This window comes from Mesoplodon bidens, assembly GCF_964165515.1.
Source record: "Mesoplodon bidens genome assembly, contig: HAP1_SCAFFOLD_288, whole genome shotgun sequence".
Lineage (NCBI taxonomy): Eukaryota > Metazoa > Chordata > Mammalia > Artiodactyla > Ziphiidae > Mesoplodon > Mesoplodon bidens.
Window position 1 is genome coordinate 451220 of NW_027671873.1, and position 72089 is coordinate 523308.

The window sequence follows — 72089 nt, forward strand, 5'->3', positions numbered from 1 at the left end:
ACATAACTAATAATAACCTGCTGTATAAAAAAGTAAATAAAATTAAATTTCAAAATTTTAAAAAATAAAATTTAAAAATAAAACAGAAAAAATTTATTCCCTTCACACAGATGTATTTATAGGAATGAATTATTTCCATGCTTATATCTATAAATACATAAAAGAGGAATAAAATCTAACTTGAACCATAAACGAAAAAAAACCTGAACCCACCAGTTATACAGAGGAAAACCCTATCAGGGCACTTTCTCCAGCGGTAAACAATTCTGAAGTTGGTCAGAGGTGGGGAATCATCTCCCATCCAGCCAGGAACCCACCCCCCACGCAAGAAGCATCCTCATTGCAAAGCTGGGAGACCGTGCCGAGGCATCTCTGAATAAAGGTGAGCTGAGCCCCAGGCCAGCTGCTGCTGAACTGTTCCCACCCTTCCCAGGTAAAACACCTGAATATGTACAAGGGCTTGAAAGCCTAGAGGAAGGGCCATGGAGCACACTAGCGAAAGCACGCAGGCCAAGTTGGTGACTGCAGGCCAGCCAGGGTGGTCCTGGCCCCGTGCGCTCTTCCGGAAGCTTTCCATTGTCCTGCCTGAGATACCCCTCCTGTCCCGGCCCCCACTGCGGTTTTCCTTCCTCACCTCTGTCAGGAGAGAAATTCCAGTGGAAGGTATGGGTGACACATCCTCTTCTTTACAGGTGGCAGCCTGGCAACTCCTGCAGAAAGGCCAGCAGTGCCCCACTCACACCGGGCCACCAACAAAGCTGTGGCCCCTCATTCCCTCCCACCAGCTCAGCCCCGAGACTGCTGACGGGGCAGAGAATATGGAGTCAGGCACAGCTTCAGGGGCTATTGCTGACTGGAGCGCTGTTTATATTGACCTCAACCAGGCACACCTGGGGAGGGCCGGCCGGCAGGGTAAGGCTGCCCAGGTCAGCTAATCCACAACCCTCAGGGAATCACATTGTTGAAAATGGACCTCGCTAAGGCAGAATAGAAGCCAAGGAAAATAAGGACACAATGCCATTTGCAGCACCGTAGATGAGTCTAGAGGTAATCACGTGACTTGTAGTAAGTCAGAAAGTGAAAGACACATATCATATCATATCACTTATAGGTGTTACCTAAAAATGGATACCAGGGCAGACATTTCCACGGAGAAGGGCAATCACAGATTCATTAAACACACTTATGGTTCACCAATGGAAAGTTGTGTGGATTGGTTTCATTACGATATCGGTGTTAACAGACATATACAAACACAGGTGACATATATAATCACCAAAGACCTACGGAATACCAAGAGAAGACTACTCAACATTCTGTCATAACGTACCTGGGAAAAGGATCCCAGGGAGAACAGACATCTGTATATGTGTAAAAGAACCACATCTTCGACACCTACAATAAGCCAAAGATTGTAATCAAACTTGCTGTAATAAAAAATAAAAATTTAAATTAAAAATACGAACAAGAAGTAGGGAGACAAACTTGAGGGGCTTTCTCCTGGCACATTCCATTCTAAATTCCAATCTAGAACACGACTTCCATTGAGGCTCTGCTGCCCTAGTAACCAGATTTGGTAAGGGAGAACTGCTGCCACCTTGTGGCCGTTTCACACAACAGCAGCTTTAATCCCAGCGCTAATGGTCAGTTGATATTCCAAATCATTGCAGGCCTGTAAATGACACCTGCCCTGAAAACAAATCCTGGGGTCACATATCGACCAAAAAATTCAAAGGACGTCCATATTTCAAAACGACCGTTTCAAAAGGCATATTTTATGTACATTAGTGTTCTGCTTCTTTGTCTTTCTTTCTTTTTTGGTTAAAAAGACGGGAATGGAAAAAGGCATCCCTCAGACTGGGCGAAAATCGTTGCAAACGAATCAATGGACAAAAGGTTAATCTCCAATATATATAAACAGCTCATGCAGCTTAATATTAAAAAAAACAAACAACCCAATACAAAAATGGGCAGAAGATCTAAAGAGACGTTTCTTCAAAGAAGACACAGAGATGGCCAAGATGCACATGAAAAGCTGCTCAACAGCACTAATTATTAGAGAAATGCAAATCAAAACTACAATGAGGTATCACCTCACACCTGTTAGGATCGGCATCATCAGAAAATCTACAAACAACAAATTCTGGGGAGGGTGTGGACAAACGGAGCCCTCTTCCACTATTGGTGGGAATGTAAATTGATACAGTCACTTCGGAGAACACTATGGAGTTTCCTTTAAAAAACTAGAAATAGAATTACCATCTGATCCAGCAATCCCACTTCTGGGCATATACCCAGAGAAAACCATAAATCAAAAAGGCACATTCACCACAATGTTCATAGCAGCACTATTTACAATAGCCAGGTAATGGAAGCAACCTAAATGCCCACAGACAGATGAATGGATAAAGATGGGGTACATATATAAAATGGAATATTACTCGGCCAAAAAAAGGAATGAAACTGGGTCATTTGTAGAGACATCGATGGATCTAGAGACTGTCATACAGAATGAAGTAAGTCAGAAAGAGGAAATCAAATATTGTATATTAATGCATATATGTGGAACCTAAAAAATGGTACAGATGAACTGGTTTGCAGGGAAGAAATAGAGACGCAGAGGTCGAGAACAAACGTATGGACACCAAGTGTGGGAAGCCATGGGGTGGTGGTGGTGGGATGAGTTGGGAGATTCGGGTTGACCTGTATACATGTATATGCATAAAATACATAACTAATAATAACCTGCTGTATAAAAAAAGTAAATAAAATTAAATTTCAAAATTTTAAAAAATAAAATTTAAAAATAAAACAGAAAAAATTTATTCCCTTCACACAGATGTATTTATAGGAATGAATTATTTCCATGCTTATATCTATAAATACATAAAAGAGGAATAAAATCTAACTTGAACCATAAACGAAAAAAAACCTGAACCCACCAGTTATACAGAGGAAAACCCTATCAGGGCACTTTCTCCAGCGGTAAACAATTCTGAAGTTGGTCAGAGGTGGGGAATCATCTCCCATCCAGCCAGGAACCCACCCCCCACGCAAGAAGCGTCCTCATTGCAAAGCTGGGAGACCGTGCCGAGGCATCTCTGAATAAAGGTGAGCTGAGCCCCAGGCCAGCTGCTGCTGAACTGTTCCCACCCTTCCCAGGTAAAACACCTGAATATGTACAAGGGCTTGAAAGCCTAGAGGAAGGGCCATGGAGCACACTAGCGAAAGCACGCAGGCCAAGCTGGTGACTGCAGGCCAGCCAGGGTGGTCCTGGCCCCGGGCGCTCTTCCGGAAGCTTTCCATTGTCCTGCCTGAGATACCCCTCCTGTCCCGGCCCCCACTGCGTTTTTCCTTCCTCACCTCTGTCAGGAGAGAAATTCCAGTGGAAGGTATGGGTGACACATCCTCTTCTTTACAGGTGGCAGCCTGGCAACTCCTGCAGAAAGGCCAGCATTGCCCCACTCACTCCGGGCCACCAACAAAGCTGTGGCCCCTCATTCCCTCCCACCAGCTCAGCCCCGAGACTGCTGACGGGGCAGAGAATATGGAGTCAGGCACAGCTTCAGGGGCTATTGCTGACTGGAGCGCTGTTTATATTGACCTCAACCAGGCACACCTGGGGAGGGCCGGCCGGCAGGGTAAGGCTGCCCAGGTCAGCTAATCCACAACCCTCAGGGAATCACATTGTTGAAAATGGACCTCGCTAAGGCAGAATAGAAGCCAAGGAAAATAAGGACACAATGCCATTTGCAGCACCGTAGATGAGTCTAGAGGTAATCACGTGACTTGTAGTAAGTCAGAAAGTGAAAGACACATATCATATCATATCACTTATAGGTGTTACCTAAAAATGGATACCAGGGCAGACATTTCCACGGAGAAGGGCAATCACAGATTCATTAAACACACTTATGGTTCACCAATGGAAAGGTGTGTGGATTGGTTTCATTACGATATCGGAGTTAACAGACATATACAAACACAGGTGACATATATAATCACCAAAGACCTACGGAATACCAAGAGAAGACTACTCAACATTCTGTCATAAGCTACCTGGGAAAAGGATCCCAGGGAGAACAGACATCTGTATATGTGTAAAAGAACCACATCTTCGACACCTACAATAAGCCAAACATTGTAATCAAACTTGCTGTACTAAAAAATAAAAATTTAAATTAAAAATACGAACAAGAAGTAGGGAGACAAACTTGAGGGGCTTTCTCCTGGCACATTCCATTCTAAATTCCAATCTAGAACACGACTTCCATTGAGGCTCTGCTGCCCTAGTAACCAGATTTGGTAAGGGAGAACTGCTGCCACCTTGTGGCCGTTTCACACAACAGCAGCTTTAATCCCAGCGCTAATGGTCAGTTGATATTCAAAATCATTGCAGGCCTGTAAATGACACCTGCCCTGAAAACAAATCCTGGGGTCACATATCGACCAAAAAATTCAAAGGACGTCCATATTTCAAAACGACCGTTTCAAAAGGCATATTTTATGTACATTAGTGTTCTGCTTCTTTGTCTTTCTTTCTTTTTTGGTTAAAAAGACGGGAATGGAAAAAGGCATCCCTCAGACTGGGCGAAAATCGTTGCAAACGAATCAATGGACAAAAGTTTAATCTCCAATATATATAAACAGCTCATGCAGCTTAATATTAAAAAAAACAAACAACCCAATACAAAAATGGGCAGAAGATCTAAAGAGACGTTTCTTCAAAGAAGACACAGAGATGGCCAAGATGCACATGAAAAGCTGCTCAACAGCACTAATTATTAGAGAAATGCAAATCAAAACTACAATGAGGTATCACCTCACACCTGTTAGGATCGGCATCATCAGAAAATCTACAAACAACAAATTCTGGGGAGGGTGTGGACAAACGGAGCCCTCTTCCACTATTGGTGGGAATGTAAATTGATACAGTCACTATGGAGAACACTATGGAGTTTCCTTTAAAAAACTAGAAATAGAATTACCATCTGATCCAGCAATCCCACTTCTGGGCATATACCCAGAGAAAACCATAAATCAAAAAGGCACATTCGGGCTTCACTGGTGTCGCAGTGGTTGAGAGTCCGCCTGCCGATGCAGGGGACACGGGTTCGTGCCCCTATCCCGGAAGATCCCACATGCCGCGCAGCGGCTGGGCCCGCGAGCCATGCCGCGGAGCCTGTGTGTCCGGAGCCTGTGCTCCGCAACGGGAGAGGCCACAGCAATGAGAGGCCCGCGTACAGCAAAAAAAAAAAAAAAAAAAAAAAAAAAAAAAAAAAAGGCACATTCACCACAATGTTCATAGCAGCACTATTTACAATAGCCAGGTAATGGAAGCAACCTAAATGCCCACAGACAGATGAATGGATAAAGATGGGGTACATATATAAAATGGAATATTACTCGGCCACAAAAAGGAATGAAACTGGGTCATTTGTAGAGACATCGATGGATCTAGAGACTGTCATACAGAATGAAGTAAGTCAGAAAGAGGAAATCAAATATTGTATATTAATGCATATATGTGGAACCTAAAAAATGGTACAGATGAACTGGTTTGCAGGGAAGAAATAGAGACGCAGAGGTCGAGAACAAACGTATGGACACCAAGTGTGGGAAGCCATGGGGTGGTGGTGGTGGGATGAGTTGGGAGATTCGGTTTGACCTGTATACATGTATATGCATAAAATACATAACTAATAATAACCTGCTGTATAAAAAAAGTAAATTAAATTAAATTTCAAAATTTTAAAAAATAAAATTTAAAAATAAAACAGAAAAAATTTATTCCCTTCACACAGATGTATTTATAGGAATGAATTATTTCCATGCTTATATCTATAAATACATAAAAGAGGAATAAAATCTAACTTGAACCATAAACGAAAAAAAACCTGAACCCACCAGTTATACAGAGGAAAACCCTATCAGGGCACTTTCTCCAGCGGTAAACAATTCTGAAGTTGGTCAGAGGTGGGGAATCATCTCCCATCCAGCCAGGAACCCACCCCCTACGCAAGAAGCGTCCTCATTGCAAAGCTGGGAGACCGTGCCGAGGCATCTCTGAATAAAGGTGAGCTGAGCCCCAGGCCAGCTGCTGCTGAACTGTTCCCACCCTTCCCAGGTAAAACACCTGAATATGTACAAGGGCTTGAAAGCCTAGAGGAAGGGCCATGGAGCACACTAGCGAAAGCACGCAGGCCAAGTTGGTGACTGCAGGCCAGCCAGGGTGGTCCTGGCCCCGTGCGCTCTTCCGGAAGCTTTCCATTGTCCTGCCTGAGATACCCCTCCTGTCCCGGCCCCCACTGCGTTTTTCCTTCCTCACCTCTGTCAGGAGAGAAATTCCAGTGGAAGGTATGGGTGACACATCCTCTTCTTTACAGGTGGCAGCCTGGCAACTCCTGCAGAAAGGCCAGCAGTGCCCCACTCACACCGGGCCACCAACAAAGCTGTGGCCCCTCATTCCCTCCCACCAGCTCAGCCCCGAGACTGCTGACGGGGCAGAGAATATGGAGTCAGGCACAGCTTCAGGGGCTATTGCTGACTGGAGCGCTGTTTATATTGACCTCAACCAGGCACACCTGGGGAGGGCCGGCCGGCAGGGTAAGGCTGCCCAGGTCAGCTAATCCACAACCCTCAGGGAATCACATTGTTGAAAATGGACCTCGCTAAGGCAGAATAGAAGCCAAGGAAAATAAGGACACAATGCCATTTGCAGCACCGTAGATGAGTCTAGAGGTAATCACGTGACTTGTAGTAAGTCAGAAAGTGAAAGACACATATCATATCATATCACTTATAGGTGTTACATAAAAATGGATACCAGGGCAGATATTTCCACGGAGAAGGGCAATCACAGATTCATTAAACACACTTATGGTTCACCAATGGAAAGGTGTGTGGATTGGTTTCATTACCATATCGGTGTTAACAGACATATACAAACACAGGTGACATATATAATCACCAAAGACCTACGGAATACCAACAGAAGACTACTCAACATTCTGTCATAACGTACCTGGGAAAAGGATCCCAGGGAGAACAGACATCTGTATATGTGTAAAAGAACCACATCTTCGACACCTACAATAAGCCAAAGATTGTAATCAAACTTGCTGTAATAAAAAATAAAAATTTAAATTAAAAATACGAACAAGAAGTAGGGAGACAAACTTGAGGGGCTTTCTCCTGGCACATTCCATTCTAAATTCCAATCTAGAACACGACTTCCATTGAGGCTCTGCTGCCCTAGTAACCAGATTTGGTAAGGGAGAACTGCTGCCACCTTGTGGCCGTTTCACACAACAGCAGCTTTAATCCCAGTGCTAATGGTCAGTTGATATTCAAAGTCATTGCAGGCCTGTAAATGACACCTACCCTGAAAACAAATCCTGGGGTCACATATCGACCAAAAAATTCAAAGGACGTCCATATTTCAAAACTACCGTTTCAAAAGGCATATTTTATGTACATTAGTGTTCTGCTTCTTTGTCTTTCTTTCTTTTTTGGTTAAAAAGACGGGAATGGAAAAAGGCATCCCTCAGACTGGGCGAAAATCGTTCCAAACGAATCAATGGACAAAAGTTTAGTCTCCAATATATATAAACAGCTCATGCAGCTTAATATTAAAAAAAACAAACAACCCAATACAAAAATGGGCAGAAGATCTAAAGAGACGTTTCTTCAAAGAAGACACAGAGATGGCCAAGATGCACATGAAAAGCTGCTCAACAGCACTGATTATTAGAGAAATGCAAATCAAAACTACAATGAGGTATCACCTCACACCTGTTAGGATCGGCATCATCAGAAAATCTACAAACAACAAATTCTGGGGAGGGTGTGGACAAACGGAGCCCTCTTCCACTATTGGTGGGAATGTAAATTGATACAGTCACTATGGAGAACACTATGGAGTTTCCTTTAAAAAACTAGAAATAGAATTACCATCTGATCCAGCAATCCCACTTCTGGGCATATACCCAGAGAAAACCAGAAATCAAAAAGGCACATTCACCACAATGTTCATAGCAGCACTATTTACAATAGCCAGGTAATGGAAGCAACCTAAATGCCCACAGACAGATGAATGGATAAAGATGGGGTACATATATAAAATGGAATATTACTCGGCCACAAAAAGGAATGAAACTGGGTCATTTGTAGAGACATCGATGGATCTAGAGACTGTCATACAGAATGAAGTAAGTCAGAAAGAGGAAATCAAATATTGTATATTAATGCATATATGTGGAACCTAAAAAATGGTACAGATGAACTTGTTTGCAGGGAAGAAATAGAGACGCAGAAGTCGAGAACAAACGTATGGACACCAAGTGTGGGAAGCCATGGGGTGGTGGTGGTGGGATGAGTTGGGAGATTCGGGTTGACCTGTATACATGTATATGCATAAAATACATAACTAATAATAACCTGCTGTATAAAAAAAGTAAATAAAATTAAATTTCAAAATTTAAAAAAATAAAATTTAAAAATAAAACAGAAAAAATTTATTCCCTTCACACAGATGTATTTATAGGAATGAATTATTTCCATGCTTATATCTATAAATACATAAAAGAGGAATAAAATCTAACTTGAACCATAAACGAAAAAAAACCTGAACCCACCAGTTATACAGAGGAAAACCCTATCAGGGCACTTTCTCCAGCGGTAAACAATTCTGAAGTTGGTCAGAGGTGGGGAATCATCTCCCATCCAGCCAGGAACCCACCCCCCACGCAAGAAGCGTCCTCATTGCAAAGCTGGGAGACCGTGCCGAGGTATCTCTGAATAAAGGTGAGCTGAGCCCCAGGCCAGCTGCTGCTGAACTGTTCCCACCCTTCCCAGGTAAAACACCTGAATATGTACAAGGGCTTGAAAGCCTAGAGGAAGGGCCATGGAGCACACTAGCGAAAGCACGCAGGCCAAGTTTCTGACTGCAGGCCAGCCAGGGTGCTCCTGGCCCCGTGCGTTCTTCCGGAAGCTTTCCATTGTCCTGCCTGAGATACCCCTCCTGTCCCGGCCCCCACTGCGTTTTTCCTTCCTCACCTCTGTCAGGAGAGAAATTCCAGTGGAAGTTATGGGTGACACATCCTCTTCTTTACAGGTGGCAGCCTGGCAACTCCTGCAGAAAGGCCAGCAGTGCCCCACTCACACCGGGCCACCAACAAAGCTGTGGCCCCTCATTCCCTCCCACCAGCTCAGCCCCGAGACTGCTGACGGGGCAGAGAATATGGAGTCAGGCACAGCTTCAGGGGCTATTGCTGACTGGAGCGCTGTTTATATTGACCTCAACCAGGCACACCTGGGGAGGGCCGGCCGGCAGGGTAAGGCTGCCCAGGTCAGCTAATCCACAACCCTCAGGGAATCACATTGTTGAAAATGGACCTCGCTAAGGCAGAATAGAAGCCAAGGAAAATAAGGACACAATGCCATTTGCAGCACCGTAGATGAGTCTAGAGGTAATCACGCGACTTGCAGTAAGTCAGAAAGTAAAAGACACATATCATATCATATCACTTATAGGTGTTACCTAAAAATGGATACCAGGGCAGATATTTCCACGGAGAAGGGCAATCACAGATTCATTAAACACACTTATGGTTCACCAATGGAAAGGTGTGAGGATTGGTTTCATTACGATATCGGTGTTAACAGACATATACAAACACAGGTGACATATATAATCACCAAAGACCTACGGAATACCAAGAGAAGACTACTCAACATTCTGTCATAAGGTACCTGGGAAAAGGATCCCAGGGAGAACAGACATCTGTATATGGGTAAAAGAACCACATCTTCGACACCTACAATAAGCCAAACATTGTAATCAAACTTGCTGTAATAAAAAATAAAAATTTAAATTAAAAATACGAACAAGAAGTAGGGAGACAAACTTGAGGGGCTTTCTCCTGGCACATTCCATTCTAAATTCCAATCTAGAACACGACTTCCATTGAGGCTCTGCTGCCCTAGTAACCAGATTTGGTAAGGGAGAACTGCTGCCACCTTGTGGCCGTTTCACACAACAGCAGCTTTAATCCCAGCGCTAATGGTCAGTTGATATTCAAAATCATTGCAGGCCTGTAAATGACACCTGCCCTGAAAACAAATCCTGGGGTCACATATCGACCAAAAAATTCAAAGGACGTCCATATTTCAAAACGACCGTTTCAAAAGGCATATTTTATGCACATTAGTGTTCTGCTTCTTTGTCTTTCTTTCTTTTTTGGTTAAAAAGACGGGAATGGAAAAAGGCATCCCTTAGACTGGGCGAAAATCGTTGCAAACGAATCAGTGGACAAAGGTTTAATCTCCAATATATATAAACAGCTCATGCAGCTTAATATTAATAAAACAAACAACCCAATACAAAAACGGGCAGAAGTTCTAAAGAGACGTTTCTTCAAAGAAGACACAGAGATGGCCAAGACGCACATGAAAAGCTGCTCAAGAGCACTAATTATTAGAGAAATGCAAATCAAAACTACAATGAGGTATCACCTCACACCTGTTAGGATCGGCATCATCAGAATATCTACAAACAACAAATTCTGGGGAGGGTGTGGACAAACGGAGCCCTCTTCCACTATTGGTGGGAATGTAAATTGATACAGTCACTATGGAGAACACTATGGAGTTTCCTTTAAAAAACTAGAAATAGAATTACCATCTGATCCAGCAATCCCACTTCTGGGCATATACCCAGAGAAAACCAGAAATCAAAAAGGCACATTCACCACAATGTTCATAGCAGCACTATTTACAATAGCCAGGTAATGGAAGCAACCTAAATGCCCACAGACAGATGAATGGATAAAGATGGGGTACATATATAAAATGGAATATTACTCGGCCAAAAAAAGGAATGAAACTGGGTCATTTGTAGAGACATCGATGGATCTAGAGACTGTCATACAGAATGAAGTAAGTCAGAAAGAGGAAATCAAATATTGTATATTAATGCATATATGTGGAACCTAAAAAATGGTACAGATGAACTGGTTTGCAGGGAAGAAATAGAGACGCAGAGGTCGAGAACAAACGTATGGACACCAAGTGTGGGAAGCCATGGGGTGGTGGTGGTGGGATGAGTTGGGAGATTCGGGTTGACCTGTATACATGTATATGCATAAAATACATAACTAATAATAACCTGCTGTATAAAAAAGTAAATAAAATTAAATTTCAAAATTTTAAAAAATAAAATTTAAAAATAAAACAGAAAATATTTATTCCCTTCACACAGATGTATTTATAGGAATGAATTATTTCCATGCTTATATCTATAAATACATAAAAGAGGAATAAAATCTAACTTGAACCATAAACGAAAAAAAACCTGAACCCACCAGTTATACAGAGGAAAACCCTATCAGGGCACTTTCTCCAGCGGTAAACAATTCTGAATTTGGTCAGAGGTGGGGAATCATCTCCCATCCAGCCAGGAACCCACCCCCCACGCAAGAAGCGTCCTCATTGCAAAGCTGGGAGACCGTGCCGAGGCATCTCTGAATAAAGGTGAGCTGAGCCCCAGGCCAGCTGCTGCTGAACTGTTCCCACCCTTCCCAGGTAAAACACCTGAATATGTACAAGGGCTTGAAAGCCTAGAGGAAGGGCCATGGAGCACACTAGCGAAAGCACGCAGGCCAAGTTGGTCACTGCAGGCCAGCCAGGGTGGTCCTGGCCCCGTGCGCTCTTCCGGAAGCTTTCCATTGTCCTGCCTGAGATACCCCTCCTGTCCCGGCCCCCACGGCGTTTTTCCTTCCTCACCTCTGTCAGGAGAGAAATTCCAGTGGAAGGTATGGGTACACATCCTCTTCTTTACAGGTGGCAGCCTGGCAACTCCTGCAGAAAGGCCAGCAGTGCCCCACTCACACCGGGCCACCAACAAAGCTGTGGCCCCTCATTCCCTCCCACCAGCTCAGCCCCGAGACTGCTGACGGGGCAGAGAATATGGAGTCAGGCACAGCTTCAGGGGCTATTGCTGACTGGAGCGCTGTTTATATTGACCTCAACCAGGCACACCTGGGGAGGGCCGGCCGGCAGGGTAAGGCTGCCCAGGTCAGCTAATCCGCAACCCTCAGGGAATCACATTGTTGAAAATGGACCTCGCTAAGGCAGAATAGAAGCCAAGGAAAATAAGGACACAATGCCATTTGCAGCACCGTAGATGAGTCTAGAGTTAATCACGTGACTTGTAGTAAGTCAGAAAGTGAAAGACACATATCATATCATATCACTTATAGGTGTTACCTAAAAATGGATACCAGGGCAGATATTTCCACGGAGAAGGGAAATCACAGATTCATTAAACACACTTATGATTCACCAATGGAAAGGTGTGTGGATCGGTTTCATTACGATATCGGAGTTAACAGACATATACAAACACAGGTGACATATATAATCACCAAAGACCTACGGAATACCAAGAGAAGACTACTCAACATTCTGTCATAAGGTACCTGGGAAAAGGATCCCAGGGAGAACAGACATCTGTATATGTGTAAAAGAACCACATCTTCGACACCTACAATAAGCCAAACATTGTAATCAAACTTCCTGTAATAAAAAATAAAAATTTAAATTAAAAATACGAACAAGAAGTAGGGAGACAAACTTGAGGGGCTTTCTCCTGGCACATTCCATTCTAAATTCCAATCTAGAACACGACTTCCATTGAGGCTCTGCTGCCCTAGTAACCAGATTTGGTAAGGGAGAACTGCTGCCACCTTGTGGCCGTTTCACACAACAGCAGCTTTAATCCCAGCACTAATGGTCAGTTGATATTCCAAATCATTGCAGGCCTGTAATTGACACCTGCCCTGAAAACAATTCCTGGGGTCACATATCGACCAAAAAATTCAAAGGACGTCCATATTTCAAAACGACCGTTTCAAAAGGCATATTTTATGCACATTAGTGTTCTGCTTCTTTGTCTTTCTTTCTTTTTTGGTTAAAAAGACGGGAATGGAAAAAGGCATCCCTCAGACTGGGCAAAAATCGTTGCAAACGAATCAGTGGACAAAGGTTTAATCTCCAATATATATAAACAGCTCATGAAGCTTAATATTAAAAAAACAAACAACCCAATACAAAAACGGGCAGAAGTTCTAAAGAGACGTTTCTTCAAAGAAGACACAGAGATGGCCAAGACGCACATGAAAAGCTGCTCAAGAGCACTAATTATTAGAGAAATGCAAATCAAAACTACAATGAGGTATCACCTCACACCTGTTAGGATCGGCATCATCAGAAAATCTACAAACAACAAATTCTGGGGAGGGTGTGGACAAAAGGAGCCCTCTTCCACTATTGGTGGGAATGTAAATTGATACAGTCACTATGGAGAACACTATGGAGTTTCCTTTAAAAAACTAGAAATAGAATTACCATCTGATCCAGCAATCCCACTTCTGGGCATATACCCAGAGAAAACCATAAATCAAAAAGGCACATTCACCGCAATGTTCATTGCAGCACTATTTACAATAGCCAGATAATGGAAGCAACCTAAATGCCCACAGACATATGAATGGATAAAGATGGGGTACATATATAAAATGGAATATTACTCGGCCAAAAAAAGGAATGAAACTGGGTCATTTGTAGAGACATCGATGGATCTAGAGACTGTCATACAGAATGAAGTAAGTCAGAAAGAGGAAATCAAATATTGTAAATTAATGCATATATGTGGAACCTAAAAAATGGTACAGATGAACTGGTTTGCAGGGAAGAAATAGAGACGCAGAGGTCGAGAACAAACGTATGGACACCAAGTGTGGGAAGCCATGGGGTGGTGGTGGTGGGATGAGTTGGGAGATTCGGGTTGACCTGTATACATGTATATGCATAAAATACATAACTAATAATAACCTGCTGTATAAAAAAAGTAAATAAAATTAAATTTCAAAATTTTAAAAAATAAAATTTAAAAATAAAACAGAAAAAATTTATTCCCTTCACACAGATGTATTTATAGGAATGAATTATTTCCATGCTTATATCTATAAATACATAAAAGAGGAATAAAATCTAACTTGAACCATAAACGAAAAAAAACCTGAACCCACCAGTTATACAGAGGAAAACCCTATCAGGGCACTTTCTCCAGCGGTAAACAATTCTGAAGTTGGTCAGAGGTGGGGAATCATCTCCCATCCAGCCAGGAACCCACCCCCCATGCAAGAAGCGTCCTCATTGCAAAGCTGGGAGACCGTGCCGAGGCATCTCTGAATAAAGGTGAGCTGAGCCCCAGGCCAGCTGCTGCTGAACTGTTCCCACCCTTCCCAGGTAAAACACCTGAATATGTACAAGGGCTTGAAATCCTAGAGGAAGGGCCATGGAGCCACACCAGCGAAAGCACGCAGGCCAAGTTGGTGACTGCAGGCCAGCCAGGGTGGTCCTGGCCCCGTGCGCTCTTCCGGAAGCTTTCCAATGTCCTGCCTGAGATACTCCTCCTGTCCGGGCCCCCACTGCTTTTTTCCTTCCTCACCTCTGTCCGGAGAGTAATTCCAGCGGAAGTTATGGGTGACACATCCTCTTCTTTACAGGTGGCACCCTGGCAACTCCTGCAGAAAGGCCAGCAGTGCCCCTCTCACACCGGGCCACCAACAAAGCTGTGGCCCCTCATTCCCTCCCACCAGCTCAGCCACGAGACTGCTGACGGGGCAGAGAATATGGAGTCAGGCACAGCTTCAGGGGCTATTGCTGACTGGAGCGCTGTTTATATTGACCTCAACCAGGCACACCTGGGGAGGGCCGGCCGGCAGGGTAAGGCTGCCCAGGTCAGCTAATCCGCAACCCTCAGGGAATCACATTGTTGAAAATGGACCTCGCTAAGGCAGAATAGAAGCCAAGGAAAATAAGGACACAATGCCATTTGCAGCACCGTAGATGAGTCTAGAGGTAATCACGTGACTTGTAGTAAGTCAGAAAGTGAAAGACACATATCATATCATATCACTTATAGGTGTTACCTAAAAATGGATACCAGGGCAGATATTTCCACGGAGAAGGGAAATCACAGATTCATTAAACACACTTATGATTCACCAATGGAAAGGTGTGTGGATCGGTTTCATTACAATATCGGAGTTAACAGACATATACAAACACAGGTGACATATATAATCACCAAAGACCTACGGAATACCAAGAGAAGACTACTCAACATTCTGTCATAAGGTACCTGGGAAAAGGATCCCAGGGAGAACAGACATCTGTATATGTGTAAAAGAACCACATCTTCGACACCTACAATAAGCCAAACATTGTAATCAAACTTCCTGTAATAAAAAATAAAAATTTAAATTAAAAATACGAACAAGAAGTAGGGAGACAAACTTGAGGGGCTTTCTCCTGGCACATTCCATTCTAAATTCCAATCTAGAACACGACTTCCATTGAGGCTCTGCTGCCCTAGTAACCAGATTTGGTAAGGGAGAACTGCTGCCACCTTGTGGCCGTTTCACACAACAGCAGCTTTAATCCCAGCACTAATGGTCAGTTGATATTCCAAATCATTGCAGGCCTGTAATTGACACCTGCCCTGAAAACAATTCCTGGGGTCACATATCGACCAAAAAATTCAAAGGACGTCCATATTTCAAAACGACCGTTTCAAAAGGCATATTTTATGCACATTAGTGTTCTGCTTCTTTGTCTTTCTTTCTTTTTTGGTTAAAAAGACGGGAATGGAAAAAGGCATCCCTCAGACTGGGCAAAAATCGTTGCAAACGAATCAGTGGACAAAGGTTTAATCTCCAATATATATAAACAGCTCATGAAGCTTAATATTAAAAAAACAAACAACCCAATACAAAAACGGGCAGAAGTTCTAAAGAGACGTTTCTTCAAAGAAGACACAGAGATGGCCAAGACGCACATGAAAAGCTGCTCAAGAGCACTAATTATTAGAGAAATGCAAATCAAAACTACAATGAGGTATCACCTCACACCTGTTAGGATCGGCATCATCAGAAAATCTACAAACAACAAATTCTGGGGAGGGTGTGGACAAAAGGAGCCCTCTTCCACTATTGGTGGGAATGTAAATTGATACAGTCACTATGGAGAACACTATGGAGTTTCCTTTAAAAAACTAGAAATAGAATTACCATCTGATCCAGCAATCCCACTTCTGGGCATATACCCAGAGAAAACCATAAATCAAAAAGGCACATTCACCGCAATGTTCATTGCAGCACTATTTACAATAGCCAGATAATGGAAGCAACCTAAATGCCCACAGACATATGAATGGATAAAGATGGGGTACATATATAAAATGGAATATTACTCGGCCAAAAAAAGGAATGAAACTGGGTCATTTGTAGAGACATCGATGGATCTAGAGACTGTCATACAGAATGAAGTAAGTCAGAAAGAGGAAATCAAATATTGTAAATTAATGCATATATGTGGAACCTAAAAAATGGTACAGATGAACTGGTTTGCAGGGAAGAAATAGAGACGCAGAGGTCGAGAACAAACGTATGGACACCAAGTGTGGGAAGCCATGGGGTGGTGGTGGTGGGATGAGTTGGGAGATTCGGGTTGACCTGTATACATGTATATGCATAAAATACATAACTAATAATAACCTGCTGTATAAAAAAAGTAAATAAAATTAAATTTCAAAATTTTAAAAAATAAAATTTAAAAATAAAACAGAAAAAATTTATTCCCTTCACACAGATGTATTTATAGGAATGAATTATTTCCATGCTTATATCTATAAATACATAAAAGAGGAATAAAATCTAACTTGAACCATAAACGAAAAAAAACCTGAACCCACCAGTTATACAGAGGAAAACCCTATCAGGGCACTTTCTCCAGCGGTAAACAATTCTGAAGTTGGTCAGAGGTGGGGAATCATCTCCCATCCAGCCAGGAACCCACCCCCCATGCAAGAAGCGTCCTCATTGCAAAGCTGGGAGACCGTGCCGAGGCATCTCTGAATAAAGGTGAGCTGAGCCCCAGGCCAGCTGCTGCTGAACTGTTCCCACCCTTCCCAGGTAAAACACCTGAATATGTACAAGGGCTTGAAATCCTAGAGGAAGGGCCATGGAGCCACACCAGCGAAAGCACGCAGGCCAAGTTGGTGACTGCAGGCCAGCCAGGGTGGTCCTGGCCCCGTGCGCTCTTCCGGAAGCTTTCCAATGTCCTGCCTGAGATACTCCTCCTGTCCGGGCCCCCACTGCTTTTTTCCTTCCTCACCTCTGTCCGGAGAGTAATTCCAGCGGAAGTTATGGGTGACACATCCTCTTCTTTACAGGTGGCACCCTGGCAACTCCTGCAGAAAGGCCAGCAGTGCCCCTCTCACACCGGGCCACCAACAAAGCTGTGGCCCCTCATTCCCTCCCACCAGCTCAGCCACGAGACTGCTGACGGGGCAGAGAATATGGAGTCAGGCAGAGCTTCAGGGGCTATTGCTGCCTGGAGCGCTGTTTATTTTGAACTCAAACAGGCACACCTGGGGAGGGCAGGCCGGCAGGGTAAGGCTGCCCAGGTCAGCTAATCCACAACCCTCAGGGAATCACATTGTTGAAAATGGACCTCGCTAAGGCAGAATAGAAGCCAAGGAAAATAAGGACACAATGCCATTTGCAGCACCGTAGATGAGTCTAGAGGTAATCACGTGACTTGTAGTAAGTCAGAAAGTGAAAGACACATATCATATCATATCACTTATAGGTGTTACCTAAAAATGGATACCAGGGCAGACATTTCCACGGAGAAGGGCAATCACAGATTCATTAAACATACTTATGGTTCACCAATGGAAAGTTGTGTAGATTGGTTTCATTACAATATCGGTGTTAACAGACATATACAAACACAGGTGACATATATAATCACCAAAGACCTACGGAATACCAAGAGAAGACTACTCAACATTCTGTCATAACGTACCTGGAAAAGGATCCCAGGGAGAACAGACATCTGTATATGTGTAAAAGAACCACATCTTCGACACCTACAATAAGCCAAACATTGTAATCAAACTTGCTGTAATAAAAAATAAAAATTTAAATTAAAAATACGAACAAGAAGTAGGGAGACAAACTTGAGGGGCTTTCTCCTGGCACATTCCATTCTAAATTCCAATCTAGAACACGACTTCCATTGAGGCTCTGCTGCCCTAGTAACCAGATTTGGTAAGGGAGAACTGCTGCCACCTTGTGGCCGTTTCACACAACAGCAGCTTTAATCCCAGTGCTAATGGTCAGTTGATATTCAAAATCATTGCAGGCCTGTAAATGACACCTGCCCTGAAAACAAATCCTGGGGTCACATATCGACCAAAAAATTCAAAGCACGTCCATATTTCAAAACGACCGTTTCAAAAGGCATATTTTATGTACATTAGTGTTCTGCTTCTTTGTCTTTCTTTCTTTTTTGGTTAAAAAGACGGGAATGGAAAAAGGCATCCCTCAGACTGGGCGAAAATCGTTGCAAACGAATCAATGGACAAAAGTTTAATCTCCAGTATATATAAACAGCTCATGCAGCTTAATATTGAAAAAACAAACAACCCAATACAAAAATGGGCAGAAGATCTAAAGAGACGTTTCTTCAAAGAAGACACAGAGATGGCCAAGATGCACATGAAAAGCTGCTCAACAGCACTAATTATTAGAGAAATGCAAATCAAAACTACAATGAGGTATCACCTCACACCTGTTAGGATCGGCATCATCAGAAAATCTACAAACAACAAATTCTGGGGAGGGTGTGGACAAACGGAGCCCTCTTCCACTATTGGTGGGAATGTAAATTGATACAGTCACTATGGAGTAGAGTATGGAGGTTCTTTTAAAAAACTAAAAAGAGAATTACCATAGGATCCAGCAATCCCACCTCTGGGCATATACCCAGAGAAAACCATAAATCAAAAAGGCACATTCACCACAATGTTCATAGCAGCACTATTTACAACAGCCAGGTAATGGAAGCAACCTAAATGCCCACAGACAGATGAATGGATAAAGATGGGGTACATATATAAAATGGAATATTACTCGGCCAAAAAAAGGAATGAAACTGGGTCATTTGTAGAGACATCGATGGATCTAGAGACTGTCATACAGAATGAAGTAAGTCAGAAAGAGGAAATCAAATATTGTATATTAATGCATATATGTGGAACCTAAAAAATGGTACAGATGAACTGGTTTGCAGGGAAGAAATAGAGACGCAGAGGTCGAGAACAAACGTATGGACACCAAGTGTGGGAAGCCATGGGGTGGTGGTGGTGGGATGAGTTGGGAGATTCGGGTTGACCTGTATACATGTATATGTATAAAATACATAACTAATAATAACCTGCTGTATAAAAAAAGTAAATTAAATTAAATTTCAAAATTTTAAAAAATAAAATTTAAAAATAAAACAGAAAAAATTTATTCCCTTCACACAGATGTATTTATAGGAATGAATTATTTCCATGCTTATATCTATAAATACATAAAAGAGGAATAAAATCTAACTTGAACCATAAACGAAAAAAAACCTGAACCCACCAGTTATACAGAGGAAAACCCTATCAGGGCACTTTCTCCAGCGGTAAACAATTCTGAAGTTGGTCAGAGGTGGGGAATCATCTCCCATCCAGCCAGGAACCCACCCCCTACGCAAGAAGCGTCCTCATTGCAAAGCTGGGAGACCGTGCCGAGGCATCTCTGAATAAAGGTGAGCTGAGCCCCAGGCCAGCTGCTGCTGAACTGTTCCCACCCTTCCCAGGTAAAACACCTGAATATGTACAAGGGCTTGAAAGCCTAGAGGAAGGGCCATGGAGCACACTAGCGAAAGCACGCAGGCCAAGTTGGTGACTGCAGGCCAGCCAGGGTGGTCCTGGCCCCGTGCGCTCTTCCGGAAGCTTTCCATTGTCCTGCCTGAGATACCCCTCCTGTCCCGGCCCCCAGTGCGTTTTTCCTTCCTCACCTCTGTCAGGAGAGAAATTCCAGTGGAAGGTATGGGTGACACATCCTCTTCTTTACAGGTGGCAGCCTGGCAACTCCTGCAGAAAGGCCAGCAGTGCCCCACTCACACCGGGCCACCAACAAAGCTGTGGCCCCTCATTCCCTCCGACCAGCTCAGCCCCGAGACTGCTGACGGGGCAGAGAATATGGAGTCAGGCACAGCTTCAGGGGCTATTGCTGACTGGAGCGCTGTTTATATTGACCTCAACCAGGCACACCTGGGGAGGGCCGGCCGGCAGGGTAAGGCTGCCCAGGTCAGCTAATCCACAACCCTCAGGGAATCACATTGTTGAAAATGGACCTCGCTAAGGCAGAATAGAAGCCAAGGAAAATAAGGACACAATGCCATTTGCAGCACCGTAGATGAGTCTAGAGGTAATCACGCGACTTGCAGTAAGTCAGAAAGTAAAAGACACATATCATATCATATCACTTATAGGTGTTACCTAAAAATGGATACCAGGGCAGATATTTCCACGGAGAAGGGCAATCACAGATTCATTAAACACACTTATGGTTCACCAATGGAAAGGTGTGTGGATTGGTTTCATTACGATATCGGAGTTAACAGACATATACAAACACAGGTGACATATATAATCACCAAAGACCTACGGAATACCAAGAGAAGACTACTCAACATTCTGTCATAAGGTACCTGGGAAAAGGATCCCAGGGAGAACAGACATCTGTATATGTGTAAAAGAACCACATCTTCGACACCTACAATAAGCCAAACATTGTAATCAAACTTGCTGTAATAAAAAATAAAAATTTAAATTAAAAATACGAACAAGAAGTAGGGAGACAAACTTGAGGGGCTTTCTCCTGGCACATTCCATTCTAAATTCCAATCTAGAACACGACTTCCATTGAGGCTCTGCTGCCCTAGTAACCAGATTTGGTAAGGGAGAAATGCTGCCACCTTGTGGCCGTTTCACACAACAGCAGCTTTAATCCCAGCGCTAATGGTCAGTTGATATTCAAAATCATTGCAGGCCTGTAAATGACACCTGCCCTGAAAACAAATCCTGGGGTCACATATCGACCAAAAAATTCAAAGGACGTCCATATTTCAAAACGACCGTTTCAAAAGGCATATTTTATGCACATTAGTGTTCTGCTTCTTTGTCTTTCTTTCTTTTTTGGTTAAAAAGACGGGAATGGAAAAAGGCATCCCTTAGACTGGGCGAAAATCGTTGCAAACGAATCAGTGGACAAAGGTTTAATCTCCAATATATATAAACAGCTCATGCAGCTTAATATTAATAAAACAAACAACCCAATACAAAAACGGGCAGAAGTTCTAAAGAGACGTTTCTTCAAAGAAGACACAGAGATGGCCAAGACGCACATGAAAAGCTGCTCAAGAGCACTAATTATTAGAGAAATGCAAATCAAAACTACAATGAGGTATCACCTCACACCTGTTAGGATCGGCATCATCAGAATATCTACAAACAACAAATTCTGGGGAGGGTGTGGACAAACGGAGCCCTCTTCCACTATTGGTGGGAATGTAAATTGATACAGTCACTATGGAGAACACTATGGAGTTTCCTTTAAAAAACTAGAAATAGAATTACCATCTGATCCAGCAATCCCACTTCTGGGCATATACCCAGAGAAAACCAGAAATCAAAAAGGCACATTCACCACAATGTTCATAGCAGCACTATTTACAATAGCCAGGTAATGGAAGCAACCTAAATGCCCACAGACAGATGAATGGATAAAGATGGGGTACATATATAAAATGGAATATTTCTCGGCCTAAAAAAGGAATGAAACTGGGTCATTTGTAGAGACATCGATGGATCTAGAGACTGTCATACAGAATGAAGTAAGTCAGAAAGAGGAAATCAAATATTGTATATTAATGCATATATGTGGAACCTAAAAAATGGTACAGATGAACTGGTTTGCAGGGAAGAAATAGAGACGCAGAGGTCGAGAACAAACGTATGGACACCAAGTGTGGGAAACCATGGGGTGGTGGTGGTGGGATGAGTTGGGAGATTCGGGTTGACCTGTATACATGTATATGCATAAAATACATAACTAATAATAACCTGCTGTATAAAAAAGTAAATAAAATTAAATTTCAAAATTTTAAAAAATAAAATTTAAAAATAAAACAGAAAATATTTATTCCCTTCACACAGATGTATTTATAGGAATGAATTATTTCCATGCTTATATCTATAAATACATAAAAGAGGAATAAAATCTAACTTGAACCATAAACGAAAAAAAACCTGAACCCACCAGTTATACAGAGGAAAACCCTATCAGGGCACTTTCTCCAGCGGTAAACAATTCTGAATTTGGTCAGAGGTGGGGAATCATCTCCCATCCAGCCAGGAACCCACCCCCCACGCAAGAAGCGTCCTCATTGCAAAGCTGGGAGACCGTGCCGAGGCATCTCTGAATAAAGGTGAGCTGAGCCCCAGGCCAGCTGCTGCTGAACTGTTCCCACCCTTCCCAGGTAAAACACCTGAATATGTACAAGGGCTTGAAAGCCTAGAGGAAGGGCCATGGAGCACACTAGCGAAAGCACGCAGGCCAAGTTGGTCACTGCAGGCCAGCCAGGGTGGTCCTGGCCCCGTGCGCTCTTCCGGAAGCTTTCCATTGTCCTGCCTGAGATACCCCTCCTGTCCCGGCCCCCACGGCGTTTTTCCTTCCTCACCTCTGTCAGGAGAGAAATTCCAGTGGAAGGTATGGGTACACATCCTCTTCTTTACAGGTGGCAGCCTGGCAACTCCTGCAGAAAGGCCAGCAGTGCCCCACTCACACCGGGCCACCAACAAAGCTGTGGCCCCTCATTCCCTCCCACCAGCTCAGCCCCGAGACTGCTGACGGGGCAGAGAATATGGAGTCAGGCACAGCTTCAGGGGCTATTGCTGACTGGAGCGCTGTTTATATTGACCTCAACCAGGCACACCTGGGGAGGGCCGGCCGGCAGGGTAAGGCTGCCCAGGTCAGCTAATCCGCAACCCTCAGGGAATCACATTGTTGAAAATGGACCTCGCTAAGGCAGAATAGAAGCCAAGGAAAATAAGGACACAATGCCATTTGCAGCACCGTAGATGAGTCTAGAGGTAATCACGTGACTTGTAGTAAGTCAGAAAGTGAAAGACACATATCATATCATATCACTTATAGGTGTTACCTAAAAATGGATACCAGGGCAGATATTTCCACGGAGAAGGGCAATCACAGATTCATTAAACACACTTATGGTTCACCAATGGAAAGGTGTGTGGATCGGTTTCATTACGATATCGGAGTTAACAGACATATACAAACACAGGTGACATATATAATCACCAAAGACCTACGGAATACCAAGAGAAGACTACTCAACATTCTGTCATAAGGTACCTGGGAAAAGGATCCCAGGGAGAACAGACATCTGTATATGTGTAAAAGAACCACATCTTCGACACCTACAATAAGCCAAACATTGTAATCAAACTTCCTGTAATAAAAAATAAAAATTTAAATTAAAAATACGAACAAGAAGTAGGGAGACAAACTTGAGGGGCTTTCTCCTGGCACATTCCATTCTAAATTCCAATCTACAACACGACTTCCATTGAGGCTCTGCTGCCCTAGTAACCAGATTTGGTAAGGGAGAACTGCTGCCACCTTGTGGCCGTTTCACACAACAGCAGCTTTAATCCCAGCACTAATGGTCAGTTGATATTCCAAATCATTGCAGGCCTGTAATTGACACCTGCCCTGAAAACAATTCCTGGGGTCACATATCGACAAAAAATTCAAAGGACGTCCATATTTCAAAACGACCGTTTCAAAAGGCATATTTTATGCACATTAGTGTTCTGCTTCTTTGTCTTTCTTTCTTTTTTGGTTAAAAAGACGGGAATGGAAAAAGGCATCCCTCAGACTGGGCGAAAATCGTTGCAAACGAATCAGTGGACAAAGGTTTAATCTCCAATATATATAAACAGCTCATGAAGCTTAATATTAAAAAAACAAACAACCCAATACAAAAACGGGCAGAAGTTCTAAAGAGACGTTTCTTCAAAGAAGACACAGAGATGGCCAAGACGCACATGAAAAGCTGCTCAAGAGCACTAATTATTAGAGAAATGCAAATCAAAACTACAATGAGGTATCACCTCACACCTGTTAGGATCGGCATCATCAGAAAATCTACAAACAACAAATTCTGGGGAGGGTGTGGACAAAAGGAGCCCTCTTCCACTATTGGTGGGAATGTAAATTGATACAGTCACTATGGAGAACACTATGGAGTTTCCTTTAAAAAACTAGAAATAGAATTACCATCTGATCCAGCAATCCCACTTCTGGGCATATACCCAGAGAAAACCATAAATCAAAAAGGCACATTCACCGCAATGTTCATTGCAGCACTATTTACAATAGCCAGATAATGGAAGCAACCTAAATGCCCACAGACATATGAATGGATAAAGATGGGGTACATATATAAAATGGAATATTACTCGGCCAAAAAAAGGAATGAAACTGGGTCATTTGTAGAGACATCGATGGATCTAGAGACTGTCATACAGAATGAAGTAAGTCAGAAAGAGGAAATCAAATATTGTAAATTAATGCATATATGTGGAACCTAAAAAATGGTACAGATGAACTGGTTTGCAGGGAAGAAATAGAGACGCAGAGCTCGAGAACAAACGTATGGACACCAAGTGTGGGAAGCCATGGGGTGGTGGTGGTGGGATGAGTTGGGAGATTCGGGTTGACCTGTATACATGTATATGCATAAAATACATAACTAATAATAACCTGCTGTATAAAAAAAGTAAATAAAATTAAATTTCAAAATTTTAAAAAATAAAATTTAAAAATAAAACAGAAAAAATTTATTCCCTTCACACAGATGTATTTATAGGAATGAATTATTTCCATGCTTATATCTATAAATACATAAAAGAGGAATAAAATCTAACTTGAACCATAAACGAAAAAAAACCTGAACCCACCAGGTATACAGAGGAAAACCCTATCAGGGCACTTTCTCCAGCGGTAAACAATTCTGAAGTTGGTCAGAGGTGGGGAATCATCTCCCATCCAGCCAGGAACCCACCCCCCATGCAAGAAGCGTCCTCATTGCAAAGCTGGGAGACCGTGCCGAGGCATCTCTGAATAAAGGTGAGCTGAGCCCCAGGCCAGCTGCTGCTGAACTGTTCCCACCCTTCCCAGGTAAAACACCTGAATATGTACAAGGGCTTGAAATCCTAGAGGAAGGGCCATGGAGCCACACCAGCGAAAGCACGCAGGCCAAGTTGGTGACTGCAGGCCAGCCAGGGTGGTCCTGGCCCCGTGCGCTCTTCCGGAAGCTTTCCAATGTCCTGCCTGAGATACTCCTCCTGTCCCGGCCCCCACTGCTTTTTTCCTTCCTCACCTCTGTCCGGAGAGTAATTCCAGCGGAAGTTATGGGTGACACATCCTCTTCTTTACAGGTGGCACCCTGGCAACTCCTGCAGAAAGGCCAGCAGTGCCCCTCTCACACCGGGCCACCAACAAAGCTGTGGCCACTCATTCCCTCCCACCAGCTCAGCCACGAGACTGCTGACGGGGCAGAGAATATGGAGTCAGGCAGAGCTTCAGGGGCTATTGCTGCCTGGAGCGCTGTTTATTTTGAACTCAAACAGGCACACCTGGGGAGGGCAGGCCGGCAGGGTAAGGCTGCCCAGGTCAGCTAATCCACAACCCTCAGGGAATCACATTGTTGAAAATGGACCTCGCTAAGGCAGAATAGAAGCCAAGGAAAATAAGGACACAATGCCATTTGCAGCACCGTAGATGAGTCTAGAGGTAATCACGTGACTTGTAGTAAGTCAGAAAGTGAAAGACACATATCATATCATATCACTTATAGGTGTTACCTAAAAATGGATACCAGGGCAGATATTTCCACGGAGAAGGGCAATCACAGATTCATTAAACATACTTATGGTTCACCAATGGAAAGTTGTGTAGATTGGTTTCATTACGATATCGGTGTTAACAGACATATACAAACACAGGTGACATATATAATCACCAAAGACCTACGGAATACCAAGAGAAGACTACTCAACATTCTGTCATAACGTACCTGGAAAAGGATCCCAGGGAGAACAGACATCTGTATATGTGTAAAAGAACCACATCTTCGACACCTACAATAAGCCAAACATTGTAATCAAACTTGCTGTAATAAAAAATAAAAATTTAAATTAAAAATACGAACAAGAAGTAGGGAGACAAACTTGAGGGGCTTTCTCCTGGCACATTCCATTCTAAATTCCAATCTAGAACACGACTTCCATTGAGGCTCTGCTGCCCTAGTAACCAGATTTGGTAAGGGAGAACTGCTGCCACCTTGTGGCCGTTTCACACAACAGCAGCTTTAATCCCAGTGCTAATGGTCAGTTGATATTCAAAATCATTGCAGGCCTGTAAATGACACCTGCCCTGAAAACAAATCCTGGGGTCACATATCGACCAAAAAATTCAAAGCACGTCCATATTTCAAAACGACCGTTTCAAAAGGCATATTTTATGTACATTAGTGTTCTGCTTCTTTGTCTTTCTTTCTTTTTTGGTTAAAAAGACGGGAATGGAAAAAGGCATCCCTCAGACTGGGCGAAAATCGTTGCAAACGAATCAATGGACAAAAGTTTAATCTCCAGTATATATAAACAGCTCATGCAGCTTAATATTGAAAAAACAAACAACCCAATACAAAAATGGGCAGAAGTTCTAAAGAGACGTTTCTTCAAAGAAGACACAGAGATGGCCAAGATGCACATGAAAAGCTGCTCAACAGCACTAATTATTAGAGAAATGCAAATCAAAACTACAATGAGGTATCACCTCACACCTGTTAGGATCGGCATCATCAGAAAATCTACAAACAACAAATTCTGGGGAGGGTGTGGACAAACGGAGCCCTCTTCCACTATTGGTGGGAATGTAAATTGATACAGTCACTATGGAGTAGAGTATGGAGGTTCTTTTAAAAAACTAAAAAGAGAATTACCATAGGATCCAGCAATCCCACCTCTGGGCATATACCCAGAGAAAACCATAAATCAAAAAGGCACATTCACCACAATGTTCATAGCAGCACTATTTACAACAGCCAGGTAATGGAAGCAACCTAAATGCCCACAGACAGATGAATGGATAAAGATGGGGTACATATATAAAATGGAATATTACTCGGCCAAAAAAAGGAATGAAACTGGGTCATTTGTAGAGACATCGATGGATCTAGAGACTGTCATACAGAATGAAGTAAGTCAGAAAGAGGAAATCAAATATTGTATATTAATGCATATATGTGGAACCTAAAAAATGGTACAGATGAACTGGTTTGCAGGGAAGAAATAGAGACGCAGAGGTCGAGAACAAACGTATGGACACCAAGTGTGGGAAGCCATGGGGTGGTGGTGGTGGGATGAGTTGGGAGATTCGGGTTGACCTGTATACATGTATATGCATAAAATACATAACTAATAATAACCTGCTGTATAAAAAAAGTAAATTAAATTAAATTTCAAAATTTTAAAAAATAAAATTTAAAAATAAAACAGAAAAAATTTATTCCCTTCACACAGATGTATTTATAGGAATGAATTATTTCCATGCTTATATCTATAAATACATAAAAGAGGAATAAAATCTAACTTGAACCATAAACGAAAAAAAACCTGAACCCACCAGTTATACAGAGGAAAACCCTATCAGGGCACTTTCTCCAGCGGTAAACAATTCTGAAGTTGGTCAGAGGTGGGGAATCATCTCCCATCCAGCCAGGAACCCACCCCCTACGCAAGAAGCGTCCTCATTGCAAAGCTGGGAGACCGTGCCGAGGCATCTCTGAATAAAGGTGAGCTGAGCCCCAGGCCAGCTGCTGCTGAACTGTTCCCACCCTTCCCAGGTAAAACACCTGAATATGTACAAGGGCTTGAAAGCCTAGAGGAAGGGCCATGGAGCACACTAGCGAAAGCACGCAGGCCAAGTTGGTGACTGCAGGCCAGCCAGGGTGGTCCTGGCCCCGTGCGCTCTTCCGGAAGCTTTCCATTGTCCTGCCTGAGATACCCCTCCTGTCCCGGCCCCCAGTGCGTTTTTCCTTCCTCACCTCTGTCAGGAGAGAAATTCCAGTGGAAGGTATGGGTGACACATCCTCTTCTTTACAGGTGGCAGCCTGGCAACTCCTGCAGAAAGGCCAGCAGTGCCCCACTCACACCGGGCCACCAACAAAGCTGTGGCCCCTCATTCCCTCCCACCAGCTCAGCCCCGAGACTGCTGACGGGGCAGAGAATATGGAGTCAGGCACAGCTTCAGGGGCTATTGCTGACTGGAGCGCTGTTTATATTGACCTCAACCAGGCACACCTGGGGAGGGCCGGCCGGCAGGGTAAGGCTGCCCAGGTCAGCTAATCCACAACCCTCAGGGAATCACATTGTTGAAAATGGACCTCGCTAAGGCAGAATAGAAGCCAAGGAAAATAAGGACACAATGCCATTTGCAGCACCGTAGATGAGTCTAGAGGTAATCACGTGACTTGTAGTAAGTCAGAAAGTGAAAGACACATATCATATCATATCACTTATAGGTGTTACATAAAAATGGATACCAGGGCAGACATTTCCACGGAGAAGGGCAATCACAGATTCATTAAACACACTTATGGTTCACCAATGGAAAGGTGTGTGGATTGGTTTCATTACCATATCGGTGTTAACAGACATATACAAACACAGGTGACATATATAATCACCAAAGACCTACGGAATACCAAGAGAAGACTACTCAACATTCTGTCATAAGGTACCTGGGAAAAGGATCCCAGGGAGAACAGACATCTGTATATGTGTAAAAGAACCACATCTTCGACACCTACAATAAGCCAAACATTGTAATCAAACTTGCTGTAATAAAAAATAAAAATTTAAATTAAAAATACGAACAAGAAGTAGGGAGACAAACTTGAGGGTCTTTCTCCTGGCACATTCCATTCTAAATTCCAATCTAGAACACGACTTCCATTGAGGCTCTGCTGCCCTAGTAACCAGATTTGGTAAGGGAGAACTGCTGCCACCTTGTGGCCGTTTCACACAACAGCAGCTTTAATCCCAGCGCTAATGGTCAGTTGATATTCCAAATCATTGCAGGCCTGTAAATGACACCTGCCCTGAAAACAAATCCTGGGGTCACATATCGACCAAAAAATTCAAAGGACGTCCATATTTCAAAACGACCGTTTCAAAAGGCATATTTTATGTACATTAGTGTTCTGCTTCTTTGTCTTTCTTTCTTTTTTGGTTAAAAAGACGGGAATGGAAAAAGGCATCCCTCAGACTGGGCGAAAATCGTTGCAAACGAATCAGTGGACAAAGGTTTAATCTCCAATATGTATAAACAGCTCATGCAGCTTAATATTAAAAAAACAAACAACCCAATACAAAAATGGGCAGTAGATCTAAAGAGACGTTTCTTCAAAGAAGACACAGAGATGGCCAAGATGCACATGAAAAGCTGCTCAACAGCACTAATTATTAGAGAAATGCAAATCAAAACTACAATGAGGTATCACCTCACACCTGTTAGAATCGGCATCATCAGAAAATCTACAAACAACAAATTCTGGGGAGGGTGTGGACAAACGGAGCCCTCTTCCACTATTGGTGGGAATGTAAATTGATACAGTCACTATGGAGTAGAGTATGGAGGTTCTTTTAAAAAACTAAAAAGAGAATTACCATAGGATCCAGCAATCCCACCTCTGGGCATATACCCAGAGAAAACCATAAATCAAAAAGGCACATTCACCACAATGTTCATAGCAGCACTATTTACAACAGCCAGGTAATGGAAGCAACCTAAATGCCCACAGACAGATGAATGGATAAAGATGGGGTACATATATAAAATGGAATATTACTCGGCCAAAAAAAGGAATGAAACTGGGTCATTTGTAGAGACATCGATGGATCTAGAGACTGTCATACAGAATGAAGTAAGTCAGAAAGAGGAAATCAAATATTGTATATTAATGCATATATGTGGAACCTAAAAAATGGTACAGATGAACTGGTTTGCAGGGAAGAAATAGAGACGCAGAGGTCGAGAACAAACGTATGGACACCAAGTGTGGGAAGCCATGGGGTGGTGGTGGTGGGATGAGTTGGGAGATTCGGGTTGACCTGTATACATGTATATGCATAAAATACATAACTAATAATAACCTGCTGTATAAAAAAAGTAAATTAAATTAAATTTCAAAATTTTAAAAAATAAAATTTAAAAATAAAACAGAAAAAATTTATTCCCTTCACACAGATGTATTTATAGGAATGAATTATTTCCATGCTTATATCTATAAATACATAAAAGAGGAATAAAATCTAACTTGAACCATAAACGAAAAAAAACCTGAACCCACCAGTTATACAGAGGAAAACCCTATCAGGGCACTTTCTCCAGCGGTAAACAATTCTGAAGTTGGTCAGAGGTGGGGAATCATCTCCCATCCAGCCAGGAACCCACCCCCTACGCAAGAAGCGTCCTCATTGCAAAGCTGGGAGACCGTGCCGAGGCATCTCTGAATAAAGGTGAGCTGAGCCCCAGGCCAGCTGCTGCTGAACTGTTCCCACCCTTCCCAGGTAAAACACCTGAATATGTACAAGGGCTTGAAAGCCTAGAGGAAGGGCCATGGAGCACACTAGCGAAAGCACGCAGGCCAAGTTGGTGACTGCAGGCCAGCCAGGGTGGTCCTGGCCCCGTGCGCTCTTCCGGAAGCTTTCCATTGTCCTGCCTGAGATACCCCTCCTGTCCCGGCCCCCAGTGCGTTTTTCCTTCCTCACCTCTGTCAGGAGAGAAATTCCAGTGGAAGGTATGGGTGACACATCCTCTTCTTTACAGGTGGCAGCCTGGCAACTCCTGCAGAAAGGCCAGCAGTGCCCCACTCACACCGGGCCACCAACAAAGCTGTGGCCCCTCATTCCCTCCCACCAGCTCAGCCCCGAGACTGCTGACGGGGCAGAGAATATGGAGTCAGGCACAGCTTCAGGGGCTATTGCTGCCTGGAGCGCTGTTTATATTGACCTCAACCAGGCACACCTGGGGAGGGCCGGCCGGCAGGGTAAGGCTGCCCAGGTCAGCTAATCCACAACCCTCAGGGAATCACATTGTTGAAAATGGACCTCGCTAAGGCAGAATAGAAGCCAAGGAAAATAAGGACACAATGCCATTTGCAGCACCGTAGATGAGTCTAGAGGTAATCACGTGACTTGTAGTAAGTCAGAAAGTGAAAGACACATATCATATCATATCACTTATAGGTGTTACATAAAAATGGATACCAGGGCAGACATTTCCACGGAGAAGGGCAATCACAGATTCATTAAACACACTTATGGTTCACCAATGGAAAGGTGTGTGGATTGGTTTCATTACCATATCGGTGTTAACAGACATATACAAACACAGGTGACATATATAATCACCAAAGACCTACGGAATACCAAGAGAAGACTACTCAACATTCTGTCATAAGGTACCTGGGAAAAGGATCCCAGGGAGAACAGACATCTGTATATGTGTAAAAGAACCACATCTTCGACACCTACAATAAGCCAAAGATTGTAATCAAACTTGCTGTAATAAAAAATAAAAATTTAAATTAAAAATACGAACAAGAATTAGGGAGACAAACTTGAGGGGCTTTCTCCTGGCACATTCCATTCTAAATTCCAATCTAGAACACGACTTCCATTGAGGCTCTGCTGCCCTAGTAACCAGATTTGGTAAGGGAGAAATGCTGCCACCTTGTGGCCGTTTCACACAACAGCAGCTTTAATCCCAGCGCTAATGGTCAGTTGATATTCCAAATCATTGCAGGCCTGTAAATGACACCTGCCCTGAAAACAAATCCTGGGGTCACATATCGACCAAAAAATTCAAAGGACGTCCATATTTCAAAATGACCGTTTCAAAAGGCATATTTTATGTACATTAGTGTTCTGCTTCTTTGTCTTTCTTTCTTTTTTGGTTAAAAAGACGGGAATGGAAAAAGGCATCCCTCAGACTGGGCGAAAATCGTTGCAAACGAATCAGTGGACAAAGGTTTAATCTCCAATATGTATAAACAGCTCATGCAGCTTAATATTAAAAAAACAAACAACCCAATACAAAAATGGGCAGTAGATCTAAAGAGACGTTTCTTCAAAGAAGACACAGAGATGGCCAAGATGCACATGAAAAGCTGCTCAACAGCACTAATTATTAGAGAAATGCAAATCAAAACTACAATGAGGTATCACCTCACACCTGTTAGGATCGGCATCATCAGAAAATCTACAAACAACAAATTCTGGGGAGGGTGTGGACAAACGGAGCCCTCTTCCACTATTGGTGGGAATGTAAATTGATACAGTCACTATGGAGAACACTATGGAGTTTCCTTTAAAAAACTAGAAATAGAATTACCATCTGATCCAGCAATCCCACTTCTGGGCATATACCCAGAGAAAACCAGAAATCAAAAAGGCACATTCACCACAATGTTCATAGCAGCACTATTTACAATAGCCAGGTAATGGAAGCAACCTAAATGCCCACAGACAGATGAATGGATAAAGATGGGGTACATATATAAAATGGAATATTACTCGGCCACAAAAAGGAATGAAAGTGGGTCATTTGTAGAGACATCGATGGATCTAGAGACTGTCATACAGAATGAAGTAAGTCAGAAAGGGGAAATCAAATACTGTATATTAATGCATATATGTGGAACCTAAAAAATGGTACAGATGAACTGGTTTGCAGGGAAGAAATAGAGACGCAGAGGTCGAGAACAAACGTATGGACACCAAGTGTGGGAAGCCATGGGGTGGTGGTGGTGGGATGAGTTGGGAGATTCGGGTTGACCTGTATACATGTATATGCATAAAATACATAACTAATAATAACCTGCTGTATAAAAAAGTAAATAAAATTAAATTTCAAAATTTTAAAAAATAAAATTTAAAAATAAAACAGAAAAAATTTATTCCCTTCACACAGATGTATTTATAGGAATGAATTATTTCCATGCTTATATCTATAAATACATAAAAGAGGAATAAAATCTAACTTGAACCATAAACGAAAAAAAACCTGAACCCACCAGTTATACAGAGGAAAACCCTATCAGGGCACTTTCTCCAGCGGTAAACAATTCTGAAGTTGGTCAGAGGTGGGGAATCATCTCCCATCCAGCCAGGAACCCACCCCCCACGCAAGAAGCGTCCTCATTGCAAAGCTGGGAGACCGTGCCGAGGCATCTCTGAATAAAGGTGAGCTGAGCCCCAGGCCAGCTGCTGCTGAACTGTTCCCACCCTTCCCAGGTAAAACACCTGAATATGTACAAGGGCTTGAAAGCCTAGAGGAAGGGCCATGGAGCACACTAGCGAAAGCACGCAGGCCAAGTTGGTGACTGCAGGCCAGCCAGGGTGGTCCTGGCCCCGGGCGCTCTTCCGGAAGCTTTCCATTGTCCTGCCTGAGATACCCCTCCTGTCCCGGCCCCCACTGCGTTTTTCCTTCCTCACCTCTGTCAGGAGAGAAATTCCAGTGGAAGGTATGGGTGACACATCCTCTTCTTTACAGGTGGCAGCCTGGCAACTCCTGCAGAAAGGCCAGCAGTGCCCCACTCACACCGGGCCACCAACAAAGCTGTGGCCCCTCATTCCCTCCCACCAGCTCAGCCCCGAGACTGCTGACGGGGCAGAGAATATGGAGTCAGGCACAGCTTCAGGGGCTATTGCTGACTGGAGCGCTGTTTATATTGACCTCAACCAGGCACACCTGGGGAGGGCCGGCCGGCAGGGTAAGGCTGCCCAGGTCAGCTAATCCACAACCCTCAGGGAATCACATTGTTGAAAATGGACCTCGCTAAGGCAGAATAGAAGCCAAGGAAAATAAGGACACAATGCCATTTGCAGCACCGTAGATGAGTCTAGAGGTAATCACGTGACTTGTAGTAAGTCAGAAAGTGAAAGACACATATCATATCATATCACTTATAGGTGTTACCTAAAAATGGATACCAGGGCAGACATTTCCACGGAGAAGGGCAATCACAGATTCATTAAACACACTTATGGTTCACCAATGGAAAGGTGTGTGGATTGGTTTCATTACGATATCGGTGTTAACAGACATATACAAACACAGGTGACATATATAATCACCAAAGACCTACGGAATACCAAGAGAAGACTACTCAACATTCTGTCATAAGGTACCTGGGAAAAGGATCCCAGGGAGAACAGACATCTGTATATGTGTAAAAGAACCACATCTTCGACACCTACAATAAGCCAAACATTGTAATCAAACTTGCTGTAATAAAAAATAAAAATTTAAATTAAAAATACGAACAAGAAGTAGGGAGACAAACTTGAGGGGCTTTCTCCTGGCACATTCCATTCTAAATTCCAATCTAGAACACGACTTCCATTGAGGCTCTGCTGCCCTAGTAACCAGATTTGGTAAGGGAGAACTGCTGCCACCTTGTGGCCGTTTCACACAACAGCAGCTTTAATCCCAGCGCTAATGGTCAGTTGATATTCAAAATCATTGCAGGCCTGTAAATGACACCTGCCCTGAAAACAAATCCTGGGGTCACATATCGACCAAAAAATTCAAAGGACGTCCATATTTCAAAACGACCGTTTCAAAAGGCATATTTTATGTACATTAGTGTTCTGCTTCTTTGTCTTTCTTTCTTTTTTGGTTAAAAAGACGGGAATGGAAAAAGGCATCCCTCAGACTGGGCGAAAATCGTTGCAAACGAATCAGTGGACAAAGGTTTATTCTCCAATATATATAAACAGCTCATGCAGCTTAATATTAAAAAAACAAACAACCCAATACAAAAATGGGCAGAAGATCTAAAGAGACGTTTCTTCAAAGAAGACACAGAGATGGCCAAGATGCACATGAAAAGCTGCTCAACAGCACTAATTATTAGAGAAATGCAAATCAAAACTACAATGAGGTATCACCTCACACCTGTTAGGATCGGCATCATCAGAAAATCTACAAACAACAAATTCTGGGGAGGGTGTGGACAAACGGAGCCCTCTTCCACTATTGGTGGGAATGTAAATTGATACAGTCACTATGGAGAACACTATGGAGTTTCCTTTAAAAAACTAGAAATAGAATTACCATCTGATCCAGCAATCCCACTTCTGGGCATATACCCAGAGAAAACCAGAAATCAAAAAGGCACATTCACCACAATGTTCATAGCAGCACTATTTACAATAGCCAGGTAATGGAAGCAACCTAAATGCCCACAGACAGATGAATTGATACAGATGGGGTACATATATAAAATGGAATATTACTCGGCCACAAAAAGGAATGCAACTGGGTCATTTGTAGAGACATCGATGGATCTAGAGACTGTCATACAGAATGAAGTAAGTCAGAAAGAGGAAATCAAATATGGTATATTAATGCATATATGTGGAACCTAAAAAATGGTACAGATGAACTGGTTTGCAGGGAAGAAATAGAGACGCAGAGGTCGAGAACAAACGTATGGACACCAAGTGTGGGAAGCCATGGGGTGGTGGTGGTGGGATGAGTTGGGAGATTCGGGTTGACCTGTATACATGTATATGCATAAAATACATAACTAATAATAACCTGCTGTATAAAAAAAGTAAATAAAATTAAATTTCAAAATTTTAAAAAATAAAATTTAAAAATAAAACAGAAAAAATTTATTCCCTTCACACAGATGTATTTATAGGAATGAATTATTTCCATGCTTATATCTATAAATACATAAAAGAGGAATAAAATCTAACTTGAACCATAAACGAAAAAAAACCTGAACCCACCAGTTATACAGAGGAAAACCCTATCAGGGCACTTTCTCCAGCGGTAAACAATTCTGAAGTTGGTCAGAGGTGGGGAATCATCTCCCATCCAGCCAGGAACCCACCCCCCACGCAAGAAGCGTCCTCATTGCAAAGCTGGGAGACCGTGCCGAGGCATCTCTGAATAAAGGTGAGCTGAGCCCCAGGCCAGCTGCTGCTGAACTGTTCCCACCCTTCCCAGGTAAAACACCTGAATATGTACAAGGGCTTGAAAGCCTAGAGGAAGGGCCATGGAGCACACTAGCGAAAGCACGCAGGCCAAGTTGGTGACTGCAGGCCAGCCAGGGTGGTCCTGGCCCCGTGCGCTCTTCCGGAAGCTTTCCATTGTCCTGCCTGAGATACCCCTCCTGTCCCGGCCCCCACTGCGTTTTTCCTTCCTCACCTCTGTCAGGAGAGAAATTCCAGTGGAAGTTATGGGTGACACATCCTCTTCTTTACAGGTGGCAGCCTGGCAACTCCTGCAGAAAGGCCAGCAGTGCCCCACTCACACCGGGCCACCAACAAAGCTGTGGCCCCTCATTCCCTCCCACCAGCTCAGCCCCGAGACTGCTGACGGGGCAGAGAATATGGAGTCAGGCACAGCTTCAGGGGCTATTGCTGACTGGAGCGCTGTTTATATTGACCTCAACCAGGCACACCTGGGGAGGGCCGGCCGGCAGGGTAAGGCTGCCCAGGTCAGCTAATCCGCAACCCTCAGGGAATCACATTGTTGAAAATGGACCTCGCTAAGGCAGAATAGAAGCCAAGGAAAATAAGGACACAATGCCATTTGCAGCACCGTAGATGAGTCTAGAGGTAATCACGTGACTTGTAGTAAGTCAGAAAGTGAAAGACACATATCATATCATATCACTTATAGGTGTTACCTAAAAATGGATACCAGGGCAGATATTTCCACGGAGAAGGGCAATCACAGATTCATTAAACACACTTATGGTTCACCAATGGAAAGGTGTGTGGATTGGTTTCATTACGATATCGGTGTTAACAGACATATACAAACACAGGTGACATATATAATCACCAAAGACCTACGGAATACCAAGAGAAGACTACTCAACATTCTGTCATAACGTACCTGGGAAAAGGATCCCAGGGAGAACAGACATCTGTATATGTGTAAAAGAACCACATCTTCGACACCTACAATAAGCCAAACATTGTAATCAAACTTGCTGTAATAAAAAATAAAAATTTAAATTAAAAATACGAACAAGAAGTAGGGAGACAAACTTGAGGGGCTTTCTCCTGGCACATTCCATTCTAAATTCCAATCTAGAACACGACTTCCATTGAGGCTCTGCTGCCCTAGTAACCAGATTTGGTAAGGGAGAACTGCTGCCACCTTGTGGCCGTTTCACACAACAGCAGCTTTACTCCCAGCGCTAAAGGTCAGTTGATATTCAAAATCATTGCAGGCCTGTAAATGACACCTGCCCTGAAAACAAATCCTGGGGTCACATATCGACCAAAAAATTCAAAGGACGTCCATATTTCAAAACGACCGCTTCAAAAGGCATATTTTATGTACATTAGTGTTCTGCTTCTTTGCCTTTCTTTCTTTTTTGGTTAAAAAGACAGGAATGGAAAAAGGCATCCCTCAGACTGGGCGAAAATCGTTGCAAACGAATCAATGGACAAAAGTTTAATCTCCAATATATATAAACAGCTCATGCAGCTTAATATTAAAAAAACAAACAACCCAATACAAAAATGGGCAGAAGATCTAAAGAGACGTTTCTTCAAAGAAGACACAGAGATGGCCAAGATGCACATGAAAAGCTGCTCAACAGCACTAATTATTAGAGAAATGCAAATCAAAACTACAATGAGGTATCACCTCACACCTGTTAGGATCGGCATCATCAGAAAATCTACAAACAACAAATTCTGGGGAGGGTGTGGACAAACGGAGCCCTCTTCCACTATTGGTGGGAATGTAAATTGATACAGTCACTATGGAGAACACTATGGAGTTTCCTTTAAAAAACTAGAAATAGAATTACCATCTGATCCAGCAATCCCACTTCTGGGCATATACCCAGAGAAAACCATAAATCAAAAAGTCACATTCACCACAATGTTCATAGCAGCACTATTTACAATAGCCAGGTAATGGAAGCAACCTAAATGCCCACAGACTGATGAATGGATAAAGATGGGGTACATATATAAAATGGAATATTACTCGGCCAAAAAAAGGAATGAAACTGGGTCATTTGTAGAGACATCGATGGATCTAGAGACTGTCATACAGAATGAAGTAAGTCAGAAAGAGGAAATCAAATATTGTATATTAATGCATATATGTGGAACCTAAAAAATGGTACAGATGAACTGGTTTGCAGGGAAGAAATAGAGACGCAGAGGTCGAAAACAAACGTATGGACACCAAGTGTGGGAAGCCATGGGGTGGTGGTGGTGGGATGAGTTGGGAGATTCGGGTTGACCTGTATACATGTATATGCATAAAATACATAACTAATAATAACCTGCTGTATAAAAAAAGTAAATAAAATTAAATTTCAAAATTTTAAAAAATAAAATTTAAAAATAAAACAGAAAAAATTTATTCCCTTCACACAGATGTATTTATAGGAATGAATTATTTCCATGCTTATATCTATAAATACATAAAAGAGGAATAAAATCTAACTTGAACCATAAACGAAAAAAAACCTGAACCCACTAGTTATACAGAGGAAAACCCTATCAGGGCACTTTCTCCAGCGGTAAACAATTCTGAAGTTGGTCAGAGGTGGGGAATCATCTCCCATCCAGCCAGGAACCCACCCCCCACGCAAGAAGCGTCCTCATTGCAAAGCTGGGAGACCATGCCGAGGCATCTCTGAATAAAGGTGAGCTGAGCCCCAGGCCAGCTGCTGCTGAACTGTTCCCACCCTTCCCAGGTAAAACACCTGAATATGTACAAGGGCTTGAAAGCCTAGAGGAAGGGCCATGGAGCACACTAGCGAAAGCACGCAGGCCAAGTTGGTGCCTGCAGGCCAGCCAGGGTGGTCCTGGCCCCGTGCGCTCTTCCGGAATTTTTCCATTGTCCTGCCGGAGATACCCCTCCTGTCCCGGCCCCCACTGAGTTTTTCCTTCCTCACCTCTGTCAGGAGAGAAATTCCAGTGGAAGGTATGGGTGACACATCCTCTTCTTTACAGGTGGCAGCCTGGCAACTCCTGCAGAAAGGCCAGCAGTGCCCCACTCACACCGGGCCACCAACAAAGCTGTGGCCCCTCATTCCCTCCCACCAGCTCAGCCCCGAGACTGCTGACGGGGCAGAGAATATGGAGTCAGGCACAGCTTCAGGGGCTATTGCTGACTGGAGCGCTGTTTATATTGACCTCAACCAGGCACACCTGGGGAGGGCCGGCCGGCAGGGTAAGGCTGCCCAGGTCAGCTAATCCGCAACCCTCAGGGAATCACATTGTTGAAAATGGACCTCGCTAAGGCAGAATAGAAGCCAAGGAAAATAAGGACACAATGCCATTTGCAGCACCGTAGATGAGTCTAGAGGTAATCACGTGACTTGTAGTAAGTCAGAAAGTGAAAGACACATATCATATCATATCACTTATAGGTGTTACCTAAAAATGGATACCAGGGCAGATATTTCCACGGAGAAGGGCAATCACAGATTCATTAAACACACTTATGGTTCACCAATGGAAAGGTGTGTGGATTGGTTTCATTACGATATCGGAGTTAACAGACATATACAAACACAGGTGACATATATAATCACCAAAGACCTACGGAATACCAAGAGAAGACTACTCAACATTCTGTCATAACGTACCTGGGAAAAGGATCCCAGGGAGAACAGACATCTGTATATGTGTAAAAGAACCACATCTTCGACACCTACAGTAAGCCAAACATTGTAATCAAACTTGCTGTAATAAAAAATAAAAATTTAAATTAAAAATACGAACAAGAAGTAGGGAGACAAACTTGAGGGGCTTTCTCCTGGCACATTCCATTCTAAATTCCAATCTAGAACACGACTTCCATTGAGGCTCTGCTGCCCTAGTAACCAGATTTGGTAAGGGAGAACTGCTGCCACCTTGTGGCCGTTTCACACAACAGCAGCTTTAATCCCAGCGCTAATGGTCAGTGGATATTCAAAATCATTGCAGGCCTGTAAATGACACCTGCCCTGAAAACAAATCCTGGGGTCACATATCGACCCAAAAATTCAAAGGACGTCCATATTTCAAAACGACCGTTTCAAAAGGCATATTTTATGTACATTAGTGTTCTGCTTCTTTGTCTTTCTTTCTTTTTTGGTTAAAAAGACGGGAATGGAAAAAGGCATCCCTCAGACTGGGCGAAAATCGTTGCAAACGAATCAATGGACAAAAGTTTAATCTCCAATATATATAAACAGCTCATGCAGCTTAATATTAAAAAAACAAACAACCCAATACAAAAATGGGCAGAAGATCTAAAGAGACGTTTCTTCAAAGAAGACACAGAGATGGCCAAGATGCACATGAAAAGCTGCTCAACAGCACTAATTATTAGAGAAATGCAAATCAAAACTACAATGAGGTATCACCTCACACCTGTTAGGATCGGCATCATCAGAAAATCTACAAACAACAAATTCTGGGGAGGGTGTGGACAAACGGAGCCCTCTTCCACTATTGGTGGGAATGTAAATTGATACAGTCACTTCGGAGAACACTATGGAGTTTCCTTTAAAAAACTAGAAATAGAATTACCATCTGATCCAGCAATCCCACTTCTGGGCATATACCCAGAGAAAACCATAAATCACAAAGACACATTCACCACAATGTTCATTGCAGCACTATTTACAATAGCCAGGTAATGGAAGCAACCTAAGTGCCCACAGACAGACGAATGGATAAAGATGTGGTTCATATATAAAATGGAATATTACTCAGCCATAAAAAGGAATGAAACTGGGTCATTTGTAGAGAAGGTGATGGATCTAGAGACTGTCATACAGAGTGAAGTAAGACAGAAAGAGAAAAACAAATATTGTATATTAATGCCTATATGTGGAACCTAGAAAAATGGTACAGATGAACTGGTTTGCAGGGCAGACATAGAGACACAGAGGTAGAGAACAAACGTATGGACACAAAGTGGGGGAAGCCATGGGGTGGTGGTGGTGGGATGAGTTGGGAGATTGGGATTGACCTTTATACATGTATATGCATAAAATAGATAACTAATAATAACCTACTGTATAAAAAAATAAATAAAATTAAATTTCAAAATTTTTAAAAATAAAATATAAAAATAAAACAGAAAAAAAGTTCTTCCATTCACACTGATGTGTTTATAAGAATGAATTTTTTCCATGCTTATATCTATAAATACATAAAAGAGGAATAAAATCTATCTTGAACCAAAAAAGAAAAAAAAACTGAACCTAACAGTTATACAGAGGAAAACACTACCAAGTCACATGCTCCAGTGGTAAACAATTCTGAAATTGGTCAGAGGTGGGGAATCATCTCCCATACAGCCAGCAGCCCCGCCCGCCCACGCAAGGAGCGTCCTTATTGCAAAGCTGGGAGACCGTGCCAAGGCCTCTGTGAGTAAACGTGAGCTGAGACCCAGGTCAGATGCTGCTGAACAGTTACCACCCTACCCAGGTGAAACACCTGAATATGTACAAGGGCTTGAAAGCCTAGAGGAAGGGCCCTGGAGCCACACCAGCGACTGCACGCAGGCCAACTTGGTGCCTGCAGGTCAGCCAGGATGGTCCTGGCCACGGGCGCTCTTCTGGAAGCTTTCCATTGCCCTGCCTGAGATACCCCTCCTGTCCCGGCCCCCACTCCTTTTTTTCCTTACTCACCTCAGCCCGGAGAGATATTCCAGTGGAAGTTATGGGTGACACATCCTCTTCTTTACAGGTGGCAGCCTGGCAACTCCTGCCGAAAGTCCAGCAGAGCCCCACTCACACCGGGCCACCCACAAAGCCGTGGACCCTCACACCCTCCCACCAGCACAGCCCCGAGACTGCTGACGGGGCAGAGAATATGGAGTCAGGCACAGTTGCAGGGGCTATTGCTGCCTGGAGTGCTGTTTATATTGACCTCAACACAGGCACACCTGGGGAGGGCTTGCCAGCAGGGTCAGGCTGCCCAGGTCAGCTAATCCTCAGCCCTCAGGGAATCACATTGCAGAAAATGGACCTCGCTAAGACAGAATATTCGCCAAGGAAAGAAAGGACACAATGCCATTTGCAGCACCATAGATGAGTCTCGAGGTAATCACGTGACTTGGAGTAAGTCAGAAAGTGAAAGACACATATCATATCATATCACTTATAGGTGTTACCTATAAACTGATACCAGGGCAGATATTTCCACGGAGAAGGGCAATCACAGATTCATTAAACAAACTTATGGTTCACCAAAGGAAAGGTGTGAGGATTGAATTCATTACGATATTGGGGTTAACAGACATATACAAACACAGTAGGCGTATATAATCACCAAAGACCTACGGAGTACCAAGAGAAGACTACTCAACATTCTGTCATAACGTACATGGGAAAAGGATCCCAGGAAGAACAGACATATGTATATGTGTAAAAGAACCACCTCTTGCACACCTACAACAAGCTAAACGTTGTACTCAAACTTGCTGTAATAAAAAATAAAAAATTAAATTAAAAACACGAACAAGAAGTAGTGAGACACACTTGAGGGGCTTTCTCCTGGCACATTCCGTTCTACATTCCAATCTAGAACGCGACTTCCATTGAGGCTCTGCTGCCCAAGTAACCAGATTTGGTAAGGGAGAACTGCTGCCACCTTGTGGCCATTTCACACAACAGCAGCTTTAATCCCAGCGCTAATGGTCAGTGGATATTCCAAATCATTACAGGCCTGTTAATGACACCTGACCTGAAAACAAATCCTGGGGTCATATATCGACCAAAAAATTCAAAAGACGTCCATATTTCAAAACGACAGTTTCAAGAGGCATATTTCACGCACATTAGTGTTCTGCTTCTTTTGCTTTCTTTCTTTCTTTGTTCAAAAAACGGGAATGGAAAAAGGCAACCCTCAGAATGGGCGAAAACGTTCACAAACGAATCAATGGACAAAGGTTTAATCTCCAATATATATAAACAGCTCATGCAGCTTAATATTAATAAAACAAACAACCCAATACAAAAATGGGCAGAAGATCTAAATAGACGTTTCTTCAAAGAAGACACAGAGATGGCCAAGACGCACATGAAAAGCTGCTCAACATCACTAATTATTAGAGAAATGCAAATCAAAACTACAATGAGGTAAGACCTCACACCTGTTAGAATCGGCATCCTCAGATAATCTACAAACAACAAATTCTGGGGAGGGTGTGGACAAAAGGCACCCTCTTCCGCTACTGGTGGGAATGTAAATTGATACAGTCACTATGGAGAACAGTATGGAGGTTCCTTTAAAAAACTAAAAAGAGAATTACCATAGGATCCAGCAATCCCACTTCTGGGCATATACCCAGAGAAAACCATAAATCACAAAGACACATTCACCACAATGTTCATTGCAGCACTATTTACAATAGCCAGGTAATGGAAGCAACCTAAGTGCCCACAGACAGACGAATGGATAAAGATGTGGTTCATATATAAAATGGAATATTACTCAGCCATAAAAAGGAATGAAACTGGGTCATTTGTAGAGAAGGTGATGGATCTAGAGACTGTCATACAGAGTGAAGTAAGACAGAAAGAGAAAAACAAATATTGTATATTAATGCCTATATGTGGAACCTAGAAAAATGGTACAGATGAACTGGTTTGCAGGGCAGACATAGAGACACAGAGGTAGAGAACAAACGTATGGACACAAAGTGGGGGAAGCCATGGGGTGGTGGTGGTGGGATGAGTTGGGAGATTGGGATTGACCTTTATACATGTATATGCATAAAATAGATAACTAATAATAACCTACTGTATAAAAAAATAAATAAAATTAAATTTCAAAATTTTTAAAAATAAAATATAAAAATAAAACAGAAAAAAAGTTCTTCCATTCACACTGATGTGTTTATAAGAATGAATTTTTTCCATGCTTATATCTATAAATACATAAAAGAGGAATAAAATCTATCTTGAACCAAAAAAGAAAAAAAAACTGAACCTAACAGTTATACAGAGGAAAACACTACCAAGTCACATGCTCCAGTGGTAAACAATTCTGAAATTGGTCAGAGGTGGGGAATCATCTCCCATACAGCCAGCAGCCCCGCCCGCCCACGCAAGGAGCATCCTTATTGCAAAGCTGGGAGACAGTGCCAAGGCCTCTGTGAGTAAACGTGAGCTGAGCCCCAGGCCAGATGCTGCTGAACAGTTCCCACCCTTCCCAGGTGAAACACCTGAATATGTACAAGGGCTTGAAAGCCTAGAGGAAGGGCCCTGGAGCCACACCAGCGACAGCACGCAGGCCAACTTGGCGCCTGCAGGTCAGCCAGGATGGTCCTGGCCACGGGCGCTCTTCTGGAAGCTTTCCATTGCCCTGCCTGAGATACCCCTCCTGTCCCGGCCCCCACTCCTTTTTTTCCTTACTCACCTCAGCCCGGAGAGATATTCCAGTGGAAGTTATGGGTGACACATCCTCTTCTTTACAGGTGGCAGCCTGGCAACTCCTGCTGAAAGTCCAGCAGAGCCCCACTCACATCGGGCCACGCACAAAGCCGTGGACCCTCACACCCTCCCACAAGCACAGCCCCGAGACTGCTGACGGGGCAGAGAATATGGAGTCAGGCACAGCTGCAGGGGTTATTGCTGCCTGGAGTGCTGTTTATATTGTCCTCAACCCAGGCACACCTGGGGAGGGCTTGCCGGCAGGGTCAGGCTGCCCAGGTCAGCTAATCCTCAGCCCTCAGGGAATCACATTGCAGAAAATGGACCTCGCTAAGACAGAATATTCGCCATGGAAAAAAAGGACAAAATGCCATTTGCAGCACCGTAGATGAGTCTAGGGGTAATCACGTGACTTGGAGTAAGTCAGAAAGTGAAAGACACATATCATATCATATCACTTATAGGTGTTACCTATAAATGGATACCAGGGCAGATATTTCCACGGAGAAGGGCAATCACAGATTCATTAAACAAACTTATGGTTCACCAAAGGAAAGGTGTGAGGATTGAATTCATTACGATATTGGGGTTAACAGACATATACAAACACAGTAGACGTATATAATCACCAAAGACCTACGGAGTACCAAGAGAAGACTACTCAACATTCTGTCATAACGTACATGGGAAAAGGATCCCAGGAAGAACAGACATATGTATATGTGTAAAAGAACCACCTCTTGCACACCTACAACAAGCTAAACGTTGTACTCAAACTTGCTGTAATAAAAAATAAAAAATTAAATTAAAAACACGAACAAGAAGTAGTGAGACAAACGTGAGGGGCTTTCTCCTGGCACATTCCGTTCTACATTCCAATCTAGAACGCGACTTCCTTTGAGGCTCTGCTGCCCTAGTAACCAGATTTGGTAAGGGAGAACTGCTGCCACCTTGTGGCCGTTTCACACAACAGCAGCTTTAATCCCAGCGCTAATGGTCAGTAGATATTCCAAATCATTAGAGGCCTGTAAATGACACCTGCCCTGAAAACAAATCCTGGGGTCATATATCGACCAAAAAATTCAAAAGACGTCCATATTTCAAAACGACAGTTTCAAGAGGCATATTTCACGCACATTAGTGTTCTGCTTCTTTTGCTTTCTTTCTTTCTTTGTTCAAAAAACGGGAATGGAAAAAGGCAACCCTCAGAATGGGCGAAAACGTTCACAAACGAATCAATGGACAAAGGTTTAATCTCCAATATATATAAACAGCTCATGCAGCTTAATATTAATAAAACAAACAACCCAATACAAAAATGGGCAGAAGATCTAAATAGACGTTTCTTCAAAGAAGACACAGAGATGGCCAAGACGCACATGAAAAGCTGCTCAACATCACTAATTATTAGAGAAATGCAAATCAAAACTACAATGAGGTAAGACCTCACACCTGTTAGAATCGGCATCATCAGATAATCTACAAACAACAAATTCTGGGGAGGGTGTGGACAAAAGGAACCCTCTTCCGCTATTGGTGGGAATGTAAATTGATACAGTCACTATGGAGAACAGTATGGAGGTTCCTTTAAAAAACTAAAAAGAGAATTACCATAGGATCCAGCAATCCCACTTCTGGGCATATACCCAGAGAAAACCATAAATCACAAAGACACATTCACCGAATGTTCATTGCAGCACTATTTACAATAGCCAGGTAATGGAAGCAACCTAAATGCCCACAGACAGACGAATGGATAAAGATGTGGTACATATATAAAATGGAATATTACTCAGCCATAAAAAGGAAAGAAACTGGGTCATTTGTAGAGAAGTTGATGGATCTAGAGACTGTCATACAGAGTGAAGTAAGTCAGAAAGAGAAAAACAAATATTGTATATTAATGCCTATATGTGGAACCTAGAAAAATGGTACAGATGAACTGGTTTGCAGGGCAGAAATAGAGACACAGAGGTAGAGAACAAACGTATGGACACAAAGTGGGGGAAGCCATGGGGTGGTGGTGGTGGGATGAGTTGGGAGATTGGGATTGACCGGTATACATGTATATGCATAAAATAGATAGCTAATAATAACTTACTGTATAAAAAAATAAATAAAATTAAATTTCAAAATTTTTAAAAATAAAATGTAAAAATAAAACAGAAAAAAAGTTCTTCCATTCACACTGATGTATTTATAAGAATGAATTATTTCCATGCTTATATCCATAAATACATAAAACAGGAATAAAATCTAACTTGAACCAAAAAAGAAAAAAAAACTGAACCTAACATTTATACAGAGGAAAACACTTCCAAGGCACTTGCTCCACTGGTAAACAATTCTGAAATTGGTCAGAGGTGGAGAATCATCTCCCATACAGCCAGCAGCACCGCCCGCCCACGCAAGGAGCATCCTTATTGCAAAGCTGGTGGACCGTGCCGAGGCCTCTGTGAGTAAACGTGAGCTGAGCCCCAGGCCAGTTGCTGCTGAACTGTTCCCACCCTTCCCAGGTGAAACACCTGAATATATACAAGGGCTTGAAAGCCTAGAGGAAGGGCCGTGGAGCCACACTAGCGACAGCACGCAGGCCAACTTGCTGCCTACAGGTCAGCCAGGATGGTCCTGGCCACGGGCGCTCTTCTGGAAGCTTTCCATTGCCCTGCCTGAGATACCCCTCCTGTCCCGGCCCCCACTCCTTTTTTTCCTTCCTCACCTGAGCCCGGAGAGATATTCCAGTGGAAGTTATGGGTGACACATCCTCTTCTTTACAGGTGGCAGCCTGGCAACTCCTGCCGAAAGTCCAGCAGAGGCCCACTCACACCGGCCCACCCACAAAGCCATGGACCCTCACACTCTCCCACCAGCACAGCCCCGAGACTGCTGACGGGGCAGAGAATATGGAGTCAGGCACAGCTGCAGGGGCTATTGCTGCCTGGAGTGCTGTTTATATTGACCTCAACCCAGGCACACCTGGGGAGGGCTTGCCGGCAGGTTCAGGCTGCCCAGGTCCGCTAATCCTCAGCCCTCAGGGAATCACATTGCAGAAAATGGACCTCGCTAAGACAGAATATTCGCCAAGGAAAAAAAGGACACAATGCCATTTGCAGCACCGTAGATGAGTCTAGAGGTAATCACGTGACTTGGAGTAAGTCAGAAAGTGAAAGACACATATCATATCATATCACTTATAAGTGTTACCTATAAATTGATACCAGGGCAGATATTTCCACGGAGAAGGGCAATCACAGATTCATTGCACAAACTTATGGTTCACCAAAGGAAAGGTGTGAGGATTGAATTCATTACGATATTGGGGTTAACAGACATATACAAACACAGTAGGCGTATATAATCACCAAAGACCTACGGAGTACCAAGAGAAGACTACTCAACATTCTGTCATAACGTACATGGGAAAAGGATCCCAGGAAGAACAGACATATGTATATGTGTAAAAGAACCACCTCTTGCACACCTACAACAAGCTAAACGTTGTACTCAAAGTTGCTGTAATAAAAAATAAAAAATTAAATTAAAAACACGAACAAGAAGTAGTGAGACACACTTGAGGGGCTTTCTCCTGGCACATTCCGTTCTACATTCCAATCTAGAACGCGACTTCCATTGAGGCTCTGCTGCCCTACTAACCAGATTTGGTAAGGGAGAACTGCTGCCACCTTGTGGCCGTTTCACACAACAGCAGCTTTAATCCCAGCGCTAATGGTCAGTGGATATTCCAAATCATTACATGCCTGTAAATGACACCTGCCCTGAAAACAATTCCTGAGGTCATATATCGACCAAAAAATTCAAAAGACGTCCATATTTCAAAATGACAGTTTCAAGAGGCATATTTCACGCACATTAGTGTTCTGCTTCTTTTGCTTTCGTTCTTTCTTTGTTAAAACAACGGGAATGGAAAAAGGCAACCCTCAGAATGGGCGAAAACGTTCACAAACGAATCAATGGACAAAGGTTTAATCTCCAATATATATAAACAGCTCATGCAGCTTAATATTAATAAAACAAACAACCCAATACAAAAATGGGCAGAAGATCTAAATAGACGTTTCTTCAAAGAAGACACAGAGATGGCCAAGACGCACATGAAAAGCTGCTCAACATCACTAATTATTAGAGAAATGCAAATCAAAACTACAATGAGGTAAGACCTCACCTGTTAGAATCGGCATCCTCAGATAATCTACAAACAACAAATTCTGGGGAGGGTGTGGACAAAAGGAACCCTCTTCCGCTATTGGTGGGAATGTAAATTGATACAGTCACTATGGAGAACAGTATGGAGGTTCCTTTAAAAAACTAAAAAGAGAATTACCATAGGATCCAGCAATCCCACTTCTGGGCATATACCCAGAGAAAACCAGAAATCACAAAGACACATTCACCACAATGTTCATTGCAGCACTATTTACAATAGCCAGGTAATGGAAGCAACCTAAATGCCCACAGCCAGACGAATGGATAAAGATGTGGTACATATATAAAATGGAATATTACTCAGCCATAAAAAGGAATGAAACTGGGTCATTTGTAGAGAAGTTGATGGATCTAGAGACTGTCATACAGACTGAAGTAAGACAGAAAGAGAAAAACAAATATTGTATATTAATGCCTATATGTGGAAGCTAGAAAAATGGTACAGATGAACTGGTTTGCAGGGCAGAAATAGAGACACAGAGGTAGAGAACAAACGTATGGACACAAAGTGGGGGAAGCCATGGGGTGGTGGTGGTGGGATTAGTTGGGAGATTGGGATTGACCTGTATACATATCTATGCATAAAATAGATAACTAATAATAACCTACTGTATAAAATAAATAAATAAAATTAAATTTAAAAATTTTTAAAAATAAAATGTAAAAATAAAACGGAAAAAAAGTTATTCCATTCACACTGATGTATTTATAAGAATGAATTATTTCCATGCTTATATCTATAAATACATAAAAGAGAAATAAAATCTAACTTGAACCAAAAAAGAAAAAAAAAAACTGAACCTAACACTTATACAGAGGAAAACACTACCAATGCACTTGCTCCAGTGGTAAACAATTCTGAAATTGGTCAGAGGTGGGGAATCATCTCCCATACAGCCAGCAGCCCCGCCCGCCCACGCAAGGAGCGTCCTTATTGCAAAGCTGGGAGACCGTGCCAAGGCCTCTGTGAGTAAACGTGAGCTGAGCCCCAGGCCAGATGCTGCTGAACAGTTTCGACCCTTCCCTGGTGAAACACCTGAATATGTACAAGGGCTTGAAAGCCTAGAGGAAGGGCCCTGGAGCCACACCAGCGACAGCACGCAGGCCAACTTGGTGCCTGCAGGTCAGCCAAGATGTTCCTGGTCACGGGCGCTCTTCTGGAAGCTTTCCATTGCCCTGCCTGAGATACCCCTCCTGTCCCGGCCCCCACTCCTTTTTTTCCTTCCTCACCTCAGCCCGGAGAGATATTCCAGTGGAAGTTATGGGTGACACATCCTCTTCTTTACAGGTGGCAGCCTGGCAACTCCTGCCGAAAGTCCAGCAGAGCCCCACTCACACCGGGCCACCCACAAAGCCGTGGACCCTCACACCCTCCCACCAGCACAGCCCCGAGACTGCTGACGGGGCAGAGAATATGGAGTCAGGCACAGCTGCAGGGGCTATTGCTGCCTGGAGTGCTGCTTATATTGACCTCAACCCAGGCACACCTGGGGAGGGCTTGCCGGCAGGGTCAGGCTGCCCAGGTCAGCTAATCCTCAGCCCTCAGGGAATCACATTGCAGAAAATGGACCTCGCTAAGACAGAATATTCGCCAAGGAAAAAAAGGACACAATGCCATTTGCAGCACCGTAGATGAGTCTAGAGGTAATCACGTGACTTGGAGTAAGTCAGAAAGTGAAAGACACATATCATATCATATCACTTATAGGTGTTACCTATAAATTGATACCAGGGCAGATATTTCCACGGAGAAGGGCAATCACAGATTCATTGCACAAACTTATGGTTCACCAAAGGAAAGGTGTGAGGATTGAATTCATTACGATATTGGGGTTAACAGACATATACAAACACAGTAGGCGTATATAATCACCAAAGACCTACGGAGTACCAAGAGAAGACTACTCAACATTCTGTCATAACGTACATGGGAAAAGGATCCCAGGAAGAACAGACATATGTATATGTGTAAAAGAACCACCTCTTGCACACCTACAACAAGCTAAACGTTGTACTCAAACTTGCTGTAATAAAAAATAAAAAATTAAATTAAAAACACGAACAAGAAGTAGTGAGACACACTTGAGGGGCTTTCTCCTGGCACATTCCGTTCTACATTCCAATCTAGAATGCGACTTCCATTGAGGCTCTGCTGCCCTAGTAACCAGATTTGGTAAGGGAGAACTGCTGCCACCTTGTGGCCGTTTCACACAACAGCAGCTTTAATCTCAGCGCTAATGGTCAGTGGATATTCCAAATCATTACATGCATGTAAATGACACCTGCCCTGAAAAAAATTCCTGGGGTCATATATCGACCAAAAAATTCAAAAGACGTCCATATTTCAAAATGACAGTTTCAAGAGGCATATTTCACGCACATTAGTGTTCTGCTTCTTTTGCTTTCTTTCTTTCTTTGTTAAAACAACGGGAATGGAAAAAGGCAACCCTGAGAATGGGCGAAAACGTTCACAAACGAATCAATGGACAAAGGTTTAATCTCCAATATATATAAACAGCTCATGCAGCTTAATATTAATAAAACAAATAACCCAATACAAAAATGGGCAGAAGATCTAAATAGACGTTTCTTCAAAGAAGACACAGAGATGGCCAAGACGCACATGAAAAGCTGCTCAACATCACTAATTATTAGAGAAATGCAAATCAAAACTACAATGAGGTAAGACCTCACCTGTTAGAATCGGCATCCTCAGATAATCTACAAACAACAAATTCTGGGGAGGGTGTGGACAAAAGGAACCCTCTTCCGCTATTGGTGGGAATGTAAATTGATACAGTCACTATGGAGAACAGTATGGAGGTTCCTTTAAAAAACTAAAAAGAGAATTACCATAGGATCCAGCAATCCCACTTCTGGGCATATACCCAGAGAAAACCATAAATCACAAAGACACATTCACCGAATGTTCATTGCAGCACTATTTACAATAGCCAGGTAATGGAAGCAACCTAAATGCCCACAGACAGGCGAATGGATAAAGATGTGGTACATATATAAAATGGAATATTACTCAGCCATAAAAAGGAATGAAACTGGGTCATTTGTAGAGAAGTTGATGGATCTAGAGACTCTCATACAGAGTGAAGTAAGTCAGAAAGAGAAAAACAAATATTGTATATTAATGCCTATATGTGGAAGCTAGAAAAATGGTACAGATGAACTGGTTTGCAGGGCAGAAATAGAGACACAGAGGTAGAGAACAAACGTATGGACACAAAGTGGGGGAAGCCATGGGGTGGTGGTGGTGGGATGAGTTGGGAGATTGGGATTGACCTGTATACATATCTATGCATAAAATAGATAACTAATAATAACCTACTGTATAAAAAAATAAATAAAATTAAATTTCAAAATTTTTAAAAATAAAATGTAAAAATAAAACAGAAAAAAAGTTATTCCATTCACACTGATGTATTTATAAGAATGAATTATTTCCATGCTTATATCTATAAATACATAAAAGAGGAATAAAATCTAACTTGAACCAAAAAAGGAAAAAAAAACTGAACCTAACAGTTATACAGAGGAAAACACTACCAAGGCTCTTGCTCCAGTGGTAAACAATTCGGAAATTGGTCAGAGGTGGGGAATCATCTCCCATACAGCCAGCAGCCCCGCCCGCCCACGCAAGGAGCGTCCTTATTGCAAAGCTGGGAGACCGTGCCGAGGCCTCTGTGAGTAAACGTGAGCTGATCCCCAGGCCAGATGCTGCTGAACAGTTCCCACCCTTCCCAGGTGAAACACCTGAATATGTACAAGGGCTTGAAAGCCTAGAGGAAGGGCCCTGGAGCCGCACCAGCGACAGCACGCAGGCCAACTTGGTGCCTGCAGGTCAGCCAAGATGTTCCTGGTCACGGGCGCTCTTCTGGAAGCTTTCCATTGCCCTGCCTGAGATACCCCTCCTGTCCCGGCCCCCACTCCTTTTTTTCCTTCCTCACGTCAGCCCGGAGAGATATTCCAGTGGAAGTTATGGGTGACACATCCTCTTCTTTACAGGTGGCAGCCTGGCAACTCCTGCCGAAAGTCCAGCAGAGCCCCACTCACACCGGGCCACCCACATAGCCGTGGACCCTCACACCCTCCCACCAGCACAGCCCCGAGACTGCTGATGGGGCAGAGAATATGGAGTCACGCACAGCTGCAGGGGCTATTGCTGCCAGGAGGGCTGTTTATATTGACCTCAACCAAGGCACACCTGGAGAGGGCTTACCGGCAGGGTCAGGCTGCCCAGGTCAGCTAATCCTCAGCCCTCAGGGAATCACATTGCAGAAAATGGACCTCGCTAAGACAGAATATTCGCAAAGGAAAAAAAGGACACAATGCCATTTGCAGCACCGTAGATGAGTCTCGAGGTAATCACGTGACTTGGAGTAAGTCAAAAAGTGAAAGACACATATCATATCATATCACTTATAGGTGTTACCTATAAATTGATACCAGGGCAGATATTTCCACGGAGAAGGGCAATCACAGATTCATTAAACAAATTATGGTTCACCAAAGGAAAGGTGTGAGGATTGAATTCATTACGATATTGGGGTTAACAGACATATACAAACACAGTAGACGTATATTATCACCAAAGACCTACGGAGTACCAAGAGAAGACTACTCAACATTCTGTCATAACGTACATGGGAAAAGGATCCCAGGAAGAACAGACATATGTATATGTGTAAAAGAACCACCTCTTGCACACCTACAACAAGCTAAACGTTGTACTCAAACTTGCTGTAATAAAAAATAAAATATTAAATTAAAAACACGAACAAGAAATAGTGAGACACACTTGAGGGGCTTTCTCCTGGCACATTCCGTTCTACATTCCAATCAAGAATGCGACTTCCATTGAGGATCTGCTGCCCTAGTAACCAGATTTGGTAAGGGAGAACTGCTGCCACCTTTTGGCCGTTTCACACAACAGCAGCTTTAATCCCAGCGCTAATGGTCAGTGGATATTCCAAATCATTACAGGCCTGTAAATGACACCTGCCCTGAAAACGAATCCTGGGGTCATATATCGACCAAAAAATTCAAAAGACGTTCGTATTTCAAAACGAGAGTTTCAAGAGGCATATTTCACGCACATTAGTGTTCTGCTTCTTTTGAATTCTTTCTTTGTTTGTTAAAAAAACGGGAATGGAAAAAGACAACCTTCAGAATGGGCGAAAACGTTCACAAACGAATCAATGGACAAAGGTTTAATCTCCAATATATATAAACAGCTCATGCAGCTTAATATTAATAAAACAAACAACCCAATACAAAAATGGGCAGACGATCTAAATAGACGTTTCTTCAAAGAAGACACAGAGATGGCCTAGACGCACATCTAAAGCTGCTCAACATCACTAATTATTAGAGAAATGCAAATCAAAAGTACAATGAGGTAAGACCTCACACCTGTTAGAATCGGCATCATCAGATTATCTACAAACAACAAATTCTGGGGAGGGTGTGGACAAAAGGAACCCTCTTCCGCTACTGGTGGGAATGTAAATTGATACAGTCACTATGGAGAACAGTATGGAGGTTCCTTCAAAAAACTAAAATGAGAATTACCATAGGATCCAGCAATCCCACTTCTGGGCATATACGCAGAGAAAACCATAAATCACAAAGACACATTCACCACAATGTTCATTGCAGCACTATTTACAATAGCCAGGTAATGGAAGCAACCTAAATGCCCACAGACAGACGAATGGATAAAGATGAGGTACATATATAAAATGGAATATTACTCAGCCACAAAAAGGAATGAAACTGGGTCATTTGTAGAGAAGTTGATGGATCTAGAGACTGTCATACAGAGTGAAGTAAGTCAGAAAGAGAAAAACAAATATTGTATATTAATGCCTATATGTGGAACCTAGAAAAATGGTACAGATGAACTGGTTTGCAGGGCAGAAATAGAGACACAGAGGTAGAGAACAAACGTAGGGACACAAAGTGGGGGAAGCCATGGGGTGGTGGTGGTGGGATGAGTTGGGAGATAGGGATTGACCTGTATACATGTATCTGCATAAAATAGATAACTAATAATAACCTACTGTATAAAAAAATAAATAAAATTAAATTTCAAAATTTTAAAAAATAAAATGTAAAAATAAAACAGAAAAAAAGTTCTTCCATTCACACTGATGTATTTATAAGAATGAATTATTTCCATGCTTATATCCATAAATACATAAAAGAGGAATAAAATCTAACTTAAACCAAAACAGAAAAACAAACTGAACCTAACAGTAATACAGAGGAAAACACTACCAAGGCACTTGCTCCAGTGGTAAACAATTCTGAAATTGGTCAGAGGTGGGGAATCATCTCCCATACAGCCAGCAGCCCCGCCCGCCCACGCAAGGAGCATCCTTATTGAAAAGCTGGGGGACTGTGCCGAGGCCTCTGTGAGTAAACGTGAGCTGAGCCCCAGGCCAGCTGCTGCTGAACTGTTCCCAACCTTCCCAGGTGAAACACCTGAATATGTGCAAGGTCTTGAAAGCCTAGAGGAAATGCCGTCGAGGCCACCAGCGACAGTACGCAGGCCAACTTGGTGCCTGCAAGTCAGCCAGGATGGTACTGGCCACGGGCGCTCTTCTGGAAGCTTTCCATTGCCCTGCATGAGATAGCCCTCCTGTCCCGGCCCCCACTCCTTTTTTTCCTTACTCGCCTCAGCCCGCAGAGATATTCCAGTGGAAGTTATGGGTGACACATCCTCTTCTTTACAGGTGGCAGCCTTTCAACTCCTCTAGAAATTCCAGCAGAGCCCCACTCACCCAGGGCCACCCACAAAGCCGTGGACACTCACAGCCTCCCAGCAGCACAGCCCCGAGACTGCTGACGGGGCAGAGAATATGGAGTCAGGCACAGCTGCCGGGTCTATTGCTGTCTGGTGTGCTGTTTATATTGACCTCAACACAGGCACACCTGGGGAGGGCTTGCCGGCAGGGTCAGGCTGCCCAGGTCAGCTAATCCTCAGCCCTCAGGGAATCACATTGCAGAAAAAGGACCTCGCTAAATCAGAATATTCGCCAAGGAAAAAAAGGACACAATGCCATTTGCGGCACCGTAGATGAGTCTAGAGGTAATCACGTGACTTGTAGTAAGTCAGAAAATGTAAGACACAGATCATATCATATCACTTATAGGTGTTACCTATAAATTGATACCAGGGCAGACATTTCCACGGAGAAGGGCAATCACAGATTCATTAAACAAACTTATGGTTCACCAAAGGAAAGGTGTGAGGATTGAATTCATTACGATATTGGGGTTAACAGACATATACAAACACAGTAGACGTATATAATCACCAAAGACCTACGGAGTACCAAGAGAAGACTACTCAACATTCTGTCATAACGTACATGGGAAAAGGATCCCAGGAAGAACAGACATATGTATATGTGTAAAAGAACCACCTCTTGCACACCTACAACAAGCTAAACGTTGTACTCAAAATTGCTGTAATAAAAAATAAAAAATTAAATTAAAAACACGAACAAGAAGTAGTGAGACAAACTTGAGGGGCTTTCTCCTGGCACATTCCGTTCTACATTCCAATCTAGAACGCGACTTCCATTGAGGCTCTGCTGCCCTAGTAACCAGATTTGGTAAGGGAGAACTGCTGCCACCTTGTGGCCGTTTCACACAACAGCAGCTTTAATCCCAGCGCTAATGGTCAGTGGATATTCCAAATCATTACAACCTGTAAATGACACCTGCCCTGTAAACAAATCCTGGGGTCATATATCGACCAAAAAATTCAAAAGACGTCCATATTTCAAAACGACAGTTTCAAGAGGCATATTTCACGCACATTAGTGTTCTGCTTCTTTTGCTTTCTTTCTTTCTTTGTTAAAAAAACGGGAATGGATAAAGGCAACCCTCAGAATGGGCAAAAACGTTCACAAACGAATCAATGGACAAAGGTTTAATCTGCAATATATATAAACAGCTCATGCAGCTTAATATTAATAAAACAAACAACCCAATACAAAAATGGGCAGAAGATCTAAATAGACGTTTCTTCAAAGAAGACACAGAGATGGCCAAGACGCACATGAAAAGCTGCTCAACATCACTAATTATTAGAGAAATGCAAATCAAAAGTACAATGAGGTAAGACCTCACACCTGTTAGAATCGGCATCATCAGATAATCTACAAACAACAAATTCTGGGGAGGGTGTGGACAAAAGGAACCCTCTTCCGCTATTGGTGGGAATGTAAATTGATACAGTCACTATGGAGAACAGTATGGAGGATCCTTTAAAAAACTAAAAAGAGAATTACCATAGGATCCAGCAATCCCACTTCTGGGCATTTACCCAGAGAAAACCATAAATCACAGAGACACATTCAGCACAATGTTCATTGCAGCACTATTTACAATAGCCAGGTAATGGAAGCAACCTAAATGGCCACAGACAGACGAATGGATAAAGATGTGGTACATATATAAAATGGAATATTACTCAGCCATAAAAAGGAATGAAACTGGGTCATTTGTAGAGAAGTTGACGGATCTAGAGAATGTCATACAGACTGAAGTAAGTCAGAAAGAGAAAAACAAATATTGTATATTAATGCCTATATGTGGAACCTAGAAAAATGGTACAGATGAACTGGTTTGCAGGGCAGAGATAGAGACACAGAGGTAGAGAACAAACGTATGGACACAAAGTGGGGGAAGCCATGGGGTGGTGGTGGTGGGATGAGTTGGGAGATTGGGATTGACCTGTATACATGTCTATGCATAAAATAGATAACTAATAATAACCTACTGTATAAAAAAATAAATAAAATTAAATTTCAAAATTTTTAAAAATAAAATGTAAAAATAAAACAGAAAAAAAGTTCTTCCATTCACACTGATGTATTTATAAGAATGAATTTTTTCCATGCTTATATCCATAAATACATAAAAGAGGAATAAAATCTAACTTGAACCAAAAAGAAAAAAAAAAGGTGAACCTAACAGTTATACAGAGGAAAACACTACCAAGGCATTTGCTCCAGTGGTAAACAATTCTGAAATTGGTCAGAGGTGGGGAATCATCTCCCATACAGCCAGCAGCCCCGCCCACCCACGCAAGTAGCGTCCTTATTGCAAAGCTGGGAGACCGTGCCGAGGCCTCTGTGAGTAAACGTGAGCTGAGCCCCAGGCCAGATGCTGCTGAACAGTTCCCACCCTTCCCAGGTGAAACACCTGAATATGTACAAGGGCTTGAAAGCCTAGAGGAAGGGCCGTGGAGCCACACCAGCGACAGCACGCAGGCCAACTTGGTGCCTGCAGGTCAGCCAGGATGGTCCTGGCCACGGGCGCTCTTCTGGAAGCTTTCCATTGCCCTGCCTGAGATACCCCTCCTGTCCCGGCCCCCACTCCTTTTTTTCCTTACTCACCTCAGCCCGGAGAGATATTCCAGTGGAAGTTATGGGTGACACATCCTCTTCTTTACAGGTGGCAGCCTGGCAACTCCTGCCGCAAGTCCAGCAGAGCCCCACTCACACCGGGCCACCCACAAAGCCGTGGACCCTCACACCCTCCCACCAGCACAGCCCCGAGACTGCTGACGGTGCAGAGAATATGAAGTCAGGCACACCTGCAGGGGCTATTGCTGCCTGGAGTGCTGTTTATATTGACCTCAACCCAGGCACACCTGGGGAGGGCTTGCCGGCAGGGTCAGGCTGCCCAGGTCAGCTAATCCTCAGCCCTCAGGGAATCACATTGCAGAGAATGGACCTCGCTAAGACAGAATATTCGCCAAGGAAAAAAAGGACACAATGCCATTTGCAGCACCGTAGATGAGTCTAGAGGTAATCACGTGACTTGGAGTAAGTCAGAAAGTGAAAGACACATATCATATCATATCACTTATAGGTGTTACCTATAAATTGATACCAGGGCAGATATTTCCACGGAGAAGGGCAATCACAGATTCATTAAACAAATTATGGTTCACCAAAGGAAAGGTGTGAGGATTGAATTCATTACGATATTGGCGTTAACACACATATACAAACACAGTAGACGTAAATAATCACCAAAGACCTACGGAGTACCAAGAGAAGACTACTCAACATTCTGTCATAAGGTACATGGGAAAAGGATCCCAGGAAGTACAGAGATATGTATACGTGTAAAAGAACCACCTCTTGAACACCTACAACAAGCTAAACGTTGTACTCAAACTTGCTGTAATAAAAAATGAAAAATTAAATTAAAAACACGAACAAGAAGTAGTGAGACACACATGAGGGGCTTTCTCCTGGCACATTCCGTTCTACATTCCTATCTAGAACGCGACTTCCATTGAGGCTCTGCTGCCCTAGTAACCAGATTTGGTAAGGGAGAACTGCTGCCACCTTGTGGCCGTTTCACACAACAGCAGCTTTAATCCCAGCGCTAATGGTCAGTGGATATTCCAAATCATTAGAGGCCTGTAAATGACACCTGCCCTGAAAACAAATCCTGGGGTCATATATCGACCAAAAAATTCAAAAGACGTCCATATTTCAAAACGACAGTTTCAAGAGGCATATTTCACGCACATTAGTGTTCTGCTTCTTTTGCTTTCTTTCTTTCTTTGTTAAAAAAACGGGAATGGAAAAAGGCAACCCTCAGAATGGGCGAAAACGTTCACAAACGAATCAATGGACAAAGGTATAATCTCCAATATATATAAACAGCTCATGCAGCTTAATATTAATAAAAGAAACAACCCAATACAAAAATGGGCAGAAGATCTAAATAGACGTTTCTTTAAAGAAGACACAGAGATGGCCAAGACGCACATGAAAAGCTGCTCAACATCACTAATTATTAGAGAAATGCAAATCAAAACTACAATGAGGTAAGACCTCACACCTGTTAGAATCGGCATCATCAGATAATCTACAAACAACAAATTCTGGGGAGGGTGTGGACAAAAGGAACCCTCTCCCGCTATTGGTGGGAATGTAAATTGATACAGTCACTATGGAGAACAGTATGGAGGTTCCTTTAAAAAACTAAAAAGAGAATTACCATAGGATCCAGCAATCCCACTTCTGGGCATATACCCAGAGAAAACCATAAATCACAAGGACACATTCACCACAATGTTTATTGCAGCACTATTTACAATAGCCAGGTAATGGAAGCAACCTAAATGGCCACAGACAGACGAATGGATAAAGATGTGGTACATATATAATATGGAATATTACTTCAGGCATAAAAAGGAATGAAACAGGGTCATTTGTAGAGAAGTTGATGGATCTAGAGACTGTCATACAGAGTGAAGTAAGTCAGAAAGAGAAAAACAAATATTGTATATTAATGCCTATATGTGGAAGCTAGAAAAATGGTACAGATGAACTGGTTTGCAGGGCAGAAATAGAGACACAGAGGTAGAGAACAAACGTATGGACACAAAGTGGGGGAAGCCATGGGGTGGTGGTGGTGGGATGAGTTGGGAGATTGGGATTGTCCTGTATACATGTCTATGCATAAAATACATAACTAATAATAACCTACTGAATAAAAAAATAAATAAAATTAAATTTCAAAAATTTTAAAAATAAAATGTAAAAATAAAACAGAAAAAAATTTCTTCCATTCACAATGATGTATTTATGAGAATGAATTACTTCCATGCTTATATCCATAAATACATAAAAGAGGAATTAAATCTAACTTGAACCAAAAAAGAAAAAAAAACTGAACCTAACAGTTATACAGAGGAAAAGACTACCAAGGCACTTGCTCCAGTGGTAAACAATTCTGAAATTGGTCAAAGGTGGGGAATCATCTCCCATACAGCCAGCAGCCACGCCCTCCCACGCAAGGAGCATCCTTATTGCAAAGCTGGGGGACCGTGCCGAGGCCTCTGTGAGTAAACGTGAGCTGATACCCAGGCCAGATGCTGCTGAACAGTTCCCACCCTTCCCAGGTGAAACACCTGAATATGTTCAAGGGCTTGAAAGCCTAGAGGAAGGGCCGTGGAGACACACCAGCGACAGCACGCAGGCCAACTTGGTGCCTACATGTCAGCCAGGATGGTCCTGGCCACGGGCGCTCTTCTGGAAGCTTTCCATTGCCCTGCCTGAGATACCCCTCCTGTCCCGCGCCCCACTCCTTTTTTTCCTTCCTCACCTCAGCCCGGAGAGATATTCCAGTGGAAGTTATGGGTGACACATCCTCTTCTTTACAGGTGGCAGCCTGGCAACTCCTGCCGAAAGTCCAGCAGAGCCCCACTCACACCGGGCCACCCACAAAGCCGTGGACCCTCACACCCTCCCACCAGCACAGCCCCGAAACTGCTGACCGTGCAGAGAATATGGAGTCAGGCACAGCTGCAGGGGCTATTGCTGCCTGGAGTGCTGTTTATATTGACCTCAACCCAGGCACACATGGGGAGGGCTTGCCGGCAGGGTCAGGCTGGCCAGGTCAGCTAATCCTCAGCCCTCAGGGAATCACATTGCAGAAAATGGACCTCACTAAGACAGAATATTCGCCAAGGAAAAAAAGGACACAATGCCATTTGCAGCACCGTAGATGAGTCTCGAGGAAATCACGTGACTTGTAGTAAGTCAGAAAGTGAAAGACACATATCGTATCATATCACTTATAGGTGTTACCTATAAATGGATACCAGGGCAGATATTTCCACGGAGAAGGGCAATCACAGATTCATTAAAGAAATTATGGTTCACCAAAGGAAAGGTGTGAGGATTGAATCCATTACGATATTGGGGTTAACAGACATATACAAACACAGTAGACGTATATAATCACCAAAGACCTACGGACTACCAAGAGAAGACTACTCAACATTCTGTCATAACGTACATGGAAAAAGGATCCCAGGAAGAAAAGACATATGTATATGTGTAAAAGAACCACCTCTTGCACACCTACAACAAGCTAAACGTTGTACTCAAACTTGCTGTAATAAAAAATAAAAAATTAAATTAAAAACTCGAACAAGAAGTAGTGAGACAAACTTGAGGGGCTTTCTCCTGGCACATTCTGTTCTACATTCCAATCTAGAACAGGACTTCCATTGAGGCTCTGCTGCCCTAGTAACCAGATTTGGTAAGGGAGAACTGCTGCCACCTTGTGGCCGTTTCACACAACAGCAGCTTTAATCCCAGCGCTAATGGTCAGTGGATATTCCAAATCATTACAGGCCTGTATATGACACCTGCCCTGAAAACAAATCCTGGGGTCATATATCGACCAAAAAATTCAAAAGACGTCCATATTTCAAAACGACAGTTTCAAGAGGCATATTTCACGCACATTAGTGTTCTGCTTCTTTTGCTTTCTTTCTTTCTTTGTTAAAAAAACGGGAATGGAAAAAGGCAAGCCTCAGAATGGGCGAAAACGTTCACAAACGAATCAATGGACAAAGGTTTAATCTCCAATATATATAAACAGCTCATGCAGGTTAATATTAATAAAACAAACAACCCAATACAAAAATGGGCAGAAGATCTAAATAGACGTTTCTTCAAAGAAGACACAGAGATGGCCAAGACGCACATGAAAAGCTGCTCAACATCACTAATTATTAGAGAAATGCAAATCAAAACTACAATGAGGTAAGACCTCACACCTGTTAGAATTGGCATCATCAGATAATCTACAAACAACAAATTCTGGGGAGGGTGTGGACAAAAGGAACCCTCTTCCGCTATTGGTGGGAATGTAAATTGATACAGTCACTATGGAGAACAGTATGGAGGTTCCTTTAAAAAACTAAAAGAGAATTACCATAGGATCTAGCAATCCCACTTCTGGGCATATACCCAGAGAAAACCATAAATCACAAAGACACATTCACCACAATGTTCATTGCAGCACTATTTACAATAACCAGGTAATGGAAGCAACCTAAATGCCCACAGACAGACGAATGGATAAAGATGTGGTACATATATAATATGGACTATTACTTCAGCCATAAAAAGGAATGAAACTGGGTCATTTGTAGAGAAGTTGATGGATCTAGAGACTGTCATACAGAGTGAAGTAAGTCAGAAAGAGAAAAACAAATATTGTATATTAATTCCTATATGTGGAACCTAGAAAAATATTACAGATGAACTGGTTTGCAGGGCAGAAATAGAGACACAGAGGTAGAGAACAAACGTATGGACACAAAGTGGGGGAAGCCATGGGGTGGTGGTGGTGTGATGAGTTGGGAGATTGGGATTGACCTGTGTACATGTCTATGCATAAAACGGATAACTAATAACCTACTGTATAAAATAATAAATAAAATTAAATTTCAAAATTTTTAAAAATAAAATGTAAAAATAAAACAGAAAAAAAGTTCTTCCATTCACACTGATGTATTTATAAGAATGAAATATTTCCATGCTTATATCTATAAATACATAAAAGAGGAATAAAATCTAACTTGAACCAAAAAAGAAAAAAAAACTGAACCTAACAGTTATACAGAGGAAAACACTACCAAGGCACTTGCGCCAGTGGTAAACAATACTGAAATTGGTCAGAGGTGGGGAATCATCTCCCATACAGCCAGCAGCCCTGCCCGCCGACGCAAGGAGCGTCCTTATTGCAATGCTGGGAGACCGTGCCGAGGCCTCTGTGAGTAAACGTGAGCTGAGCCCCAGGCCAGATGCTGCTGAACTGTTCCCACCCATCCCAGGTGAAACACCTGAATATGTACAAGGGCTTGAAAGCCAAGAGGAAGTGCCGTGGAGCCACACCAGCGACAGCACACAGGCCAACTTGGTGCCAGCAGGTCAGCCAGGATGGTCCTGTCCACGGGCGCTCTTCTGGAAGCTTTCCATTGCCCTGCCTGAGATACCCCTCCTGTCCTGACCCCCACTCCTTTTTTTCCTTACTCACCTCAGCCCGGAGAGATATTCCCGTGGAAGTTATGGGTGACACATCCTCTTCTTTACAGGTGGCAGCCTGGCAACTCCTGCCGAAAGTCCAGCAGAGCCCCACTCACACCGGGCCACCCACAAAGCCGTGGACCCTCACACCCTCCCACCAGCACTGCCCTGAGACTGCTGACGGGGCAGAGAATATGGAGTCAGGCACAGCTGCAGGGCCTATTGCTGCCTGGAGTGCTGTTTATATTGACCTCAACCCAGGCACACCTGGGGAGGGCTTGCCGGCAGGGTCCGGCTGCCCAGGTCAGCTAATCCTCAGCCCTCAGGGAATCACATTGCAGAAAATGGACCTCGCTAAGACAGAATATTCGCCAAGGAAAAAAAGGACACAATGCCATTTGCAGCACCGTAGATGAGTCTCGAGGTAATCACGTGACTTGGAGTAAGTCAGAAAGTGAAAGACACATATCATATCATATCACTTATAGGTGTTACCTATAAATTGATACCAGGGCAGATATTTCCACGGAGAAGGGCAATCACAGATTCATTAAACAAACTTATGGTTCACCAAAGGAAAGGTATGAGGATTGAATTCATTACGATATTGGGGTTAACAGACATATAGAAACACAGTAGACGTATATAATCACCAAAGACCTACGGAGTACCAAGAGAAGACTACTCAACATTCTGTCATACCGTACATGGGAAAAGGATCCCAGGAAGAACAGACATATGTACATGTGTAAAAGAACCACCTCTTGCACACCTACAACAAGCTAAACGTTGTACTCAAACTTGCTGTAATAAAAAATAAAAAATTAAATTAAAAACACGAACAAGAAGTAGTGAGACACACTTGAGGGGCTTTCTCCTGGCACATTCCTTTCTACATTCCAATCAAGAACACGACTTCCATTGAGGCTCTGCTGCCCTAGTAACCAGATTTGGTAAGGGAGAACTGCTGCCACCTTGTGGCCTTTTCACACAACAGCAGCTTTAAACCCAGCGCTAATGGTCAGTGGATATTCCAAATCATTAGAGGCCTGTAAATGACACCTGCCCTGAAAACAAATCCTGGGGTCATATATCGACCAAAAAATTCAAAAGACGTCCATATTTCAAAACGACAGTTTCAAGAGGCATATTTCACGCACATTAGTGTTCTGCATCTTTTGCTTTCTTTCTTTCTTTGTTAAAAAAACGGGAATGGAAAAAGGCAACCCTCAGAATGGGCAAAAACGTTCACAAACGAATCAATGGACAAAGGTTTAATCTCCAGTAATATAAACAGCACATGCAGCTTAATATTAATAAAACAAACAACCCAATACAAAAATGGGCAGAAGATCTAAATAGACGTTTCTTCCAAGAAGACACAGAGATGGCCAAGACGCACATGAAAACCTGCTCAACATCACTAATTATTAGAGAAATGCAAATCAAAACTACAATGAGGTAAGACCTCACACCTGTTAGAATCGGCATCATCAGATAATCTACAAACAACAAATTCTGGGGAGGGTGTGGACAAAAGGAACCCTCTTCCGCTATTGGTGGGAATGTAAATTGATACAGTCACTATGGAGAACAGTATGGAGGTTCCTTTAAAAAACTAAAAAGAGAATTACCGTAGGATCCAGCAATCCCACTTCTGGGCATATACCCAGAGAAAACCATAAATCACAAAGACACATTCACCACAATGTTCATTGCAGCACTATTTACAATAGCCAGGTAATGGAAGCAAACTAAATGCCCACAGAGAGACGAATGGATAAAGATGTGGTACATATATAAAATGGAATATTACTCAGCCATAAAAAGGAATGAAACTGGGTCATTTGTAGAGAAGTTGATGGATCTAGAGACTGTCATACAGAGTGAAGTAAGTCAGAAAGAGAAAAACAAATATTGTATATTAATGCCTATATGTGGAACCTAGAAAAATGGTACAGATGAACTGGTTTGCAGGGCAGAAATAGAGACACAGAGGTAGAGAACAAACGTATGGACACAAAGTGGGGGAAGCCATGGGGTGGTGGTGGTGGGATGAGTTGGGAGATTGGGATTGACCTGTATACATGTATATGCATAAAATAGATAACTAATAATAACCTACTGTATAAAAAAATAAATAAAATTAAATTTCAAAATTTTTAAAAAGAAAATGTAAAAATAAAACAGAAAAAAATTCTTCCATTCACACTGATGTATTTATAAGAATGAAATATTTCCATGCTTATATCTATAAATACATAAAAGAGGAATAAAATCTAACTTGAACCAAAAAAGAAAAAAAAACTGAACCTAACAGTTATACAGAGGAAAACACTACCAAGGCACTTGCTCCAGTGGTAAACAATACTGAAATTGGTCAGAGGTGGGGAATCATCTCCCATACAGCCAGCAGCCCCGCCCGGGCTCGCAAAAGCATCCTTATTGCAAAGCTTGGGGACTGTGCCGAGGCCTCTCTGAGTAAACGTGAGCTGAGCCCCAGGCCAGCTGCTGCTGAACTGTTCCCACCCTTCCCAGGTGAAACACCTGAATATGTACAAGGGCTTGAAAGCCTAGAGGAAGGGCCGTGGAGCCACACTAGCAACAGCACGCAGGCCAACTTGGTGCCTACAAGTCAGCCAGGATGGTCCTGGCCACGGGCGCTCTTCTGGAAGCTTTCCATTGCCCTGCCTGAGATACCCCTCCTGTCCCGGGCCCCACTCCTTTTTTTCCTTCCTCACCTCAGCCCGGAGAGATATTCCAGTGGAAGTTATGGGTGACACATCCTCTTCTTTACAGGTGGCAGCCTGGCAACTCCTGCCGAAAGTCCAGCAGAGCCCCACTCACACCGGGCCACCCACAAAGCCGTGGACCCTCACACCCTCCCACCAGCGCAGCCCCGAAACTGCTGACCGTGCAGAGAATATGGAGTGAGGCACAGCTGCAGGGGCTATTGCTGCCTGGAGTGCTGTTTATATTGACCTCAACCCAGGTACACATGGGGAGGGCTTGCCGGCATGGTCAGGCTGCCCAGGTCAGCTAATCCTCAGCCCTCAGGGAATCACATTGCAGAAAATGGACCTCACTAAGACAGAATATTCGCCAAGGAAAAAAAGGACACACTGCCATTTGCATCACCGTAGATGAGTCTAGAGGTAATCACGTGACTTGTAGTAAGTCAGAAAATGAAAGACACATATCGTATCATATCACTTATAGGTGTTACCTATAAATTAATACCAGGGCAGATATTTCCACGGAGAAGGGCAATCACAGATTCATTAAAGAAATTATGGTTCACCAAAGGAAAGTTGTGAGGATTGAATTCATTACGATATTGGGGTTAACAGACATATACAAACACAGTAGACGTATATAATCACCAAAGACCTACGGAGTACCAAGAGAAGACTACTCAACATTCTTTCATAACGTACATGGGAAAAGGATCCCAGGAAGAACAGACATATGTATATGTGTAAAAGAACCACCTCTTGCACGCCTACAACAAGCTAAACGTTGTAATCAAACTTGCTGTAATAAAAAATAAAAATTAAATTAAAAACACGAACCAGAAGTAGGGAGACAAACTTGAGGGGCTTTCTCCTGGCACATTCCATTCTAAATTCCAATCTAGAACAGGACTTCCATTGAGGCTCTGTTGCCCTAGTAACCAGAATTGGTAAGGGAGAACTGCTGCCACCTTGTGGCCGTTTCACACAACAGCAGCTTTAATCCCAGCGCTAATGGTCAGTTGATATTCAAAATCATTGCAGGCCTGTAAATGACACCTGCCCTGAAAACAAATCCTGGGGTCACATATCGACCAAAAAATTCAAAGGACGTCCATATTTCAAAACGACCGTTTCAAAAGGCATATTTTATGCACATTAGTTTTCTGCTTCTTTTTCTTTATTTCTTTTTTGGTTAAAAAAATGGGAATGGAAAAAGGCATCCCTCAAAAGGGGCGAAAATAGTTGCAAACGAATCAATGCACAAATGTTTAATGTCCAATATATATAAACAGCACATGCAGCTTAATATTAAAAAAACAAACAACCCAATACAAAAATGGGCAGAAGATCTAAAGAGACGCTTCTTCAAAGAAGACACAGAGATGGCCAAGATGCACCTGAAAAGCTGCTCAACAGCACTAATTATTAGAGAAATGCAAATCAAAACTACAATGAGTTATCACCTCACACCTGTTAGAATCGGCATCATCAGAAAATCCAGAAACAACAAATTCTGGGGAGGGTGTGGACAAAAGGAGCCCTCTTCCACTATTGGTGGGAATGTAAATTGATACAGTCACTATGGAGAACACTATGGAGTTTCCTTAAAAAAACTAGAAATAGAATTACCATCTGATCCAGCAATCCCACTTCTGGGCATATACCCAGAGAAAACCATAAATCAAAAAGGCACATTCACCACAGTGTTCATTGCAGCACTATTTACAATAGCCAGGTAATGGAAGCAACCTAAATGCCCACAGACAGAGGAATGGATAAAATTGGGGAACACATATAAAATGGAATATTACTCGGCCATAAAAAGGAATGAAACTGGGTCATTTGTAGAGACATCGATGGATCTAGAGACTGTCATAGAATGAAGTAAGTCAGAAAGAGGAAAACAAATATTGTATATTAATGCATATATGTGGAACCTAAAAAATGGTACAGATGAACTGGTTTGCAGGGAAGAAATAGAGACACACAGGTAGAGAACAACCGTATGGACACCAAGTGTGGGAAGCCATGGGTTGGTGGTGGTGGGATGAGTTGGGAGATTGAGATTGACCTGTATACATGTATATGCATAAAATACATAACTAATAATAACCTGCTGTATAAAAAAGTAAATAAAATTAAATTTCAAAATTATAAAAAATAAAATTTAATAATAAAAGAGAAAAAAGTTCTTCCCTTCACACAGATGTATTTATAGGAATCAATTATTTCCATGCTTATATCTATAAATACAGAAAAGAGGAATAAAAGCTAACTTGAACCATAAAAGAAGAAAAACCTGAACCCACCAGTTATACAGAGGAAAATGCTTTCAGGGCACTTGCTCCAGCGGTAAACAATTCTGAAATTGGTCAGAGGTGGGGAATCATCTCCCATACAGCCAGCAACCCACCCCCCACACAAAGAGCGTCCTCATTGCAAAGCTGGGGGACCGTGCCGAGGCATCTCTGAATAAAGGTGAGCTGAGCCCCAGGCCAGCTGCTGCTGAACTGTTCCCACCCTTGCCAGGTAAAACACCTGAATATGTACAAGGGCTTGAAAGACTAGAGGAAGGGCCGTGGAGCCACACCAGCGACAGCACGCAGGCCAACTTGGTGCCTGCAGGCCAGCAAGGGAGGTCCTGGCCCAGGGCGCTCTTCCGGAATCTTTCCATTGTCCTGCCTGAGATACCCCACCTGTCCCGGCCCCCACTGCTTTTTTCCTTCCTCACCTCTGTCCGGAGAGAAATTCCAGCGGAAGGTATGGGTGACACATCCTCTTCTTTACAGGAGGCAGCCTGGCAACTCCTGCAGAAAGGTCAGCAGAACCCCACTCACACCGGGCCACCAACAAAGCTGTGGCCCCTCACTCCCTCCAACCAGCACAGCCCCGAGACTGCTGACGGGGCAGAGAATATGGAGTCAGGCACAGGTTCAGGGGCTATTGCTGCCTGGAGCGCTGTTTATATTGACCTCAACCAGGCACACCTGGGGAGGGCCGGCCGGCAGGATAAGGCTGCCCACGTCAGCTAATCCACAACCCGCAGGGAATCACATTGTTGAAAATGGACCTCGCTAAGTCAGAATAGAAGGCAAGGAAAAAAAGGACACAATGCCATTTGCAGCACCGTAGATGAGTCTAGAGGTAATCACGTGACATGTAGTAAGTCAGAAAGTGAAAGACACATATCATATCATATCACTTATAGGTGTTACCTAAAAATGGATACCAGGGCAGATATTTCCACGGAGAAGGGCAATCACAGCTTCATTAAACAAACTTATGGTTCACCAATGGAAAGGTGAGAGGATTGGTTTCATTACGATATCGGGGTTAACAGACTTATACAAACACAGGTGACATATATAATCACCAAAGAACTACGGAATACCAAAAGACTACTCAACATTCTGTGATAACGTACATGGGAAAAGGATCCCAGGAAAAACAGACATCTGTATATGTGTAAAAGAACCACATCTTCCACACCTCCAACAAGCCAAACATTGTAATCAAACTTGCTGTAATAAAAAATAAAAATTAAATTAAAAACACGAACCAGAAGTAGGGAGACAAACTTGAGGGGCTTGCTCCTGGCACATTCCATTCTAAATTCCAATCTAGAACACGACTTCCATTGAGGCTCTGTTGCCCTAGTAACCAGAATTGGTAAGGGAGAACTGCTGCCACCTTGTGGCCGTTTCACACAGCAGCAGCTTTAATCCCAGCGCTAATGGTCAGTGGATATTCAAAATCATTGCAGGCCTGTAAATGACACCTGCCCTGAAAACAAATCCTGGGGTCACATATCGACCAAAAAATTCAAAGGACGTCCATATTTCAAAACGACCGTTTCAAAAGGCATATTTTATGCACATTAGTTTTCTGCTTCTTTTTCTTTCTTTCTTTTTTGGGTAAAAAAACGGGAATGGAAAAAGGCATCCCTCAGAAGGGGCGAAAATAGTTGCAAACGAATCAATGGACAAAGGTTTAATGTCCAATATATATAAACAGCTCATGCAGCTTAATATTAAAAAAACAAACAACCCAATACAAAAATGGGCAGAAGATCTAAAGAGACGCTTCTTCAAAGAAGACACAGAGATGGCCAAGACGCACCTGAAAAGCTGCTCAACAGCACTAATTATTAGAGAAATGCAAATCAAAACTACAATGAGGTATCACCTCACACCTGTTAGAATCGGCATCATCAGAAAATCTAGAAACAACAAATTCTGGGGAGGGTGTGGACAAAAGGAGCCCTCTTCCACTATTGGTGGGAATGTAAATTGATACAGTCAGTATGGAGAACACTATGGAGTTTCCTTAAAAAAACTAGAAATAGAATTACCATCTGATCCAGCAATCCCACTTCTGGGCATATACCCAGAGAAAACCATAAATCAAAAAGGCACATTCACCACAATGTTCATAGCAGCACTATTTACAATAGCCAGGTAATGGAAGCAACCTAAATGCCCACAGACAGATGAACGGATAAAATTGGGGTACATATATAAAATGGAATATTACTCGGCCATAAAAAGGAATGAAACTGGGTCATTTGTAGAGACATCGATGGATCTAGAGACTGTCATACAGAATGAAGTAAGTCAGAAAGAGGAAAACAAATATTGTATATTAATGCATATATGTGGAACCTAAAAAATGGTACAGATGAACTGGTTTGCAGGGAAGAAATAGAGACACACAGGTAGAGAACAACCGTATGGACACCAAGTGTGGGAAGCCATGGGGTGGTGGTGGTGGGATGAGTTGGGAGATTGAGATTGACCTGTATACATGTATATGCATAAAATACATAACTAATAATAACCTGCTGTATAAAAAAGTAAATAAAATTAAATTTCAAAATTATAAAAAATAAAATTTAAAAATAAAAGAGAAAAAAGTTCTTCCCTTCACACAGATGTATTTATAGGAATGAATTATTTCCATGCTTATATCTATAAATACATAAAAGAGGAATAAAAGCTAACTTGGACCATAAAAGAAGAAAAACCTGAACCCACCAGTTATACAGAGGAAAACGCTATCAGGGCACTTGCTCCAGCGGTAAACAATTCTGAAATTGGTCAGAGGTGGGGAATCATCTCCCATACAGCTAGCAACCCACCCCCCACACAAGGAGCGTCCTCATTGCAAAGCTGGGGGACCGTGCCGAGGCATCTCTGAATAAAGGTGAGCTGAGCCCCAGGCCAGCTGCTGCTGAACTGTTCCCACCCTTCCCAGGTAAAACACCTGAATATGTACAAGGGCTTGAAAGACTAGAGGAAGGGCCGTGGAGCCACACCAGCGACAGCACGCAGGCCAACTTGGTGCCTGCAGGCCAGCAAGGGAGGTCCTGGTCCAGGGCGCTCTTCCGGAATCTTTCCATTGTCCTGCCTGAGATACCCCACCTGTCCCGGCCCCCACTGCTTTTTTCCTTCCTCACCTCTGTCCGGAGAGAAATTCCAGCGGAAGGTATGGGAGACACATCCTCTTCTTTACAGGAGGCAGCCTGGCAACTCCTGCAGAAAGGTCAGCAGAACCCCACTCACACCGGGCCACCAACAAAGCTGTGGCCCCTCACTCCCTCCCACCAGCACAGCCCCGAGACTGCTGACGGGGCAGAGAATATGGAGTCAGGCACAGGTTCAGGGGCTATTGCTGCCTGGAGCGCTGTTTATATTGACCTCAACCAGGC